Below are 59559 nucleotides of genomic sequence, written 5' to 3'. Positions count from 1 at the left end.
TAGGTCTAATTAAATTGTGGGATTGTATCACTTATACCCCTTGAAAATTATTACTTCACACACAGAAAGCTCAACAAAAATGTTTAGCGAGGTCAGCGGGAAGCTGAACGGGATTTGTAGTTTTTATCCGCACTACCGCATTGACGTGACCATTAAGTGAAGAAAGATAGATTGGCGTGTTTTGAGCCGTGTTTCTATCGTGACATCATCCCGGCAGAGGCCAAGTCATTCGCGTGTTCTGTATCGAGATGGCGATCAGCCCTTTTGCTATTGACCACAAAGTTAAACTTCATGAAAGTTGGTTGAGGAATGGTGTCCAGGCATTGCCTTAGATGGGAACGTCGCCCCTGCTAACATGGCCGGCACGTAACAAACGTAAAGTAGCCGACTGCTGGGGATGTCTGGGATTTGTAGTTTTTCAGTCTTCCCATCGCATGGCCGTGACACTTGCCACAAACAGGGCTTCACAGATTAAAGATGGCGCCCTCGCACACACTGAGGTGCTGTAAACGGGTTATTAACTGGATACCTGTCCTCTTTATCAACCTGGTCGTGGGCTGGTCTTACTACGCTTATGTAGTGGAGCTTTGTGTTTGTAAGTATACGTTATTTGAATGTAATTATATACAAATTTATAAACGTATATCTCTCAACTGTGGAGGCGGATATGCGTTTGTGTTGACAATTTTGATAGCTGTCATTTGTCACATACGATCATTCGTCAGGAAATACGAGCCCCGGGGTGTAATCTTAAATCGTTGATATTTGATTTTTTTTTTCTTCCATTGTTTTGTTCGATCACTGAAGTTTTTGTTTCTTAACGGAGAGTTAATTTCAGTAGACAAATGTGGTTTAACTTTTGCTGTACTTTTGCCTTATTCTAACGGTATCACTTGAAAATAATGCCGTTTTATGAGTTATGAAAGCTACAATAAGTTGAATGATACAAGTTCCGATCGTCGTTGAAATTCATGAAAGAATTTTTTTAAGTAATGTTCGTTGCAGGTATTTTTTTCTCCACTCGCAGCAATGCTATCTGATTGATCTTTATTGGTAACAAAGTCTCCAGTATAGGCTGCTTTATAACTTCTGCTTTTATGTCTCGTCTTGAAAAAAAGTCTTAATACTAACAATAAAATACTGTCCATATTAATGTGATAAAGTGACATTTGATATTAATTTAACTGGAATCTGTGTGTTCAGTTTCATGAAAATGAGAAGTACCATTTGAAGTACGAGAAAATTAAGTAATGAGACAGGCTTAACACATAAAATGAGCACAAATGGATGAAAACCTTTTACTCATATCTGTGTGTGTGTGTATATATATATATATATATATATATATATATATATACACACACACACACACACATTTAAAGTGAAGTAATGTGTCTCCAGAGTGCATTCTTTATTTATTAAACACATGGCTTTTTATCTTAAGTGTCAGTCCGGAACTGATGATACCATTATGTGCATGTCAATGAATTTTAGCAGCTGTGGTCAGGCAAGGGGCGTCCCTGATTTCTCAACAAAGCTCTTTCTTTCTTGTCTTACTGAGAGGGAGGGAAAGGGGGTGGGGGTGGGGGTGAGGGGGTACTGCAAGTGGTGCCAGGCTGCTGCCACATGGTACCAGGACAGGGTGTCATGCAATGGGGGATGTGAATTTTATTCATTTCTGATGAGTACTAACTAATACATTGTCTGCTTTCTTTGTGCCATCTTACGTAGATACAATCACAAACAATGCAGAGCGAAGTAAGTGACCATACACATTCTTTTTAATATAAAATGAGCAAATATTACATCAGGGTTACTTCACCTTTGCCTTCTCTCAACAGTCAGTTACCTGATCATCTTCCACATTTTCTTCTTCATGTTCATATGGTCTTACTGGAAGACCATCTGCACAAGACCAGCGGAACCATCAAAAGTGGTAAAAGAAAATGTTTGTGTGTCTTTGGGATTTTTTCTTTTTTTTACTTTATTCGTATGAGCATTATTTGGTCTTGCACCGTCAAATATATACAGACGTTATGGACATTGAAAGGAACAATACCTTGGGGGTCTTTGCCCCTGATGCAAATTTAGAATTTTTGCCCCTTTTCATTTTCAATAATTATGTTGGTTTGTGTACTATTTTTAAAGGGAGCTTGAGACACATTTTAGGGCACTAAGATTAAAAATAAAATCAACACAGCCACATACATTTTTTTTCTTTGGGGGGGGGGGGTGACTCAGCTGTCACGGCTAAGTGTATTAGTGTATGGGAAGGCTTCTATTTTTGTTTGTTTTACCACTGTAATTGCTTTGGCCATCAGTTCACCCTGCCGAGAGTGGAGAAAGAACAGTTTGAAAGAGAAGAGCAAGCAGAAATGCAACAGGAAATTCTGAAGAAGGTGGCGAGGAATTTACCCGTGTACACACGCACAGCAGGAGGAGGTGAGGCCTTTTACTGCATTTGTAAACATTGACGGTATTGTCAGCTATTTAAAATCAGACCACCAGGAAGTGTAATCCACACACCTTTCGTCGTTAGTCATTTCATTGTTAGTCATCAACATCTATGCTCGCTCGCTCTAAACAAGTTACAGGAAGTCATATAAAATGATAAGCAAATTATATTTTTCCAGAAAATAGATGCCCGGAACATATGAAAGAATCACCTGGTTATTTTGAATATTTTACAAAAAGTTAAGGTTACGTGCTCTTCTCATGTCTCTAAAAGGCAAAGGTAGGAAGAGAGCCCATCCATCCATCCATCCATCCATCCATCCATCCATCCATCCATCCATCCATCCATCCATCCATCCATCCATCCATTTTCTTAGCTGCTTATCCTCACAAGGTCACGGGGAATGCTGGAGCCCATCCCAGCTGTCAACGGGCAGGAGGCGGAGTACACTCTGAACTGGTTGCCAGCCAATAGCAGGGCACATGGAAACAGCTGCACTCACAATCACACCTAGGGGCAATTTAGAGTGTCCAATTAATGTTGCATGTTTTTGGGATGTGGGAGGAAACCGGAGTGCCCGGAGAAAACTCAAGCAGGCACGGGGAGAACATGCAAAATCCACACTTGCGGGTCTGGGATTAAACCTGAGACCACAGAACTCTGAGGCCAACACTTTACCAGCTGAACCACCATTCTGCCAAGAGAGCCTAAAATTGACAAATTATACCTCTAAAATAGAAGTGTAATGATCATTTTCTTAAAGTCAAGTGAGCCATGCCTCTTGCACCATGTTTCAACAATAGAATACAGTGTGTATATATATATATATATATATATATATATATATATATATATCCATTTTGTAGCGTTTAGCCTCTTTATGGTCACGCATATACCATTTGAATTTGGCCATTGGGTGGGGTCCTCCCTGGCGTGTTTCGTATTCACCCCTCATCCAAAATGTTGCCACATTTCCTGACAGGGCAATAATAACAGGCAAACTTTTAAACAGGGCTATCATACCCAAATTTTTCTATTGCAATTTAAAACAGTTATTAATGTTTGTTAATTGTTTAGTTGGTTAATCTGGTCAGTTATGAATCACACCCCACGCAGGCCCACAGATATGAGATAGACACCCACTACTGAAAATGTTTATCTTAAATCACTAAATGATGTGTAATTTCTGGGGTTTGGTCCTTTTCGATATTCATTTATTTTCCAAACCACTTTTCCAGATTAGAGTCTAAGGTGTGCTGGGATCTATCCCAACTAAGCGCGGGTGAGAGGCCGGGTACAACCTGAACTGGTCGCCAGCCAATCGCAGGGCACACACAAACAAACAAACAAACAACAAACTCCAATTCACATCCACGGACAATTTAGAGACTTCAGTTAATTTACCGTACATTTTTTTAGGAACCGGAGTAGCCGGAGCAAACTCACGCAGGTGGGGGGGCTGGGGCCGAGTATGCAAACTCCACACAGGAAGCTTGGATTTGAACCTGCGACCTCAGAACTGTGAGACACGTGGTATCGCCGCTCATGTCATTATATAACATAAATTACTAATTTCTTTCACTATGACAATATAGTGCATGCTTGCAAGGGTGCGATCTGGCATGCAACACAAAATGTATGCCTTTGACTTAAAGGTGAATGAAATAAAATTAATATTGACAGGTAATGCGTTTAAAAAATACAAAGCAGACATAAAAAGTCATTCTATTTTCTCCTTTTCTCTACAGCCATCCGATACTGTGGCCTCTGCCAGGTAATCAAACCAGACCGCTGCCACCACTGCTCCACCTGTGAGATGTGAGTTCAAGCCTTTCATTTACAACATATTTTTTTGTGATTGGAAAAATACATATATTTTGAATGTTAGCTGCTATACAGTGTTCGTAATGTCAGAGCAAACTCATTTTTGCAATTTTTGGAACTTGTTTCAATGTAGAATACATTAGGTACAAATATAGTGGAAATTGAAAAGTCTGTTAATAAAAATATAAGTGCACAGCGACTTTCGAAACACATTGTATATGTAGTACTATTGTGTTAAAATGTTATTTTCGTGTGATGTTTTGACCTACAGTAACTTCACAAGTGTTGTACTTTGTATTGTTCAAGGTGTGTACTCAAGATGGACCACCACTGTCCCTGGTACTGTAATCACTTTATTTGATTTTTTTTTTTTTTTTTTTTTTATTTCTAGCTAAAGCGTGCTTCTTTCTTTTTTTCATCCTTTCAGGGTGAATAACTGTGTTGGCTTCTCAAACTACAAATTCTTTGTCCTGTTTTTGGCCTATGCCTCACTCTATTGTGGGGTGATATGCGCTACAGTGGTCCAGTACTTCATCAAATTCTGGTCTGTGAGTATGGACCTCTTTTACCCCCAAATAAAAATAGCATGTTGTCTGGTACTTCATGGCAATTAACACTTAATTCAAGTTCGTAACGCTTCATTTGAGGCTCATTCAGTTGTCTTTCTTTTCCTCTCCACAGAAATATCTTCCCAACACGCACGCCAAATTCCACATATTGTTTCTATTTTTTGTGGCGGCGCTGTTCTTCATCAGCATCCTGTCACTCTTCAGCTACCACCTCTGGCTCGTCGGCAAGAACAGGACCACCATAGGTGCTTTTGCAATACGAAGTGTTGCAGTGCTGCTTTTGTCCTCTCTAAAGTCACAGGTGATGTCATGTTTGTGCAATTTAACTGTATTTTTGATTACCATCAACAGAGGCATTTCGGGCCCCAGTGTTTGCAAAAGGGCCAGACAAAAATGGATTTTCTCTGGGCTTCAAGCGGAATGTAGCCGAGGTGTTTGGGGACGAAGCAAAGAACTTTATATTTCCCGTTTTTTCCAGGTAATATGAAATAAAGCTCTCAATTTGAAACACAGATAACATAAGATATAGTTTCACATTATGAATACTAGTAACCCTCGGCTAATGATACCTCACTATTTCAACAGTCTGGGTGACGGGCATTCGTTTGTAACCAGACTGATGCACATAGATCCTGAACAGGCAAACAGCGTCTTGCACCAAAATGGCAAAAGGTTATTTATTGTGTGAAACATTTCATATTGAGTTATTTTTTCCACGCCAATAATCCCCAATGTGTCTTTCATTACAGTCTTTCTAATGAGGAAATAAACCCAAATGTGCACGGCGACAATGCACAACACAAAGTGGATGAGAAGGAGCTGAATGGTACTCTATATAAATACTGAATATATTGATGGGTAATGTCATTCTGAAAAACGGGCTTCCCTATTTTGGATTCTTTGCTTCTTGTTAGGAGGAGTCCAGATAGTGTCTGTGGCCATTGAGAGTGAGCCATAGAAGGTAAATTACATTGTGTAATTATAACATTTTGGTGGTTTTCTTTGTGTTTTAAAATAAATGTCGTTGTCGCTCGTCCAGGCGACCTCACACGCTGCCTTGACCATCAGCACGTCCATAGGAGCCATCATCTGTTGAGGGCTTCTACAGTCCCAATGTTCTTTTTTTTTTTTTTTTTTTTTAATTATTTCAAATTAGCTTGCTACTCGGAACTACAAAGGCATCATCATAACCCCTAGACTGCTGCTGTCTGATTCAGAGGTTTGGACACACTGCGGTCCAATCTTATTGACATCAAACTGGGAGTGCTTTACTCTACGAGCCGGTGTGTGTATTTAATTTCGCTAAATAAGTCGCGTAACATGCACTATTATACTAGCATAATTAAATATATCTCATATTAGTTGAGCATCAATACACACTTAATGGATCAGCGGTAATGAATGCTCGCAACTATATGTGCAATATGTCCAAGAAGATTCAGCACAGTGAGTCACTTTTTTTTTTTTTTCTTCCTAACTGATTTTCTCAAAGTCAAATGATTTTTGTTTACAGTGTTGAACTATGTATTTTGCGACATTCATAATGTGGACTGAATATTTAACGTGTGAGATCTAAATCTGGTAAATACTTTTGATGTGGGTACTAATAACTTCCACTGCATCATTTATATTTTAAATTATGTCCTTATACTATTTGTAACTGTATCCTTAAATATTGTAAAAACACAATGTGTTGATTTTATTACAGCATCGTTACATATTATTCTTTCTCCTGCATGCCATCTCATGTCAGTTCATTTCAATTCAAACATTTTCAAACAGGTCCAGTTATTTTCCCTGGTTGAGCTTCTTTAAAAAAAACAAATCAAATTAAATCAGGATCAATTTTCAGGCCATCCTGTTCCATTCTAATTATTCAGTTAACAGTATTGTGAATTTTATCATTGATGCTTACTGTCAATCAAATGAAGAGTTGAATTCAGACCTCTGCCCAGGCCAAACATGTCATAATACTTGTTTATACTCATATTGTATGTATGAGAAATGGTGCAGCAAACAGCTGAGATAATAATCTTTTAAATATTGAATAATAATACATTACTGAGAATAAGTGATATGGAAACTGGATTGATGGATGATAATAATAATAATAATCCCAGTTGCCCTTGTGTCAGTGCTGTTTCACTCCAGTCCTGCAGGTGACACTAAAGTCCATTGCAAAATTACTGCTTAAGTACGCAGAGATGTTTTTTTCCATTTTCAGTGAAATCATGAGATCTGTTCAAAAATTAAAAAAAAAATAAAAAAAAGATTGCACATTACTGGATGCAGGACTACTGCATGTCCACATCTCCAACAGTATATTTAAATGTCAGTGTACCATTTTAATTCTGCCATAACGATCAAACCATCAATGAGATGGGGTGTAAATTTTTTTTCCCAAATACTGTAGCATCTTTTGTCAATACGAACAGATTCCAGTGAGCTATATTCGAATCAAGACATATTACACAACGATGAAAATTAGCTTGGGTCAGCTTTAATGAGTGCTCAGATGAGAAAAAGATGTCACTATTGACCAAGGCTTTTGAGCCGGGAAGCCTACAAAAATAATAATGCATACTTACTACATTGCGAGTAATATAAAAATAATACAGAATATTTCTAGCAACCTGTTTTTTGTTTTTTTAAACAGCCTATCGGTTTTACACCTTTTTATATTTACCTGGAAGCCACACACCCAACCAAAGTTCACATGTGCTGATCCATTCATGGCCTCTGTTTTGATGTCATTTTAATGACTGTGACTGTCTGTGAATGAATGAGCGACAGTTACTTATGGAGAGGTTCTCATAAACCTGTAATTTCTTAACGTGTCATCAAGCCATGGCTCCTTAAAAGTAGCATAAGGTTAAAGTACACTTTACTTGAACCATTTGCACACCACACTGCCATGCGAATGGGAATCCTTTTTTGTTGTTGTTATCATCTTCCACATAGAAGCGAGGTCTGATCAGGAAGTTCAAATAGGAGGACTTTTTAAGGGAAGGTTTTAGGCAAGAAAAATATCAGGCAACATGGAGGAAGCCGTCAACAGCACTATTGAGCCCGCCTGTTTACAAGAACCCCCGCTGGCCTTGGATGTGATTAAGCGTAAGTCTTTCCTTATCAGGCACGTCAAGAAAATGATAGAGCCACACAGCAATGCTGAGCATCTGAGAGCCACAAAAGTATCCAACTGCTTTTTTTTTTGTGTGGTCTTTGGTCTTGATTATGTGCAAATTTTCCCTCTTGAATAACTGCCAAAATAGCTCAAAATAACAAATAAATAAATGGCATCAAGAACACAAGGCTTTTTAATATTGTGCTGAAATATACCTGTATTCCTCTTTTTCAAAGAATCAGTCTTCATTTCAGGATCCTGTTGCTGTTTTTATTTTTATATTTGTAAATAGGTCCATATTTAATGTGCCACTAAGTGTCTTTTTTTTTTTGTTTGTTCCAATCAGAATTAGATGCTTTCGGAATGTGCCTGTACTCTATGCTCACCTTCATGTCCTGCGTTTCCCTGCTGCTCTACTTGGAGCAATGCGTTTACATTTATAAAAAACTGCCCTACCCAAAAAAGACAACCATCATCTGGGTCAATGGAGCCGCACCAGTAAGCTTCCCTTTCCTACAATTACATGACAGGAATATGTTGAAATAACTATTCAAACACTATGACTTTTGAATAAAGGGTATGTTAAAGTGCTTTGTTTAAGAATTCATAAAATAATGTTCTTATTTTAGGTCATTGCCATCATGTCTTGTTTTGGGATGTGGATCCCCAGGGCTGTCATGTTCACAGATATGACGTCAAATTGGTGCGTTTTTCTTCACCTTCAAGGTTATGAAAATCACAAGCATTGATGTCAAACTAATTTTTGTCGTGTGCCACATTGAAGGCAACTACGACATTATAACCGTATAAATGTGTCATCGCATCATCACATTATTACAAATGCACACAAAAAAATTATGAATGACTGGTTTTGAAATCCAAACTGAAGGAAACCAAATCTATTGTCTATTTAAAAAGTGGTTTGATTAATAAATGCTTGCATTCTCCCAACATTCTTCAAAGTGATCTCAATTTGCAATTGAGGAACGGGTTTTAGCAAGAAAAATCAAGTGGACGCGCTTGGTTTGAAAAATTATGTGGCGGGACCGATCCGGCCCCCCCGGGCTTTACTGCAATTGTTTTCAACTTCCAATAAAATCTAAAAATGAATAAATAAATAAAATACAAGAGCTGCATTTGGAAAGATGCCCTTGCGCAAAGCACTTAACTGTCATATCATCAACTCCGAAGCATCAGAGGGAAACCTTATGTGTAAAGTCTGTGTGTAGTTTAAGCCAGTCAGTAAATCATTACACAGGCAAAGATCAGGGGTCGCGCTATACTGTACCTCCAACTCGTGTGGGTGTTTAATATAAATGCCGTTGGACTACATGATTTGTGGTTCCTATCAAAATGTCACTAAACACGCTGTTGTATTCGTGTAGTTACTTTGCAGTAGTCGTGTACAAAGTGTTGGTTTTGCTGATTGAGGAGTTGGGCGGCAGCGCAGCATTTCTGAAGCGCTTTTCCGGTAAACCCTTCAAGATCAGCACTGGGCCGTGCTGCTGCTGCTGCCTGTGTTTACCACGCGTGCCCATGTCACGGTACTGACAATGACATCCTTTGGATCTGGCTTGTGAACTTCAATGGAATTAAATGCCAATGTATATTTTATTGGGTTCAAGAGGCATGCTATTCTTGCTGAAGCTGGGCGCACTGCAGTACGCCATCCTAAAGACGGTGCTCAGTGTCCTCTCCATAATACTCTGGACAAATGGCAACTTTGACCTCTCAGATGTAAGTTTATTTTATTGCTTCATCCCAGAGCGCAAACAATTACAAATGACTTTGACGTTTTTTTTTCCCCCCAGCTAGAGATCACGGGTTCGGCAATTTGGATCAACCCGTTCATTGGCGTTCTCACCATCACCTCCCTGTGGCCTGTAGCCATTGTGTTCATGAACACCAACTACCTTTTACGCAGCCTCAATATTGTACCAAAGTACGCCATGTACCAAGTGAGTAGATGGGAACAGTTCTCTATGAATGCTGTCAAAGAAAAATGACAAATATTTTCTTTAATGACAAGTGACACTTACTGACCACAAAATTCGATACACCACGCAAATGACCGTATCTACTAGCAGCAGTAGCAGTACAAATATATCCCCCAAATATTATCACGTGTAACAACAAGCACCATTTGCAGTCATAAATGAGTAAGTATTTGAATGAATGAATGATCCATCTATTTTCGATAGCACTTCTCCTCTTCAAACCCAGATGGCCTCGAGTGAAAGGAGCACGTCACCTTTGAGTCAGTCAAGGTCCACTGAACTAAAAAAAGTCAATCACATGACTCATATAGAACAGACAACATTTCACACGCCTATTTAGATAGTGACAACTGAACACATGCTGCTTGCATGATAGTTAGCCATGCGAACTGTAACACAATCAATTATGCCCCCAAAACACAATTGTTGTATACTAATTTGACCATGCTTAGTCTTTACCAAATGTATTTTTTTGAGAGACAATCCAGCAAAATGAATGGGACTCTTTTTTTTTTTGTGTGTGTGCTCTTGATGTTGTCAATCCTATTTCTACCCAAATCTTACTTCTCTAACAAGTTAAAAAAAATCTGTTGAGTATAACATTTTCTGTAACCTAGTGGTTGCTTAGCATATTTGCCTCACAATGGACCTTTCCGGTGGCGATCTTAAGCTCCACCCCATTAGCCATGTCCCACAAGCTTCCAAAATGGTGACTGAACAGAACATGTTTGAAGTCGATTCTCTAACGTGTACTCCAGATAATGCAGTATGTTTTTTGCCAAATGCATCAGACTTGTCCAAGAGAGTTCTACAGAGAGGTCTCAACTATTTCACGCAAGGATATGTACACGGAATTAAGATTTTGGACGGAGCAGGACACAACATCAGAGTTACAGCGAAACGTTGGCGATCGATACAAAAAAGTTTGACGCCTCACAAACTTCATATTGAAATCCAACAGGATGAAATAGTGGAATCGTACTGCACATGTAAAGCACAGTGAGTAGTTTTTTCTTGGAAAAATCACAAGTAATATCATTGTAGTCTTTATAAGTGAGATAGGTTAGATTTTCTACAAGTGCATTTAAACAATGGGGATTCACTCAGTCAGTACCGTAGTCACCAGATGAAAAAGTTTGACTCGGCCCGTAATCGAACCCAGTGCTCTGTCTTATAAATGTGATGTGATACAAATCGGCAAATTTACATTTCTCTTGCATGACATGGCGCATTTACTTATCTCTAGCCCGACTCTTAGGCATAAAACAGGACACACTTCATTCAGCAGGTCAGTGATACACTAACAAAGTGAAAGTTGTTCTCCTGCAATGTATAAAGCACTGATAATAATGAAATCAAAATCAGAGAAGATACTTCTCCCTCACTTACCTTTGAACATACAGCCTTGTGTTTGTTGATATTGTTTATATTTAGTTGTACGTTCGCTCTTCCGCAAGCCTTCATCCATCGTAGACACTTCGTCAACTGTGTTTTAGGCTATGGAAAATGTATCAACCTTGCCCCTTGTAACCTAGCAGGATATCTTTCATCAGAATTGCACGTTCCCCAAGTGCATCTGAGGACCATTTTGTTCGTAACATTAACTTTTCCAATCGCACGCTACTGACAACCAGGATTGCTTGTGGGACAATATGCCGAGAGGGGCGTGTCAAGCAAGGGGTTAAGACAATGCGGCGATCTGATTGGCTATTTTTGTAGGACTGATTGACAGGTCAGAAAGGTCCATTTTGGGTTCTGGCTCTGAGTTCCAAACTCTGCTCTGGCATGTTGTGTTGGGTTTGCATTCTTGCCAAATCTGGCTTCCTCCTGCATTCCCAAAATTGGAAATAATTGAAGAATCTAAACTGAATGTGAGTTTGAATAGCTGGTGAATCCCGCCTCTCACCAAGGTCAACTGGATTAGACTTCAGCTCACCTGCAACCCAAAGAGGACAAGCGCCATAGAAAGTGGAAGGATGGGTGGAACGCATTAAAAAACTATATTTTTCCATCTTATTTAAGAAACAGTGACCCGACATGGACTGAAGGAAAGCAGGGTACTAAATACAAACAGACTGTCAAGACAATGAGGCACATCTGGACATGACACAAGCAGATGCAGGGAGCTGTTTGGTTGAAACAAATATTAATACTGACTAGAACAGGTGGCAACCAAAACCTAACCTGCAGAAAATATTTGAACAAGGGACACAGGAAAACAGGACATACAATAACAGAACAAAAACTCAATCTCATCAAGTCAACAAAAACATGAATCATGACCATTTTTGAAAAATATTACATTTGAACAGTCCTATATATTATATTCCAGCATGAAAAATGTAATTTTGGATTCAAAAGCTTGAACACACTGTGCTGTCTTAACCTTGACGGGAAATTATTTTTGTAATCAGCAGCTGCCGGTAATCAACTTTAGATTAGGTGGTTTAGGAGAGAAGGTAGAGTAGAAGAGGCAAGCACAATTGACCAGCAAGTGGCTTTGATTCGTAAGGGAGAAGTTAGAAAGGCACTGAACAGATTGAAAAATGGAAAGACAATTGGTCCCAATGACATACCAGTGGAGGTATGGAAGCAATTTGGTGAGGTGGCTTTGGAGTTTTTGACCAACTTATTCAAGAGAATACGAGCAGGAGAGTAGATGCCAGAAGAATGGAGGAAAAGTGTTCTAGTTCCCATTTTTAAGAAAAAAGGCGATGTTCAGAACTGTGGAAACTACAGAGGAATAAAGATGATGAGCCACACAATGAAGTTATGGGAAAGAGTAGTGGAGGCTAGACTCAGGACAGAAGTAAGTATCTGCGAGCAACAGTGTGGTTGCATGCCTAGAAAAAGTGCCACAAATGCATTATTTGCCTTGAGGATGCTAATTGAAAAGTTCAGAGAAGATCAGAAAGAGCTACATCGTGTCTTTGTGGATCTAGAGAAAGCCTATGACAGAGTCCCAAGAGAGGAACTATGATACTGCATGCACAAGTCTGGTGTGGCGGAGAAATATGTTAGAATGGTACAGGACATGTATGAGGGCAGCAGAATAGCGGTGAGGTGTGCCGTTGGTGTGTCAAAATAATTTAATGTGGAGGTGTGACTGCATCAGGGATCTGCGGTGAGCCCCTTCCCTCCTCAGATGAGGTTAGACTGGAATCCCCTTGGAGTATGATGTTCGCAGATGATATTGTGATCTGCAGTGTGAGCAGGGAGCAGGAGGAGGAACAATTAGAAAGATGGAGGCACGCACTGGAAAGGAGAGGAGAGGATTAGCCGAAGTAAAACAGAATATATGTGCGTGAATGAGAGGGGCAGAGGAGGAGGAGTGAAGCTCCAGGGAGAAGAAATAGCGAAGGTGGATGACTTCAAATACTTGGTCAACAATACAGAGCAATGGAGAGTGTGGTAAGGAAGTGAAGAAACTGGTCCAAGCGGGGTGGAACAGTTGGCGGAAGGTGTCTGGTGTTCTATGTGACAGAAGAGTATCCGGCAGGATGAAAGGCAAAATTTATAAAACGCTGGTGAGGCCGGCTATGATGTACGGATAAGAGACGGTGACCCTGAAGAAACAACAGGAAGCAGAACTTGAGGTAGCAGAAATGAAGATGTTGAGGTTCTCGCTCGGAGTGAGCAGGTTGGATAGGATTAGAAAATGAGCTCATTAGAGGGACAGCCAAAGTTTGATGTTTTGGAGACAAGGTTAGAGAGAGCAGACTTCGATGGTTTGGACATGTTCAGAGGCGAGAGAGTGAGTATATTGGTAGAAGGGTGCTAAGGAAGGAGCTGCCAACCAAAAGAGCAAGAGGAAGACCAAAGAAAAGGTTGACGGATGTTGTGAGGATAGTGGGTGTTAGAGAGGAGGATGCACAAGATAGGCTTGGATGGAAAAAGATGACACATTGTGACGACCCCTAACGAGACAAGCTGAAAGAAAAAGAAGAAGAAGGTTTGGTACAATAAATGAATCACAACTCAATCTGTGTAAAAAAAAAAAAAAAAAAAAAAAACTCTTCTCAAAGCAATAATGCTTAACATTGATGCTGTTTTCATCAGAATATGGTGTGTGGTTGTACTTTGCAGTGCTATAGAAATGTACTGCATCTTAGCCACCTCATATTGCTGCATTAAAGACACCTGTAAAACACTAATGCAAAAAAATACCGTTACATTAATGCCTGTCTGACAATGTCATCCAAAAATGAGCACCACACTTCCAGTCTGTGATTACAACTACTGCATTCATGTGGTATAAATTAAATGTAATGCAATGACTGCAATCTGCAATCTACTCATCAAGTGCTTATTTTTAATCCTCAGCTAATACTCGTATTAAGTCAGCTGCAAACGTCCATCATCAACATCCTGGCCCTGGATGGAACCATCGCCTGCGCCCCTCCCTTCTCCTCGCAGGCTCGAGGATCCAGTGAGAAACATTTCCGCAAGTCTTTCATTTTTATCCTCCTCCTTTCCGCGACAGGGCCCAATCTGTTTCTGTCCCTTTCCCGCAGTGCTAAGTCAGCAGATGATGATCATGGAGATGTTCGTCATCACCCTGGTCACTCGCTTCTTTTATCGCCGTACATATGACGCGCTCCCCTTAGCCGCACATGACCACTGGCAGCACAAGGACGGAGAATCCATGCAGGCTGTTCACATGGAGCACGACGTCTGAAACTCGGCCAGCTCAGAGATGCTCTTTATCTGAGGTACCGTTGATCAAACGGTCAATTTGATGTGGTTCTGTGAGGCGGACACTACCTCAAATGTCACTTAAGTGGGGAAAAAAAAAAAAAAAACATCTTCGCGGTATTCAGCAGTATTGTATTAACTAACTTTGAATACGTTCTCTTAGGTTAATTCAACAAATTATTCTCTGAATAAATATGCTATTCTTACGTAAAAGAGGTTGTATCATGTTTTTTCACAGTTCAGTATGAAACTTAACTTTTTATCAGTTTTTCATCTTCATGGGTACTTTATGAGTTAGTATAATATGAATCGAGTCATCTTAGATAATAGAGTGTGTAGCTTGAAAAATTATACTGTATTTGTACTGTATTTTCTAGATAGGGGTTTACAAACTAATGAAATACAAGAGGTGTGTGTTAACAATTATGCACTTTGGTCTGTTAGAGACAACAATATGTTTATTATGATAGAACAATTGCATTATTGTATCTGCATCTTTGTGCAACATAGTTAGCTAAATACAGGAGTGAAGCAAAATACGATATTCCAAAGATGTGTTCCCTACTTTATCACTGTTCTGCAATACAGTTCTATAGCACTGATCATTTGCATTCATTTTCCATACTGCTTCTTCTCACTGGTCACGGGCGTGCTGGAGCCGATCTCAACTGTCTTGGGCCATAGGCGGGGGAACACCCTGAACTGGTCGCCAACCAGTCGCAGAGCACAGAAACAAATAACTATTAGCACACACGGGAAATTTGCAGTCTTCAGTCAACCTACCATGCATGTTTTCGGGATGTGGAAGGAAACCAGTGTACCAAGAGAAACCCCACGCAAGAACATGCAAACTCCACGCAGGCGAGGCCCGATTTAAAGCCGCCGGGTCCTCAGAACTGTGAGGCAGACCTGCTATCCAGTCAGCAGCCGTGCCATCAAATAATTACCATAAATAACTTGATACTGTTTTATTATCTTTTTCAAGGTATTTTTTTTTTATACTGATCTTTTGTACTGGATCTCATGAGATGGAGTCCTATACAAACACCTACTGGACTTCAGACACTAGCATACAGTAACTACAGTTGTCGATTTTATCAAGCCCTTTATTACAACTGTAGGCCCTGATTCAACTTTCTGTTTCTAATCGTGTACTTTATGTGCAATGGAGCTGTTTTTTTAACCTTTAGGCTGTCATATTTAAATGTTATTTCATAGCTAAATGTATTAAGAATCAAAGCTCCGTTAAGCCTTTTTATGTGTTTTCTGTGGCCAAAACACCAGACGTTTATTTCAAGCATGCTGACCCACTTAGCACAATGCAGGAAAGACTTGTGCCAAGGATGACCTGGAAGCTTTTTCCTGCTATTCCTCTAATGGCCAAAAGAGAGCGTGTTCCACTTCAAAGCCTCATACGTTGACCTGAAAATAAAGAACCATCCCTTTCCCTCCTCCGCTCAAACACCTTATTTAGAAAACCCATTGACAGCAAAGTTGAACCTTTCATCTAAGCCACTACTTTATGTTATGTTAGTATGTTATTATGCAAGCGAGCAAACAAGGTGAAGATGTTCTCACATCTGAGTAGAATTCTATGCAGATTATACCAACATTTTGTATTCAGTTACACATCCAAAACAGATACTTGCTTGTTTCTTCTTCTTCTTTACGCCCCAGCAGTTGTATAATCTTTCTCATGACTCCACTGTGTTCAGTTCTGATTCAAAGGGTTGACCCTCTCACACATTCAATTTGATTTATTGGTTCTAAAAATAGCATTTAGAGGGCTCACAGATACCATATGACTAAACTTTGTATCAGAATAAACTAATACACTTGGCTGTATAATATAAGAATCTTATATTTTATTTATATAGCATGGAGTGGACATAAAAAGTCTACATACCCCTGTTCAAATGCCAGGTTTCTGTGACACAAAAAAGGAGACCAAGACAATTACTTTCAAAACTTTATCTGCCATTGTGAGCTGTAACGTGTCCAACTAAATTGAATTTTTTTGCAAGAGAAAAATCATCTGAGTTTGTGTGGGCGCACAAGTGTGCACACCCACTTCGAAGTGTGATTTTACAGTGTTCAAAATTAACCACACATTCTTCACCTCACATTCAAGCTCATGTTTGACAGAACACAACACACACCTACCATATTATTAAAGTGCCGTTGATTAAATAGCAGCAAATTTCAGGTGTTCCAGCAGGCTTTTCCTGGCATTTTTTTTTTTGGAGAGGGGGCGGGTGGGGGTTGCTAACACTGACTGGTAATGAACGATTTTGAAGATGCCTGTGACCTAGTTGACTTGAGATATTGAAAAAAATATCTTATACATTCAAATTGCTATTAATAGTTTAATTGTCTATGTTGTCCATATAAACAGTCATCAGGCACATAGAGAAAGTGAAAACATGTTGATGACAGCCCCTGGCTCTGCAATGCTGACGAAAGCAGCTTACCCCCTCAGTTGCCATGGTAACTAGAGAGAGGAGCCAGGCAAAAGCGAGGGAAAGAGGAGGGGCTTTGGAGGGAGAAATAGAGGAGAAAGCATTGGAGGGACAGAGGGAGGATACACAGACAGACGATAACATAGTAAATGTAGTCAGACCAAAGAAGGTGAAGACATTCTTCAGAGGTGGACAAGATAAGCTTGGATATTAATGCTCCGTCCAGCGTCTTTCGAGTAATCACAACATCAAGAGAGGGGAGGAGACGGGGGCTAACGCAGAGAAAGGATGGATGTACATACGGAGAACATGGACCCCCCGCCTAGTGAATGCCAACCAAGTGGAAAAATACGAAAAGGATTCAAGCTGTTTGGCAAACGAAAGCCTAGCAACATCTTTTCTCTTAAAAACAACAAATCACCTGTCACCAGGAGCCACACCGTCGATGGATTACCCGAGGGCGCTGCTCCTGATTACGAGCTGGAGGTGGACAAGGAGAAGCCGCGGGAGGTGAGTCAAGGATATGGCGAGCGTGCGGAAGAGGAGCAAACGGGCGAAGATGGCGTCCTGGCCGCCTCTCGCAACTCCATCTCTTCATCCGGCTCCGCCAAATCCATCCGTTTTTTTTCACGACTGAGGGGAGCCCGGAGAGGAGGAGGCGATCGCAAAGTCCACACCGTGTCGCAGCCAGTGACTCGACAACGGCAAGGTCTGAAGAGTCTCTTCGGCAGCATGAAGTTACGCCCGAAAGACAAGGAGGACAAGGAGGAAGCTCTCCCCAGCCCACTCCTCATGTCCTCCCGCTCTAACAGTGTGGAAATCATCAAAGAGGACATTGGCCTCACCCCCAAATCTCCTCTTCGTTCTCTGGAGAGCCGTGGGAAAGCGAGTAGTGAGAGCTCCCTGACGGCAGCTGGCGATGTGAGCAGACTTGATGAGGATGCAGTGCCTGTGCCTGCCACAGAACCTCCAGGGCCCACTGAGAGCAGCCTGGGCTCCTTGCTGGACGACATATCCTCTCTCCTCACCTTTGAGTCCATCTCAGGAGGAGACATCATGGCTGACGTGAAGGCCGAGTGGGGCAAAGCCAGATGGACTTCCACTCCGGAAACACCCGAGGTCTCAGCATCGGCCACTTCTCCCTCTTCCAAACCTGCCGCCACAACTCCTCTGAGCTCGGCCACAGTGACCACCTCTTCGTCACCTCTCGCCGCCGGCGGTCCCTCTATTCCTTGTATGAAACCTCCAACCTCGTCTTCTGTAGCCACACTAGTTGTGACCAATTTTACCAAATCCTCCACACTGACAACTCAATCAGTTAAACTGAGCTTGGACTCTTCACCAACTCTGGTGCAACCTTCTATTGGGATTACAGTAAAATCAATTCCTACAACAACAAATGAGAAACTTTCACCAAGCCCTCCAATAATGTCTGCCCCTTCCATAACAATGAAAACAGCACCGGGCAATACTTCAATGAAGCAGGCTGCTTTGGACAAGACTCAAGTATCCACTTGTGACTCCACTTTTGGCAAAGAGACTTCATCGTATAAAGCAACTTCCGCTCTTCCTTCTCCCTCTCAAACTATCCCCTCTGTAAGTAAACCTCCCCCTGTAGCTACAACACTTCTTCCATCCCATAAACCTGCAGGTCACAGTCTTTCCTCCCCTGCTACCTTTACACAACCTGATAGCAATTTTCAAACTTCTTCGCATACCAGACCTCAAAATGTAGCTGAAAACGTGCAAACTGCTCCCAGCCCCGTTAAAAGCAAAACTCCTTTAATTTTGCACACCACGATAACCACGACCTTGGCATCCGTTTCCAAACCTGTCCAATCCTCCAGTGAGACCTCCGTCCCTCCAAATCGTCAGCAACCTGAGCCTAGCCCAACCAATTTCAAAAGTTTCTCTATTGCTGCAAAATCTCCCGTGTCTTTAGATTCTAATATTCTTGCTGTTTCTCAAGAACCTCCATCAATCCCTGCCACCCCTCTGTCCCTCGTAACTGGATCTGCAGACCCTCCTGTTCCCTCATCTTTAGTATCTGCGACTAAGGTACTTCCTATTGCTGTCCCAACCACTTCTGAGCCACCCGTCCCAGCTCCTACTCCAGTTTATGTGCCGAAAGGCTCTCCTGCTCCAGAACAGATCCCTATTAATCAATGGAAATCGCCCGTTCTTCCGGCATCTTCCTCCCCGGCCACTACCCCTGTGCCTTTGCCAAGTGAAGCTGCACCATCTAACAAGATGAACGCAATGGAGCCATCAACAAATGGCCAGTTGTCTCGTCTGCAAAGCACAAATGCACAGACGACCACTGTGGAAGAACAGCATAATGGGTCACGCGTGGACGTCCCCAAAGAAAGAAAGACACAAGTAAAGGCACTTAGCAAAATACCCGTGGTTGGAGGAGGAAGAGCCGGGAAGCTACCAGTGCGGGACAGCCAACATACTGATGACGAGTCAAGCAGGGACCCGCCCACTCCCATAGAGGAGCACAGGCGTCATTTGGACTTTCACAACATAGAGAGCAGAGACAAAGCTGGTAGTGTTGATGTTCATGTGCCCATGTTCAAACACAGCCAGGGGGGGAGTCAGCCGGTACACCAGTCGAAGGCTCCTGCCGGTGTTCCATGTGACTCCAAGATCCCCGTTAAACACGGCGCACAATCTCCACCCGGATCCCAAATCCCTCAAGCTAAAGAGACCCCTCGCACCAAGATACCTGTCTCCAGAGTTCCGGTCCGCAGAGTGGGCAATAAGCCTGCAACTGCTGGCGCCGTGAGAAAATGATCAAGTGCTGTACGGGCTGTGCCATCATTCTCCAAAGTTATGACTGCAACCACATTTCCCCTTTAATTCAATGTCAGTGTCATCTACTGGTTTCACGAGCCACAAACAGCAGGAAGGAACTGGACAGAAGCACAAACATCTCCACGCCAAGTCTGACTGGAAGTCAAATGCAACGAGTCATCTTCAGCGAGATAAAAATGGAATACAACACACACAACTTGGACAGGTGCCTTTTAAAGGTTGCTTTTCCTACAGATTTCAATTCCGTCTTTTCTACAGTATTTTAAACTTTTGTTATGGGGATGTTTTGTAGAGGCCGTCAAGACCTCGTCTTTCTTTCCGGGACCACTCACGTACTCTGTTTCTATTAAAGAGAATGCAATTCCCAATATACATTCCACAGCTAGCTTGGGATCTACCGCATGTAGCAGAAAATGTGCCATTTTGTATTTGCACTCGTCCAATGTACGTGCCCTTATGTGTTTGGCTGCTCCTGTGTTGATCACATGGTGAACAAAGGCAGGGACTGGGACTTTGGAACAGGGATGGAAATGACTGAACAGCCATTCCCGATGGCTCTGTGGACATTTGAGAGGACGGAAAGATCTGTTCTGCAGTTTGTATGACGACTCATACGCTCACCCTGCTTTCGCTCAATCTGTGTGTATAGTCTTATCACTGTAGTTTCCTATTTAATCAATAAAATAATATGTGTACTTTGAAACCACATTCGTACGGCTGAAGCGGCGGGCCGGCGTGACAACTTTAAAGCAGCTCGTAAAGAGGATTATCTTTTCTGCTAATTCAATATGGAAGGAAATGACATAACCATGTCATTTAGGAAAAGATAAGAGCATATAAAGATTTTTGGCACGGTCTCACCATGACCTCCTCACACAGCACAATTGTGACAGCATCCGCACTCCGAGTTCACTGACCTGAATAGAAAGCACATTAATGTCAACTACAGCCTGGCCAATCTGCTGCAAGGGAGCACAGTTTAACACGAAATGTTTGGAAATCTGTGTCGTTCCTTTTTATGGCTGCTGTTCTTCGTGCAGAGACGAGTAAAGTGACTGTAATATAAATGAGACACTCTTAAATGCACGCCGGAGTGAGAAAAGCGTTACTAAAAAGAGACTTGCGGATGTCAGGTGCTAAAAAGACACAATGGATCCCCTTCACAAAACAGCGCAACACATGGTTAGTTGTTGCAGCGGATAGCTATCAAATATTCATGCTTTAACGCGCATGGAGAAATAATAGCTCTCTGAGCATAGATTGTAATTACATGATGCTCTTGGGAAACAGATGAGATGATTGCTGCGGTTTCCAAAAGAAAAGTTGACGAAAATTCAATGAATGTGTCAGTTTGTCAACCAACAGCTGCCATGGGTTTCTGGTTATGCCTCTTTCATGCTTATAAGTCATGACTACAACAGCATTTATGGTAGTTGAGCCTCAGAGCACACTGGGCTTGACTTTTGAGGCTCATTGCATAAGCCTTTACAGACAATAAAGCGTTTGTGTGCGCCCCCAGTGTGGTGCACCAATTACAGCACCCATAATGCACTGGTACTGCCACCCCGGTGCATCTCGTGTTTGAGTCTGCGTCTGCCTCTGGAGAGAGAGGTGCTTCTTTAGAGTCTAATTTAGCATGCTTCATTCTGTGTTTCCATGCCAACCCCAGTGGGTCAACCAATGGAAGGCTGCTCGCGGTGATGGGAGGAGTTTGCAAACACGAGTGCCTTCCTAACTCACTAAAAAAAATAAAAACTCACACTCATGACTTATTTGCATGATGGATATCAAGCAATTAAACACAAACTTTTCAGTCACTTGGCTGAGTCGGCTCAAAATCTGACCTGGTTGTTTGTTTGTATCAAGGTTTAATTACGCTAATCATTATTCATTTGCCCGGAGCAAGTACTGGAAGATGTCACATCATGCTGGTTAACCCAGTAACTCATGCGCATCTTAATTTTGCACATTGAGTTTATGCCCGAGTTGATCATGATGACTTTTTGGAGCAGCAATTTTTATTGATGTATTTATTTTTGCTTCTCATGAGTTTGGGAAATTAAACGCTGCTCTGACACAGAAAAATGTAAATATGATGAGATTTTCCCCTCATTTTTTATATATAAATTTTGTCGTATACATGAATAATCATAATTAAAGTTAGTGGTGGGAAGTAATGAAATACATATTCTTCATTACCATACCCAAGTAGAGTTTTCCATATACAGTACACTGCATGCATTTATTTTTCTTACCACCTTTTACTTTAATTCCTAAATTTGAAAACCGACATCTTTACTTTCTGTTGCTTTTCCTCACTTTGTCATTTTTTTTTTAACTAAGGGAAGGAGTTCAGTCAGTACTTCTGAATTAACTTTTTTAACACAAGTATCTGTACTTTTAATTAAGTACATATGTAAGTATTTTTGTCAGATCTTATTAAATGTTTACAAGAAAGAAATCACACTGATAAAATTATCAAAAGTATGTATTCGTCCTTTTTAATGCCAACAAATGACGCGTTAACTAAAATAAAATTCAAATTGAAAGTAGAAAACGTTTATATTTGAATACAAAAATATATAGATGTGATATACAACTCATATACAAGAGCATGTTTCAAATGGGGACGTTTCAAATTTAAACTTCTGTCAGACAGACTGTGAACAGCATTACGTCATGTTGTTGTAATACATCTTGCAGCGAGGGCCTCTGCTGGTGGGAAAAAATAATACTAAAATATTGAGCTCGTCGACTAAGAATCATAACATGAGCTCATCACAGCGCGTCAGCAGCTCTTTGGCCGCCAGACGGCGCCATTCGCGCATGTTCTTCTGCAAGAATGACGCGCTGGTTGACTGGCAAACACAAGCACAAATACTGTACTGGCGTTTAGGAGGTAAAGAAACACTTCAACAATAGTAACACAAAGTCCATTTCAACATATGGAGAAATATGTTGTACAATGTGCATTCTTGCAAACAAAAAGAAGCATTTACCAGCCTCATCAGGGTGCTCTGATCTGCTAAAACAGTCTTTAGGGCTGAAGAAATCTGGCAAATTAATTGCAACTATAAGACAGAAAATGGTCATGAAGGAAAAGTATGGATCTAGTGTACAGACAACAAAGCAGCCATTCATCTTAAATGAAGGAGGTTACTGTATTCTTACATATTTCCGTCATTCTTTTGTTGTCTGATTGTGCCCCCCACCCCCAAAGAAAACAAAAACAAACGAAAAAAAAAACAACAAATGTTTCCTTTCCACTTGCGTAGGGTCCAAGTACGCTCAAGCAGAGCGTAGTACACATATGCCTACATTCAGTTATATTTTCCTCTTTTCATATGAAAGTCAGCCAGGACCCTCACCTGAGTGATTATACTGTCGTTTTAGATATGTTAAGAGGTATTTTTTGCGACCCTGATGTGCTCGTAAAACATTCAGAACCAACAATTGTAAATGTTTTTAAAGCTTTGTTGCAGCGGTCCAATTTCTCTCAACGGAAACTCGCCTCTCCAAGAAAATTCATCCACTTGTCACAAAGTAGACCCTCATTCTCTATTTGGGTTGTTTGTAAGTAAGTCTCTTTCTGTGGGGCAGGAGTTTTAGTTTCTACGTTGAAGTAGAAAACTGACCACACAATACCAAAGTGAGAAGAACAGAGTTCGTCAAGGTACTGATCCAGGAACTGTTTTTCCCTTTGGGAATAATTTGGCACTAATGGGATTGGATATATTGGCTTCAGAATTTCCATGAATCAAGAATTAATCTCAATGTCATGTCAGTAACATGCAGAATAATTTGGCGCTGGTCGTAATGGACCTTTCCGACCTGTCAATCACTCGTACAATAATAGCCAATCAGATAGTCGCATTGTCTTAACCCTTGGCTTGACACGCCACTCTCGCCATATTGTCCCACAAGCAATGCTGGTTGTCAATAGCGTGCGCTTGGAAAAGTTAATGTTATGAAGAAAATTGTCCTCAAATAAGTCTGGGGAAACGTGCAATTCTGATGAAAGATATCCTGCTAGGTTACAAGGAGCCCGGTTGATTCATTTTTCAAAGCCTAAAACACAGTTGACGAAGTGTCTACAATGGGTTAAGGCTTGCGGAAAAGCACATATACAACTAAATGTGAAGAATATCAACAAACACTAGGCTGTATGTTCGAAGGTAAGCGAGGCAGAAGTATCTTCTCTGAGTTTGATTTCATTATTATCAGTGCTTTATACATTGCAGGAGAACAACTTTCACTTTGTTAGTGTATCACTGGCCTGCTGAATGAAGTGTGTCATGTTTTATGCCGAAGAGTCGGGTTAGTGTCACGTAAATGTGCCACGTCATGCAAGAGAAATGTCTGTTTGCCTATTTGTATCACGTCGGACCCTTAAATCGGAGCACTGGGTTCCATTACGAGCCAAGTCAAATGAATAGACCCACTCTCTTATAAAGACTACAATGATATTACTCGTGATCTTTCCAAGTAAAAACTACTCACTCTGCTTTACATACACAGTACACTTCCACTATTTCATCCTGTTGGATTTCAATATGTAGTTTGTGAGGCGTCAAACTTTTTTGCATCGATCTTCGCTGTAACTCTGATGTTGCGTCCTCTTCCGTCCAAAATCTTAATTCCGTGTACATATCCTTGCATGAAATAGTTGAGACTTCTCTGTAGAACCCTCTTGAACAAGTCTGGCACATTTGGCAAAAAACATACCGCAATGTTACCGGGAATACGCTATAGAGGATCCACTTCAAACCTGTTCTGTTCAGTCGCCATTTTGGAAGCTTGTGGGAGATGGCAACATTAGCTAAGGGGGGTGGAGCTGAAAATCGCCAGTTGGAAAGATCCAATACAATGAGTCATCTGCATTCTACCATTGGGCCTTCTCCTAGTATTGTTAATGAAAAGATTTAAAGTGGAACGTAATGACTGAATATTTTCTTCCACTTGCTGGTCATCATAAATGAATGTGGATGTCGTACACAAACAACTATATAGCTTAATTATAAGACTGGCATAGAACTTTTTCTGATCCGTTATACGTGATTACACAATAGAGTGAATGATGCTTCACGTACTAAACATTCAAACACACTGACGTGTAATCGTGCAAATATTTTTTTGGACCCCCCCCCCCCCCAAAAAAAAAAAAAAAAAAAAAGAAAGAAAGCCTCGTTCGGATTTTTGGTTACACCATGAAGTGCATGTGTCCCTCTGCGCCTGTCACAATAACATCCATCCAGATGCGCATGGCCTCAGGGGAAGGGGCCACCATGTAGTAGACTCGATCGTGAGTCTTCACGCTAAAGGTCAGCGAGGGGTTGGGACTCTTGAATGGAGATGGACGGAATTAAAAAGAGAGAGAGAGAGAACGAGAATGATGACAACGAAGACAAACAAAAACAGCACGGACTATATTATCTTACTTTATGTGCATTCTTCAAATGGTCATAGTACACCTCCTCTATTGCCTGGAAGTAAATGACTCCTTTCATCTTAGTCTCGTGTTTGTCTGAAATAAGTTGGGGGGGAGACAAAAAAACAATCTTATCCTTCAAAGTATGGCAGCAGAGTTTACAGTCGCGTTGACATCACTGTTTGACTTTCACATTTTTCGACTGACTCACCTGCGTAGTAAGTGAGCGTCCTGCGATTCTGGTCAAACACAAACCAGCGCTTTTTCCAAGTTTTTATTTTCCCTCCCATTTTTACGAGGAAGCCTCTGCATGTTTTGTCCGTGATGGCCAGATGGAAGCAAGCATCTGGATTGTGTCCCGCTGCCTCAATGTGGCAGTGAAGGTCAAAGTCGTCTTTCCTTACGGGCAAGTAGCGTGTCAGAAGTCGGGACTGTGGAGAAAATATTGTATGACGCATCATACTGTAGCTTTTTTTTTTTAATATTACAATTGCAAAATCTTGTGCATTTATTAAAATGCATTTAATCATTTGTATCTATTTTGATTCCCATCTTACTCATGCCTCGATTCATTTAGTGTAAATAATAAAATACAAATCTTTGTCAAATACATAATTTTATATATGAAATTAAATCTATATTTATAGTTTGTTTTTAATTGGATAATCTGTTAATTGTAATTAAATGAATTGGAAATAATTTGTGCAGATATTTTCAGAAATGTCATTACATTTTAGAAGAGGCTCATACCATTTTAAATGCATATATACAAACATACATTGACATCATTTTGCAATTTTTTTTTAAATTCAGATTTCAAAATTCAGAAAAAAAGTTTTTCCACAAAAAAAAAAAAACAATCTGCGACTGGAATAATGTTCAACTCTGAAATACCTGAGATCTTTGTTTCTCCCTGAGCTTGACCTCCCTCTCCACAAGTTTCTGTCTCCTGTTGGTCTCCTCCTGCAGACGTTTCTCCAGTTCCTCCCTTCGTCTTCGCTCCTCCTCCAAAGCATGCCGGCGAATTTCCATCTCACGTTCCTGTGAAAGGCCGCGTCAAATATTGTTCAAAATCACCGTCATACACACAACCCACATATAAAGTACGCTTATATTAGGTACACCAGCACAATCTAGTAAGATCCAATACAACAAGAGCAGTAAGCAGCCTTTACAAAAATAAAGTCTGACTATTCTGTTTTTTTTTTTTTTTTTTTTTTTTAAACACTGTCAGGGATTATTAATTTTGTGAGTTTTGGTTGTACAGTGTCAGAGTAAAAACAAGAAAGGAGTGCAGTGCAAAAAGAACCACAACTATTTGTCACACAATGTTTTAATTTCAAATTGTACATACATGTGAGTGTTACAAGATATCAAAATGCCTTTTTGGATTGTCACCAACAATAGAAAATTAGGGTGTACGCTGAGCTAGTTGACGCTAATCAGGACCCGCGCTGTAGATGATGGATGGCTAGATGGAGTTTGGACATCATTAAATCGTGGAGGTGTACCTTATATCGCGGCCGGTGGGTGTGCGTTTGTCAATGATGGGTGCAGGTTACCCTTACCCTGTGCTCAAGTAGCCTTAACTTTTCCACCTGGGCCTCTCGAAGTAGACGCTCCATCTCCTCAAGCTTGGCCATGTTGCTCATACTGGCACTGACAGGAAAGAGAAAATACAGGAATTGAATCAGTTTGGATGACATTATCCCAATTATCAGATGTGTAGAAACAACCCACGATATCCAACCTGGAGATGTTATCTGGGGAGCATGCTGAAAAACTGGTCTCTATGCTGTCAGAGCTGTCCACGCTGACGGTGTCGGAAGCCTGGCTGGTGTCCGGGTAAGACAAAGAGTCCAAGAAAACGTTGGCCTCAGAGAGCATCCGGCTACAAAAATCACTTTTTCCTTGTCGGGTGTGCACGCCGTCATTCATGTGTGTGTGGCTGTTGCCTGCTGACACAACAGGAAGCATGCTGGATTGTACTGTAGTACTGTACTGTAAACACTACATATCATAAGTATCATTTCTTCTTCTTTTTGAGTGGCAAATGGATTCTATTTATTAATATGCAATCCTGCAAAGGTAGATACAAATAAAATAATATTCTGCAGATAATGAACAGTCCAGGAAGCACTACCACGGATAGCTTAAAAAAAACTAAATTGATTCAGCCTTAAAATGTTTTTTGCAACGGTATCTATCAACAAACAGTCACTACCACAAACTGCAATCCAAAAGCACATTGTTATTATTTAGAACTCATCTTACAATATTACTAGGGATGTCAGAATTACAGTAAAAAAAATCTGAAGATTTATTAGATGGCTGTCACTCTGTATGTTTAACAATCAGTATCAACGACAATAAAATGTTTTGATTTGAATTATTTACAATTGCTATTCAGTGTATTTTCCAATGATACGCGACACGGATTATTACAGTAATACCACACAACCTGAGACCGAAAGCAGGCCATATGGTTGTGTTGTTTATTGGAGGGAGCTGTGTGATTATGACTCACTTTTTGGCTGACGGCTAGCGTTCAGGTCTCGAGGGGCAAAGCTGAAGCCTTGTGGGATGACGCTGCCACAGCTGGAGCTTTGTGACAGAGGCAGATGCGCCTGTGGAAGATGGGGGGGGGGGGGGGTTCGCAGAATGCATGCTGGTCATGGCAATGCAAGGACGGATTCATACAATTACAAACATCTGTCTAGCACTGTATTCAGGAGGATTCCCATTTGGCCGGATCACTCTGTAAACACATCCAGAAATTATCCCGAAATGGAAATCCCCGCTCCTTTGTGGCTTAATGATAGTGATCATGCACGAAAAAAAAAATAAAAGTGGAGTTTACATACAAGTCTAAATATTATCGGGTAATCTCCTTCGCAGGCAGATGTGAAACATTGCAATGATTACTAAACAATAAACTTCAAAGACCTTGGGCGGAAGGGAGCGTCCCAGAGATCGGCCATATGGAGTGACGGGGTGCTGGCTCCTCTTAGGCGTTCCGTTGTCACTCAGATGGAGCGAATTTTCCTTGCCGCTTCTTCTTCTTTCCTTTGCGGAATAGATGTGCTACAGGAGAAACGCATCGACGGAGACAACCTTAGTGTAACCCCTCTGACATCTCATGAAAGGAAAGTACAACTGAATGCCATATCCACGGCAGCGATGGAACCCGAATTTAATGTAAATCACGACATGCTGTAGTCTATCACTGGCCAACACTGATGTTGTTGTAAATAAATCATAATTGCAATATATACATGTTGTCCAAAAGTCACTATATGCTTCTTCTTTTTCTATTTTGTGTCAGCTATCATTCAAACAGACGCGAGGCCATGAGGATTTAATTGCTTAAACTTTGCAATTTTTGTAAGCATATCATATTACAGCACAAAGGTTGAAGTGGAAAATTCTGATGATAAACAACCTGTCAAGAATTGAAGATGTATGTTCTTAGAAACTTGCCACAGATATCCTAAACTTGAAAGCCGTAAAGCTTCTCAAACTGCCGCTCAACTACACTTTGAGGGCAGAAAAACGTCTTGCCAGGTGATAATTTTGCAACACTGCTCCAACGTCGTTTGGGGAGTCCAAGAAAAATTATGTCAAACGAATGACAACTGAAAAGAAATCATGCATATACCGAGTTTTGGGATCATCTGTTTATATGAAAAGTACACCCATCCCCCAAATAATGAATTTTTTATAGTGCTTATCATGGCGGCACAGTGGATCAGCTGGTAAACCGTTGGCCTCAAAGGTGGGTACCTGTGTGGAGTTTGCATGTTCTCCCCGTGCCTGTGTGGGTTTTCTCCGGGCACTCCGGTTTCCTCCCACATTCCAAAAACATGCAACATTAATTGGACACTCTAAATTGCCCGTCGATGTGATTGTGAGTGCGACTGTTGTCTATCGCCATGTGGCCTGCGATTTGCTGGCAACCCGTTCAGGGTGTACCTGGCCTTCTGCCAGTTGACAGCTGGGATAGGCTCCAGCACTCCCTGCAACCCTTGTGAGGATAAGCGGCAAAAGAAAATGAATGGTTGGACGGATAGTGCTTATCATCATTAGATTGATCTGGAGCCAATCCCAGCTGACTTTGGGCGAGGGGTGGCGTAGACCCTGGGCCGGTTGCGAGCCAATCAGAGGCCCATAATCGTAAAACAATCAAATTACTGAGGCACGTGACAACGTATTCCGACGATATATCTTTTGTCGGTAACGTAAAACAAGGACCAGTGAGCGAACTTGTACTGAAATTGGTAGGTTTTTTTTTAATTCAATTCAAAAAATGACAATCTTGGCATGCTTCCCCAAACATATGCAGTCGTGCCTTTCTGAGTCTTGCTTTGTGCACTGAAAACAGAAAGTAGCCCTCCCCAAAGTTTTCCAACAAAACAGGCATAAAATCAAAACGATTTTATGCCTTCAATAAAGATTCAGTGGAAACTAACCCCTAACTGAATCATTAATTAAGAAGAGGCGTTTCTCAGTACCACCAAGTGTATTGTTTTATGTGAGACCCACCTCTCTGACGTCTCCATTGCCGTTCGCCAAGTTCTGCTTCTCAGACAGCTCTGCATATTTTCCTTCCAAAGCCGCCAGCTTGTCTCTCTCCTGCGGTTGTCAGGATGACATCTTAGGTGATGGCAACCGACTCAGCGACCTCAGCCAGTTTTTGCTGAACGTCTTTACCTTCTGCAGCATGATGAGCAGATTGTTTTTTTCCCTCTGGAAGTCTTCTCTTTCCTGCTGGGACTGCAAAGTAATCTGCGAGGACTGTTTCTTCAGCGTGGCAAGTCTCTCCTGCAAGAATCACAACAACAGCAGAATGTAACTTTAAACAGGCGCCACAAGGTTTTATGTGGGAGTGTCAAAACTTTCTTGTGGAGAAATTGTTTTGTGCTGTGATTGCCTCTCAATCCATCACATATTCACATTTCTGAAGATAAAGTATGTCTTTGAGAAAGCTGCCCTGGGAACTCACATAATTTTCTCTCCCTATGACACGAGTAACTAGGCTGGGGGAAGATCCTGAGGCACTTTCAAGCAACTGCCAGACACCACTTTCTTAAACAATATTTTGCAGAGGCGCTATCGTGGTAAAATCCGCACAACTCCAATAGGTGCAACATAGCCGATTATCTTGCCAAAGACAAAAGGTAAGCAGAGCTGCATAGATTTTGTCGGGCACACGGAGGGACATTGAATAACAGCATTAGCTTCTGAAAAGCAGCACATAGTTCATTTCAAAGTGCTCCATGCCACTGCTGTGATTATTCGTGTTCAGTGATCTATCATATATCAACTGCTGCCTCCATTAGTGAAAATGGTTTTATTGTCTTTACAGGTGCTCACTTTCTGGGCTCTACACTTGAAAGTAGATGCCAGAACGCGTCTTCCTTCAGTTCTGCCCTAATTCGTCCTGGTGACACAAGCCAGACTCACCATTGGCCCAGCAATATAACGGGCGGAGTATATAGTCACGATTTCAGCAAGACCAAAATACGGTATGTAATATATATAAACGGATATGTACTGTCTATGTGACAAAAGCAAGTGACATATACCTAGGAAATGCTTTAAATTGCAAATTGTCACCTTTTAAAATTTCAAATTATTTTATTATCAGTAAATCCGGGTTATTGTTGCTGCCATTCTTGCGTTTGTAGCACTTTTTGTTTCATTGAGATGTATGTTAAACATTACATGAATGACAACTGCTCACAATTTATAAATTAAAAATGAAGTTATACTTATGTTTTAGTTATACGTCGGCTCTATATTATACTGGGCATATAATCTGTACCTTGCGTGTGATAGCGAGACGCTGACAGTCGGCTATTTCTCTCAGTAACTGATTTTGACTTTCCTTCTCCTCATCCTGATGAATCTCTCTCTCCAATTTCTGAAATTCCAATTCTTCCAAGCTTTTTGCTTGCTCCTCTGCTTCCTACGACAGAGACGACACACATGGGGACCAAATATTGATGTACACATCTCTTAAATGAATCTCTGAGGGAGTAGACTCTTTCTTTGGTCCTATTCAGTTGATAAGTTTGTATACGGTTCCTTTCTGGGTGATCAAATTCTGAGCAAAGACAAATGTCTCACACAATTTCATCCCCGTCTTCTCTTATTGGTCAGTGCGCCAGCGTAAAAATACAAACTTGCAGAAGGTCTTCACTTTGCCTACAAACCTCAACACTGAACTTAAAATCTTAAAAATCACAAGTTTTAACGTATTGTACCTGTACTTTCTCAGTGTGGCTAATCTTCTCAGCACTGTGAATGTTTTCCTTCAGCTGGTCCAAATGGTCCTTTTCTTTTTGCAACTGAGCCATCTCCGATTCTTGCTCCCCTTCCAGCAAAGCGCACTCCACCTCCATCTGCAGGAAACGGTAGTGTTAAAAAAAACGAAAGAAAGAAATGATTTGGCAAGAAGAACTGGGTTGCCAGCTATGGTTCAAATAGTTAGTCGTGGCCTGAGTCGGCAACAGTGAGTTGCCACTTAGTTTTGTTTTTGTCGTTATGGTAACAAAAGTCATACTCTGCAGTTGCACGCGACAGAACGGCCCCCACAAAATATGAAAATGATTTGAACCAGAATGTATCAAGTGGATATTGCGTGCGATGAAATTCTTTACCCTCGATTTATTTTGATGGGACAATGTCAGATAATATATCAAGAAGACACCTGAGAACTGCTTTAAAAGTTTAAATTCTGACAGTCAGTCTAAGCATCATACTTTTGTCTTTGTAATAAAATATTTTGTGTGATATCTTCTGGGTTTTTTTTTTTTTCAACTTTGCGTGTAGTTGTTGTACAGGTGTAGTTACATAACATTTTATGTTACCTTCACTTACACAGCTACGCTGTGAAGACAGGAGGAGTAATTCTTTTTTTCAACAGTAGTTCAAAACATATTCAGTGGCCATGTTTTGGACTGCGGGATCTACTGTACCTCTCTCACGGACTCCTCCATCTGGTTGTCCAGGTCTTTAATCTTCTGCTCCAGCTCCTCAATATTGTTGACAACCTGAATCCTCTCCTCTTCAATGTGTGTTACTTCCTGCTTCAGCTGCACTCTCTCCATCACCTGAATGCCATATAAGGGAGGTTGATTTGGATTCTCTCTCAGCAGACATCTCATATGGCTGTTTATGACCTGAGCGTAACATAAATACCTCCATCATTGCATTTCATTTCGTTTTTACAATGGCGGAAAACCAAGCTAACTTCTTGCATTAGGTGTGATGTTAAACACAAAGTTGAGTAGTATATTCCATCACTTTGAACGCAACAGATGCCAGTAACTTGCTAACTGTTGGATGAATGACAACAACAACAACAGGATTCTTTTTGGCTTTGTGTAATGGAACTCAGCACACTCTGTTGCCAGTCATGCCAAAGTACTCCAAAATCTACCAAAAACCACTCATATTTACGTTATTGATCACTCTTCTAATAAATTAAAATGTGTCTACAAACAAATGTTACACATAACTCTTTGGGATTTTCAATATAATACAATAATTTGTCCCCCCTCCCCCGAGCAAGAACCTATAAATATGCCATAGTGCAGTAAACATTGTATTGACTTGGAGTCTATAATTCCCATTTCTACCATAAAAGGTGTGCTTACGTGTAATCAATAGTCGCGTTTTTTTTTTCTTCAATACAAAGTACCAAACATCTGGAAAAAATGTCTTTGCCATGTGTATACACTCAAATTCTTCCATTGAAACACGCACACTTAATAATTCTCTGTGGGATAGAGACATTTCCTGTTCTATCCCCCCCTTCTTTTGGAGTTGAATGGTTGAATGCTGAAGCACAACTAGGTCTTCCTCATTAAAGCCAGACACACTGCCGGCTTGCAACTGTTTTAGAGTGGAAAAAAAAACTTCACTTTTACAGAAACGGTAATTGGAGCATCGAGACTGCGGAGGAGAAGGCGACCTGGCGGCTGAAACGGCACAATTTGATATATTTATTTTGCACACGGCAAAGACCACGACCAAGAAAACATTGATAATTGCAATATCAAAAAGTGAGATGGGGTCATATGTCGTGCAATGTCTCTATCAAAACAAACCCTTTAAGCGGCAACTGATAAAAGAGGTCTCTGTATAAAATGAGACTGTTGAAAGCATTGGGCTTCGCTTCCAACTAAGGGAGCATGTGCAAGAGATTGGCACTGCACATGGTTCCACTTTACATCAACACAAATCCATTTGGAACTAAATATTTACTGTAAAAATGTCTATTAAAGCCCCATTCAGCTCGATTGGTTGGGCCTGAAAAGGTGATGTGTACAGGGGTGATGTGTCAAAAGGGAAGCATGGGAATGGAGATTTATTTTTTTTAATTGAATGCACAAAGTAAACAAAGATAAACATGCTCTGCGCAGCTTGATAAAGTGCATTCCACATGAGGGGTGCGTCCCAATGGTTTTCTTTCTTGGAACATGCTCTTCTTGTTGACAAGTGTTGAGCAAGCAAATAGAGAAGATCAAAAGAAAAAAAAAGAGTGTATCGTGCACAAAAAGAGAGGCAGATGTCAGAAGAAGTTTGAACCGCAAACTGCCATTGCTTTTAATCACATTTTAGTCTACTTTGTGTGTGTGCATGTGTTTGTGTGAGGCAAGCATAGAAACACAAATCCAGTGCCCTAAACAAACTGGTTTGGAGACATCAAAATGTGCCAGGTAGGAGGTGAGAATTGCCAGGCAGCTCACGATTCAATTAGACTATGATTTGTTTACAGAACTGCATCTCAAAGCATCATGAACTACAGTTTTTTTCTATCATTATTTTTGTTCTTACAGTGTGACTACATTTGAAACCATATTTTTTACTTTCATTCTCTTTTTTTTTTTTTACACAAAATGGAAGAAATGTATAAAATGGGATGTAACATTTGCCAACAATTTTTTTCTTAATTTTGCAAATAGCGATCAGTGATGTTTCAAGTTTGTGTATTCGAGTTAATCGGGAAAAAAAAACATGTTGTTGGTAGTGAATAATATTTGCTTGCATCTTTTAGAGCTACAGGCACAGGTAGACGAAACTTGATCTGCCATCATTTTATTTATTTTTTTTTAAGATTAGCAGCTATGGGGTTTGCCTCATATGTTAGGATTGAGAGACTTTAATAAGAATTCGTTGTGCTATAGAGAGGCACTAAGAGGACGCGATGCACACTGATCGAGTCATTTATGACATCTTGATATTTGTTTACGATATGATTTATTCGCTCTCAGCTGTACAGTGCGTTTGAGAGTTATTCATTTAGTCATTTATGTTGGACCAGTGGTTCCAAGACTGAGTTATGCACTGTTCTTTGGAATGATATACCTTTTTATTGATTCAAGCATTAGAAAATGAAACTTGTTTTTTTGAAAGCTTTCGATTCAGGAGCCAACAGTGGTTATTAATTCATTCTCCATACATCCATTCTCTGTACCGCTTATCCTTACTAGGGTCGCAAGTGTGTTGGAGCCTATCCCAGCTATCTTCAGGCGAGAGGCGGGTTATAACCTGAACTCGTCACCAGCCAATCTCAAGACACATACAAACAACCACATTCCCACCTACAATTTAGAGTCTTCAATCTACCTACTACGCATGTTTTTGGGATGTGGGAGGAAACCAAAGTACCTTCAGAAAATCTACACAGACATGGGGAGAACATGCAAAACACCACACAGGCAGGGCTAGGATTTGAACCTCGGCCCTCATAACTGTGAGGCGGCTGTGGGAACTAATCGTCAGCCGTTCCACCGTACCACCTAATTCACTCTCATCTAAAAAAAAAAAATGAAATAAAGACGTAATCTAGTTATAATGTAAGATGCATTGGTAAACTTGAAACTTTCTTTATTTTTGTCTTAATACTTTCAGCCTCACTTGAGAATTTAAGTTTGGTTTTGGAGCAGCTTGGTTTGTTCCATGAATTGTTGGCCTGTTTGCCACCTTGTTGTATTCAGAGGGACAAATGTCACTGTGACGATTACATTGGATCTTGTCATTTATTTGACATCTTTCAGGTTGATTTTGTTACAGGATACTCATCAAACCACGTCAATTTAATCGCTGCTATGTAAATATTTTAATGGGGCTTGAGTGACTTTATACAGAATAAATTGAGTCCCAACGTCAAAACAGGGAAGACCTAACTCTGGCATAGATAAATAAATCGGGAGTAATACTCTGCTATGATTTTACAAGTGATGCCGTGACATCATTGCCTCAGATTATGCTCAACACTATCAGAAAGGCAATGTCATAAATTAACAAAAATAGTAATGAAGCAGATAAACAACAAGGCTCTCAGCAAATTGAGATAAGATTGTCTTAGTGTGCTAGGAACACCGGCTTACCAAGTACACCTACTAGAAAAATTATCTCGTAGTTCCTGGTGTTATTTGAAAAGCAATAGTAAATACGGCTGTGTCAGGCCAAGTATGAAAATGGGCTTGAGATGGGAAATCAATCACCTTAGCTCTGTGGTGGCTGGAAGGTGAGGGGGCGCTGGTGTTAAGGCTCAGAGCCAGTGAGTGAACCTCTCTGTAACTGTTTTGCTGACCACTGCTGACCTGCTGCTTGTCATTGAGAAGCAAATCCCGGCCTCTTGTGCCAAAGCCGCCGTCTGGAGCCGTGCTGCCTGGAGAGTCGGAGAAAACTGACTCGTCGTCCGACACCTGCAGTTTCTCCAGCTCTTTATTGATCTTCTGAAGGTCAAAAACTGCTGAACCTTGAGGCTTCACCTGTGCAAACTCCGTGCACAGGTTCATGATGGTTTCCAGCCGCTGGCTCTCCTGTTGACAAGGATGCACAGTTCTGCGTTTTGCTTTTGGAGGTACAGTGTTGTCTTGAGATACGACTTTAAATAGTTCCATGACCACACTCGTAACTAAAAACAGCATCTCAAATCATCTTCCCGCATTGAAATAAACAGAAATGCCATGAATCCGTTCCAGCCCCCGCCCCCCCTCCCAAAAAAACTAAATTAGATTTTAATATTCATAAGGAAAATAGCACTCAATAATTTTGCACTTCTTAAAAAACATATAGTAATAACATAATTAATTTGAATGTAAATAATTAAACAGTTTCTGTATCGTGATTTGACGCTGCAATCCAATTTATTGTGCTGCCCCTTCTGATGTGCTTGCCTTGGCCACTGGGAGGCAGTATTATACAGTCATGCAGACACTAATATAGAAGAATAGTATTTCATCTATTACAACTGTAAGTGACTCAGTAAGATGCTGTAACAATCATTTTTCGTTGAGATGAAGAATGCATTTCGATGAGTTGCGTTCTCTGTATGCAAGTGTTCCATCACCATTTATTTCCAAATATCATGTACATCTAAAACTGGGACTATTGATGCTAACCATTAGCATGTCAATCGTGTTTTGCATCTTTTCTTAGCATTAAGTAAAGCAGGCTTCTCTAAGGCAAATCTATGTGGTTGTTTTGAATTCACAATGTGTAATTCTCTTTGCTTTATGTTTAATCTGACAGTAAATTTCAACTGGAGGGTGTGGGGGTGTGTGTGTGTGTGGGTGGGCGGGGGGGCATTAAACACATTGAAGCCGGACAAATATTTGCCCAATTACTTCTTATCGTGAAAGCCGATGAAATGAGTTCACTATGAGTTCGCTACGGCAGTAAACTCAAATCATAAACCTGAGTCACTTGTACCTCAAGGCACAAGCACATTTTGTGAATGAGTTTTGTGCATTTTTACAACGTCAATAAGACTCAATAATCAACTCACCAATTTGTGCACTCTCTGCTCCCTGAGTCTCTCGTCTCTCTGATGCTGGTGATAGTCTCGCAACTCCTCTTTGCCATTCAAAGAAGTGATGCTGCCCACCCTTTGTCCTGGACTCAGCCCTCCTTTCCCAAATGATAACCTCCGGTCTCCAAAACTCACATCTAAGCTTGGTCCGTCTATCTCGACACCGAGAGAGCTCAGGGAGGCCAGGCTGGCCCTCCTGGGAGTATTGGGCATGCTGGCTGGTACCGTCACATCTGGCGGTTGTTCAAGTGACGAGAGACTGCGTCGAGCCACTGCTGAGCGCTCTGCTCTGTGGAGATGAGGCGGCAGAGATAAAACGGGAGGATCTGCTGGATTGTGGAGGCGGGGTAGAGAGCGGCTGTGCATGCCCAGACTGTTAAGAGAACCTGTGGAGTATTTCCTCTGCCTGGAATCACTTATGGCTTTACCATGTGAGTAGAGTCTGCGGCCCAGTCGAGGGCTCGAAGGCACACTGGCTGTGCCGCTCTTGACCCGAGGAGAACGAGGTAGAGCTTCTCCATAAGAGGAGATGGGAGAATTTCCATCGGTAGAGCGGAGCAGGCTCTCTTGCGACTGGTGACGAGCCTTTGGGTGACGAAGCAAGCCGTTTGAGCTGAACTGACGCTCGCCCTGGCGAGGGGAAGGGGGCATGCTGTTGCTGCTCATGTAAGAAAAGTTTCTCGATGAAGAGGGTTGATGTTCAAGGTTACTGAGGATGGAGAGGGGCCGTTTGGACTGGGGTCCGCCGGGGGAAGGCAAATTGAAATACTTGCGGCTACTCTCAGCTGCCCTCAGACTGGCCTCCAGGGCACTCTTCCTCCGCTGCAGCGTCTCCATCAATTCCTGTAGCTCTGCCTTAGAACGGGAGCCCCTGAGCATGGTCCCACCCACCGGGGCAATTCCACTCTGCTCCATCTTCGCACAGTCTGTAGATGGGAACAAATTAACAGAGCATGTAATCCCGACACTTTCTTTTTGGGTCAAGTCATGAAGTGAGGCCGCTTTAATAAGTGCTTAGTCAGAAGGGGAAAACCAAAGAAGAATGTGCGCTCATACACTTCCAAGCCCAACACAAACATTGGCCCTGTTGGTTGCCAAGTGTCTTCTAAAAATGGAAGAAGCCATAAGTGTTATCTGAGAGAACACTCACCAGCACATGCCGAAATGCATTACATGGGCATAAGCAGCAGGACACCAAGCCAGAAAGTCAAAATATGGACATGGTGCCCTTTTGCATCTGGACTGTAGCATCTTCCATTTTACAAGGAAGATGTTTTTCCCGGGCACTCTGGTTTCCTCCCACGTCCCCAAAACACGCATAGTAGATTAATTGGTGACTCAAAATTCCTTGTACAGTCGTAGGTGTGAAATTTTGTATCTTAATATATACTTTATGCAGTGTGATTGAAATTGGTTGTGTACAGCCTAATTTGTGTTCCCTTTTTATAGTTCATTTTTTTTCTAGGAAAGCACCAGAACCTGATGGAATTATTAATCAATTAAGACGTCTGTTTCTATGTCTGTCAGTGTATACGGAATTTTACTTATACTACTATTCAAGTCACATGCTTCCATTCTTGCAGACAAGTGTTTTTCATTGATTCTAATCTGGAATGATAAAACTGTTTTCAGTTGAAAATGATCCATTTAAATGGCAACATTATAATATCATTAGTCCACATACCACAATTTACAATCTGTATTCCATCTGTACTCTACAGCAATCAGATGGCTAAATAGCATTTTAATTTACATTGCACAAAGGAAGTCCAAGCCAGATCAAGGAATACTACCTCGGGGAAAGCTGAATTAAACTGTAATGCTTAGTGGAAATGTCACCGTTTTCTTCAAGTTGACCTTTAGGTTGAAGTTTTACCTGAACTGTAACCTAGCGTGCTCACAGCTGCCCTTTGAGGAAGCATCCTCCTCATCTGGCTGACCTCTGTCCTTTGATTCAGACACAGTCAGGATTCAGCTGTGAAAAAGAAAATAAAAAGCATGCAGACTTGAGAATGAAACTATTGCATGTGAAGAGATGAAGTATGGAGCATAGAATGCATTATTTGCAGCACACAGTTTGGAGAATAGTGATTACATTTTCTTCCCTGCCTACTATTGGAAATTCCTAATGGATATTAGGGTACCTTTCACGCCTCGCCCCTGTACTATTTCATGGAAATTTAAAGAGAATGGAAGATCTGGTTCATTGAATAATATATGTACTCAGTGAAGTGAGACATTTCTAAACTCGAGACGGTACTGTTTCTAAAATCCACCAGCAGATGCACACATAGTAGGAGGAGAGATGGCTGATGTGAGACTTTGTGGTCCTGCTGTCTGGAGAGTGGGCCTACAGGAAGTAGGGTATCCTTTTACACACTCACACAATCAATCAGCATGAGTTCATTCTTAGGACCCCAACGCTGAAAAAGAGGTGGGCCTCATGTCAGGAGTGAGAGATTTTACGGCATCACCCAGACTACAGGCTGGCGGGCTAATGAGCCGACACACAATCAAACGTAAACAGTATACGGAATGAACAAATTTCATTAATGCCCGGTACAACGTGACGATTCATTGTGCAAGGTTTGAACTCCAAATAAAGGTTGGTGATTTAAAAGTTATTGTAAGGATTACCTTCTGTTCTGATAACATTAAACAGTTGTTGAAAAATGGTGACTTTACTTAAAGTGTCCTTTTTTGTTAACCCACAGACCAAAACTCTGCTCGTGTGACTCACGAAGACAGCCAATCTACTGAAAAGTAATAATTCAACGAAAACCTTATCTAAATAGTGATGACGCTCACTTGCATACATGCACACTTTTTTTTTCTTTTTTTTTTTTTTTTTAAAGCCAATGCTATTTTCCAAAATTGTTAAAACATTGGAAATGAACAACAGTTGTGAGGGGGGAAAATGTCTTGAAAGCAGTAGAACCCACTTGGGACAATTTCAAAGTTAAATAAAAACATGTATCCCTTTAGATTTTTAAATACCAGCAATGCTCTTATATGGAAAAAGTATGTACAGTACCTGTATTAAAAATAATTGGGCCTTGCATCTCTTTGAGCATCTTTGTGTCATCTCATGTGCGCTGACGTTCCACCGGAAAAGCGCCTCCCCTCACCTTAGTTGACATAATTGCTGTTTCTGTTGGGTGGTGGTGAAATCCTCTTGTCCTCTGTGCGGAGGCAGCAGCAGAGTAAAACCCCAAAGTCTTCCTGTGACAAAGGATCAGACAGGAGACCCTTCCCACCTCCCCGGAGAGGGGAGGGGGGAAAGAAGAGGAGTTGCGGCCTCATCGTTACTTTGGAGCGTCTAGCACCACTGCTGCCCTCTAAGGCCTTTAAAGTCATTACAGGAGAGAGAAGTGAGGGGACCAGAGTCTGAAATGTAGGGAAAATACATTTTGAATGTAATGTATAATGCTTTTCACAAAATGCAAGAATAATCCAAAGTCCTAACCTATTCAATTTCACTTAATTTTGGTCATTCATGTACAACAAATGTCAAGAAGACAAGTGGTTTTTTTTTTTCTTCCAGAAATGTCTACTGCAGTAGCAAAAGATGGAAAATACAATGTCAAAACTTACGCAGAAAATACCCCCAACACACCAGTCTCTGTTAAACAAGACTAAGTCAGAGTACGCAATTGGGTATCAAAATATGTGGAATTGTTGTTTTTCCACGCTATGGGGAGGAAGGGGCTGCCCTTGGCTGCCTCATAAAGGGGGGGGGGGGGAACTTCACTCCCCTCGTGATATCCAACACAGCAGATGGAGAATAAAAAAAAAATCTAAAAAATGCATTGCTTGTGTATTGTGACACTGGAAAAATAAACGAGTGCTTTCATCTGTTAAAAAAAAAATCATAGCAACTGTTGTGAAGACAGATCACGTGTAAAAACTGTAAAAGAAAAAGCCGGTTTGAGAAAAACTTACATAAGTAAAAAAAATCCCCCAGTCGTCCCAGAACTACAGCTTCAATGACATCATGGGGAGGGGGCTTGGGAGAGCCTGGACAAGATGATTGCTTCCAGATACAAACCTTGGATTTTTGTCGTAAAATCACATGCACGCACATCTAGTTGTGACTTGCTGGTGATATAATCTGAGAGGGTACCGAATTTTCAGAAGACATTTTGGGCATGCTAAATCCTCGCACACTATAGATTTCTTATTTTGATTATGTCTCAAAAAGTTTTGCTGAACTGTAGAAATGTCCATGTTGTTTTAGAATTGTTTGTTCTAGTGGGGGAAGCATGGGGGGGTTAATTCCATTGTTAGTGTTCAGAGGTACCCAAGTGTGTGTTGTGAAGGTTTCAAGGTCCTCCAGACCATGACAGGCTTATTGAACCCATAAGTGGAACTTGATGCCATTTCTATGCGACACTTCAACACAATTGTTTCCAGAAAACCATGTGGCACATTTAAATGTTTAAATTATGCTCTTTGAAACTATTAGTATGGTTCATCCTCTTTTGTTTCATTTTAGGTCCCTGCAAAAACACGTCCTCTTGACTACGTGTGAACTCATACTATAGCTTATAATGAAAAGCACTCACAAAAACACACAAACACATTCTTCCCATCCATTTTTTTTTTTTTTTACAAATCCAGGGGAATAAAACAACAATCATTTGAAAATGTCACTCTCTTGCCTGCATAAACAGTTGTGTTTTCCACCAATCACGGGAATGTTACACCTCCAGACAGTCTTAGGAAAAGATTTAAGTCCAACCATATGTGGAGTCATTTAAAATTCTGGGAGGAGGCCAATGAAGAAAGTGAGCAAATCGTGTGGAGAAGGAAAAAAGTCCCGTTGAACAGCGTTCAGAATCTCCACACACATTTTGAATGAATGCCGTACAGTCTGCAGAATTGTATGGCACGGATGATTAACGTTACAAGTTAAAGAATACAAGGCGTGGCAGAGAAGTTGGAGAACTGGTGTCTAAAAATGATATGATTCAGTTTCCCACTTGAAAATAAGCCCTCTGGAGTCCAGTTCACAGTTCCATCGCTCCATGCCACACCTTCAACACTCCTGGAAGGATTCTTCCTCTTCACCGCCAACTAAATGTTATCCACATCTTCACAATGGGAACCCTTCATGACCAACTTGTGCTTGGGAAACATGAATGAATGAATGAAAGAATGAATGAAGGTCGGGTGAATAAGGAGGTTGCTTCAGCACGGTGATATTCTGGGCCAGGAACTGTCGGATGTTCAAGACATTGTGCGGATGTGTTACTGCAGGTGCTCATTTTCTCCATTTTTCTTCATCATCCTCTGGCTTATCACCTGCTGAATGCTCAGTTCTGGGGTCTTCTGCAACATTTCTGACTGGAAATCCATCTGCGACTTTCAATATGTTGCAGTCAACACCATGTTGCTCGAGTATTTGTGAAGGAGTGATGTTTGGATTTTTATAGAGCCCAAATTCATTGAGTCCTGGACCATTCTGTCTGTGTGGAGTTGATTCTACTCCTGTTGGGGGAAATAAGAGCCAGTAAACATGAAGGCAGATATTTATCACAGTCTGCAAAGGTGTTTTGATTCTAAGAAAAGACTAACTAGGTATATATAGATTTATCACAAATGTTGTCGCATAGTACTGCATCAGGGATCCGCACTGAGCCCCTGTTTGCGGTAGTAATGGATAGGCTGACAGATGAGGTTAAACTGGAATCCCCTTGGACTATGATGTTCGCAGATGACATTGTGATCTGCAGGGAAAGCAGGGCGCAGGCGGAGGAACAATTACAAAGATAGAGGCATGCACTGGGAAGGAGAGGAAGGAAGATTAGCTGAAGTAAAACAGAATATATGTGCGTGAATGAGAAGGGTGGAGGGGGAAGAGTGAGGCTAAAGGAAGAAGAAATAGCGAGGGTGGACGACTTAAAATACTTGGGGTCAACAACACAGAGCAGTGGAGAGTGTGGTAAAGAAGGCAAGAAACGGGTTCAAGCGGGATGGAACAGTTGGCGGAAGGTGTCTGGTGTTCTATGCGACACAAGAGTGTCTGCTAGGATGAAGGGCAAAGTCTAAAAAACAGTGGTGAGGCCGGCCATGATGTACAGATTAGAGGCGGTGGCGCTGAAGAAACAACAGGAAGCAGAACTGGAGGTGGTAGAAATGAAGATGCTGAGGTTCTCGCTTGGTGTCAACAGGTTGGATAGGATTAGAAATGAGCTCATTAGAGGGACAGCCAAAGTTGGATGTTTTGGAGACAAGATTCGAGAGAGCAGACTTCGATGGTTTGGACATGTTCAGAGGCGAGAGAGTGAGTATATATATATATATATATAAGCGTGCTGAGGATGGAGCTTCCGGGCAAAAGAGCGAGAGGAAGACCAAAGAAAAGGTTGATGGATGTTGTGAGGGAGGACATGAGGACAATGGTGTTAGAGAAGAAGATGCACGAGATAGGCTGAGATGGAAAAAGATGACACGCTGTGGCGACACCTAACGGGACAAGCCGAAAGGAAAAGAAGAAGAAGTTGTCGTACAGTACTCTGTGACAGGCGTGACGAGTGGTTCCCATGTCCACCACACAATCCTGAGGTTTGGGGTTCGATTATCGGCTCCGGCCTTCCTGTGGAGTGTTTTCATGTTCTCCCCATACTCTGTACTTGCCACATCCCCAAAACATAAATGGTCTGTTGAATAGTTGTTTAGTGAGGCTAAGCAGCAGAGAGAATGGATGTATGCCATTCTGTTATTTGACTCTCGTTACCATGAGCAACAATCTTTCGTCTGTATTGACACCTTTAACACAGCATTGGCCAATTCATTTAAATATATTCCAAAATATTAGCACATAATGACACAATTAGCCTATTATTCATAAAACAGGCGATGGTCTAGACACTTGAGTTGGTTTGGAATATCAGTTCTTGATCTCGGAAAGACATTTTTGGCACAATTTGATGTTTCCAACTTTACAGGAAAAAGTTCAGGGAAGTTTTCCTTTCCAATTAGACAAAAGTGTCAGGTGTTGGAGTTTAACCACATCAAACTCATCTGTGAGGAACCAGTGCAGATTGTGAGCCAACATGGTTGACGTAGGTTCATTTACACCACCAACGGGTGGAGTGGCTAGGGCCTAGACAGTACTTGTGTTCATATGCTGTGAAGATGAATTTGGCCCCTGCTTGCAAATGACATCCAGACACTTTTATAGAGTTTACTATAAATATTATAACACATACCTCTATGCCTCAGACACTGTGGAATGGCCAAAATGATGGTGAACAAGACAAAAGCTGCAGATGCTGCCATGCTCCATCGTGACCTCGGCACGTTTTGATCATTCGAACCTGTTGAGCAACTATTCTTTAAGGTTTGCTTCGCTCTGACTGTTCATCTAAAGCCATACGGTCTCATACTCACTTATTGGCGCAACACTGATGTTGACTTTGGTCAGAACAACGAGTCGGCTCTGCAGGCCCGTGAAGGTGCACGTGTACGTCCCAGAATGCTCCTCGCTGTCGGGCTTGCCGAGCACAAGGGACCCATTTCCCAGTAGGAGTTGCTCCTGGTCCAATCGGGCTCGGCCCTCCCACAAGTTGAAGGTGTGTCCGTGTCTGCTGTCGTAGCGCAGGATCACTGTGGGCTCACTGGAGGAAGTGAAGCTCCAGATGAGGGAGAAGTTTTGAAGACTTCGTGGGACAATGCAGGGGATGCACAGTGCGTGCCCCTCCTGCTGTGTCATCACTGAAAAACATTCAACAAAATATCGAATTACTGCGCCTAGGTTGACAAATGCCATCCTTATTTTTACACGGGTTAGCCACCTTGGTTCTTCCGAGAGGCAGTCCACACTTGGGTGTTGTCTGCTGATACAAATGAACACAAGTAGGTGTAATCCGAAACGTTCCCTTGCATCACGAGCGTACTTTGGACGTTGAAAAGTCCCTTGTGGTCTGTGGTTTTAGTGGTGACATTTTCAAGAGCTTTCTCTGCAGAGGGCGGGTTTGTAGCCCACGTCACTTTGGGGACGGGGTAGATGTTGTGGGAGGAGCATGTGACCATCTCATCTCTCAACTCCATGGTGACCGACTGGATTGGAGCTTTAGCAGAAAACAAAATGAAAACAAGGATGAGCGAGCACCTAAGAACTAATAAGCTACATGATAGATTATCATGTAATTTTTAAATGATCTAATATGAATCACAATTTTTGCATCTTAGCAAGATATTTTGGACTATCATACACTATGATTTTATATGCCACTTGAGGGGCTTTTCTGCATCAGTGGTGCCAATAAAGGGCCAGAATGTTAGTTCTGATTTAAATACCATCAAACGACATTTGGAATAAGTATAATAATAATAGACGTTCCAAATTCCATATTTTCTTCAAGTTTCCTTGCAGCAGCAAGTTGAATCCCCAGCAGATGGAGCTCTTTGCACATCACTGCGCTCGTAGCTTTTCTTCAAAGTACAATGAAGGACTGGCTTTTAGTTGTTCAAAAATGTTGCATTATATTTTTAAAAAGATACTTTGCATGGCATGTGTAGCTACTGACAATTTATATGATCTATAAAATTTGTTTTTGCTCAATTCCCTGTGCGGATTTGTTCAAAATAGAACAATTGTCCTGGAATTTTTGTGACGAGCTGGTTCAAACTGGTTACCAACAACTGCTTCCGTTATTGTGAGATAATCACGTGCTGCAGGAAATGATCCAATTTCAATAAATTCATCTTGGTATTATTTCTTTTCTACAAATAATCATTCGTTCATCTCTCTATGCAAGCGACCTATAGTGTCGGGTAGATCATTAAATGCTCTTCTGCTCGATGGCAGAAGGTACAGCTAACCTGAGAATCTACCTGTTGCCATTTATACAAGCTTTGCAGGAAAGTAACTTGGCCCAGATTATTTGGTGGTGTGCTGTGCAATTCTCATGTAATCACGTTTTAGGGTGTGGTTGTCTAAATTGATTTAAATTCTCAATTTCTCATCCCAAAATATAATCGCAACGTTGGAAAGTGTATGGATTCCTTTATCATCCTCACTGAGATAGAAACATGTTGCGTATGGGAAAAACAAAAAACAGCGCTTTACTGACCCTTCACATCCAGGTTTATAAAGATTTCCTGGTTCCCCTTCCGTGTGCTCGTGTAACACTTGTACCTGCCCTTGTCCTGAACTTTGACTCTCCTGAGGAGGAGAGATGCGTTCCCATAAGGGATATGGGAGTTGAAGAGACACGTCCTCCCGCTGAAATGTTTGTTCTGCAGTCCAAACTGGTCCTTGTTGTAGTAGTAGCTGTGGACAGGTATTTGCTGCTTGTACCAGTGGATCACCACAGTGCCAGGGGGTCTGAAGCTGCAGGGCAGGAGGCAGTCGTCCTGGATGATGCACGAGACGTTGGCCTCTGGAAGAAAAACCATGCAAACGAATGACATCACTAAAATCGAGATCGGAATCACTCTAGTCTAAATCATTTTTAATGGCCAAATTTGCCTGCTTGGTAGAACACTTGGATGCTTCAGCTTTGGCAAAAACATATTGATTTAAATGTGAAAAGTATTAGAGTTTTTTATAGACTATCAGGGATTTTTTTTATTATTATTCACATTTCCTGGGTTCTCCTCCAGGAGCTCACAGAATTTGAAAGCTGATGCTCCTTCGGGCTGGGATCAAACTCTTTTTTTCCATTTTCATTTCCCGTGTCATGGTAAAAAAAATTTCCAATACTTTTGTTCATACTGTACATATTAGAGCTTCATTAGGTAAAAGATTTATACTGAAGCATAACATGCTAAACAGGCAGTCGTTTAGATATAATGGTTATAACGTGTGTTAATTTCATTGTAAAAGGGTGGAGACTGAAGAACCAATGAGTATTATTATATTGTATGAAAGTGTTAGAGTACATTTTTTTTTCTAAAATGCTAAATCCCTGGAGCTGGACGAGACATGTTGCTATCTCTGCTTGCTCATGTTCTGTACACGTTGCAGTTGATTGCAGACTGCATATGCTGCCAAGGTCAAGTGGTGTAAATAACATTTTAATCTTTACATATTGTTAAATCACCTTAAATTAAAGCCTCATCCAAACCACAGTTAAATATTAGTTGCCATAGTGTTCAAATTTGACCCTCATCCATTGCTTAAATCACTTAGCGAGCATCTTTCTCAGGTTTTTACTCTGTATGGTAACCAGCGGTTTTTGTTTATATACTGTGTAGGAGAAGAGGCTTTGCAATACCTTTTGAGAGTGTTATGAAGAGTTCCCCCAGGAAAATAAACAGCCGCATCGTTGATCCCAGTGTCTCTGCCATGTCTCTACGTGATCTGCATAGATGCGTGAGAGCAAATGCTGGTGTGCAGTGTGTCGCGTCGGCACGATTCCACTTTACATCCCCTCCAACACTAATGAACATTGACTAATTAACCAGGCAGGTGAATGTTTAACAGGCTCCATGTGAATGCTCCATCACGCAGCATGTCTGGCTTCTAAATTTGTCGCCCTTTCCAATTGCACAATGTTCTTTTCCTAAATCGAGCAACTTATCTACAATGGAATAAAAAGTCTACAAACCCCTGTCCACATACCATGTTTCCGTGATTGAAAAAAAAAATAAAATAAGATAATAATTTCAAAACTTCTCCCACTATTATTGTGACATTGATTTTACAAAAAAAAGTGATATTTTGTCATATCATTTCAAGAGGAGAAATACAAATAAACAACTGAAAAAAATAGGATTGTGTGTACACCCTCTTATAAATCTTACGTCATCCTGATCAGGATGAACAAATCACAATTAAACTCAGCACAAATCAGGTACCTTTAAAAGGCTCTGATGAACCCCAAATAAAGGTTGGATGTTCTAGTAGGCTTTTCCTGACTTATTTATAATTTCTAGAAGAAGCCTTAAGCTTTTTTGGGAGGGTTAAACTTATTTGTTTCTCAAGATGTTCACAATATCTTACATCTTGTTTAAGGCAAACTGAAGAGAAACAGCCCCAAAATATAAATAAATAAAAATAAAATAAATAAACACGTCACCATATGTATGTGTGTGTGTTTTGGCGATGAGCAGTGCTGTGTTTGCACCAAAAGAAAAACTTTTGGAATAATGGTCAAATGGATCAACATTTGTTTCATTAGACCATTGCAAATTTTCACACGTTTGAGAGATTTTGTTATTGTCCAATGAGACCAAAGTTGAATGTTTTGGGCATAATTCCAAAAGCTATGTTTGGCGCAAACACAGCATCGCTCGTTTGTTTGTCATTTATGTAAGCCTAAAAAAGGGATCTCACTGGGTTTTTCCAAGGTGAAAGCAGCTCATTTCCCTCGTGCAATCGAGCCGAGCCATGCAAGTGTAATGTTTACAGAGGTGGACTGGACATATGCTGACATCTGTCTCCTCTGCGTGGGATCATTCATATCCAGCCACCCTGACAGAGTGCAACCGGAGGGAAAATCCTGTTGTGTGTAAAACTAGGCTGCAGGCTTTTTATTTTTATCTCTTCAAAATGATGATGAAACCTCTGGTTGTATTATCCCCACTCCCTCCCCGCCCTCGGCTGCCTCCAGTTTGTAGGTTACCGAAAGATTTCACCAACCACCGATAAGAAGATTAGGGAGGAATTAATGGTATTCCTTTGTCATTATTGGAATAAATTGAGATTTGGTTTTAGAAAAGAGGGTGGAGACTGTTTGGGGCCAGTGGTGAGATGTTTCGTCAAGAAATAAGAGAAGACGCATAGCACATTTGACCACCAAAGTCAACCAAGGGACTATCTGGACTCAGGTACACTGCATTCACAGCAGATGAGAGCGCTGGACAGTGTACCCATTACTGGACATGTGCAAGGCACGGAGGAATGAGAGCTGCTGGGACATGGACGTGCCAGTAGGGGACGGGGACTGAGGTTTTCGTCGGTGAGCGGGGGAGGACGCTCAGGGTATCCTCTCGTTTACCCAGCACCAGTTTCACCATGAGAGTGGTCCTCCTGGCCTTACGACTCATGTGCTTTGCCTGCTTGTGGCCTGTCACACAGCTTAACAGCAGCCACTACCACAACAAGAGGAGACACAAGGAGCTGGACCTCGGCGACCTCAACAAGCAAAAGCATGGCGGGTGAGCCGAAGTGCGATTGTGTGCTTTACTTCATTGACTGACTCTCGCTTATTTAGATGGATGTCATCTCAGAGATTCAATGTGCTTTTGCAAAAAGCACTTTGCTCTGGATAGTGAGGGTTGCCAAATTCAGGCAAGACAAACCAAAAGTTGGGAACGTAGACACACACACACACACACACACACTCATATACAGATTGATGGATGTATACTTCATGCGGGTGTGAAACTCATGTTTGTCACAAGCCAGGATGGAGTTACGATTTCCCTCAAAGGGCCGTTTTGACTGTGAAGCCATGTAAATGGTTAATCGCCTCATATGAAGATGCATAACCAATTATAAAATCAGAAGTCCAGGATTCAGTTTCTGTAAAAACAAAAAAGGGCAATTGGTAACAAAACAGACAAAAAAATGTCTGCAACATTTTAACATTATATATTACATATGAATTTAAAATTTTGCTACATATTTTAGCAAGTATCACAGGAGTTGCTGCACATGATTTGCTTCCCCGAGCCTTGAGTTTGACACCAGTACTGTATATCAGATAGATAGATAGATAGATAGATAGATAGATAGATAGATAGATAGATAGATAGATAGATAGATAGATAGATAGATAGATATAGATAGATAGATAGATAGATAGAGATAGATAGATAGATAGATAGATAGAGATAGATAGATAGATAGATAGATAGATAGATAGATAGATAGATAGATAGATAGATAGATAGATAGATAGATAGATAGATAGATAGATAGATAGATAGATAGATAGATCCAGTTAACCAGTTCAGGCTATACCTCAACTCCTGCCAGAAGACAGGTGGGATAGGCTTTAGCTCTCCCACAACCCTTGTGAGGATGAGCGACTCAGAAAATGGATGGATGGACATTATTTTGCATGTAGAGCATGCTTTGTTAAGAAATATGAACATTCAGTAAATGTTAGTCTAAAAATGACCCAAATTACTAAGTCATGCCCATTCTTTTGCATTAATTCCAATGGAGTGTTTCCAGATATATTTTTTTTTTTACCAAATGACTTAGCTACATGTCTGAAGGAAGTTTCCAAGAAAGAAATGCATCTATATTTTTTGCAAAACCAATTGATTGTCTCCTGGATATATTATAGCAATTTCTCTGTAGCTGAAAATCACAAGCTAAAATAAAAAAAAAAAAAAACAGAATGAAAAATGACCAAGACAAAATTCAGAAGTCCGGTGGGGAATATATATATAAATACATTTGTTAACAGAAGCAAGGTGATCCTGTTGAAAGAAGAACTTTCAGTAAACTAGGAAGCATCATTATTGAGATGACATGCTCCGATTTAATCACACGCGATATAAAACTCCAAGCAGTGGTCAATGAATGCTCCACCAGATGTCAGTTCAATGAAAGATAAAGAGGAAGAGAGATTTTCTGTTGGCATCAGCTGTTGTTTGTCCTCTTTGCATCTTAGACGAGTGGACCTCAAGATGAAAAAGCTCGACAGCACAAAGTCTTTGCTAATTAAATCAGAACAGCTGCTTCGGATTGAGGACCATGATTTTGCAATGCGGCCCGGCTTCGGAGGTAAGACCAAAACGCGCAAACTTGTCTTTTTTTGTGTCTCTCTTTTGCCAGAGCTTTCTATGTTCCCCCCCCGGTAACCTGGTAAGGACTGATGTAGGTTACTGTGCTGTCCTTGGTATTACGCTTCCCCGCAAAAAGCCCTCGGTGACCTAGATTGTCTGTGTCGAACAACGGCTGGAGACAGTCATACAGATAAAATAATCTCGACTGCACACCACAATGGGTTGTGTTGAGGTGATTAAAATCTGATGAACAAGTAAAAGCTGTTAAAAGAGTTCATGTGTAGAGTTCATTTCTTTCAAATAGCCCCAATATGGAATGTGTACGGAAATAGATGAAAAGCATCGGGTTTTTGTTCCTCGTTAATGCAAGTCCTTGATGTGTAATATCACATATTTGGGTGGTCCTGAAATTAGAGGAAATTGACTGACACTGTAAGAGCCATATTAATTGAACAGTGTTTATTATTGTCGTGTGCAGCACGGTGGCCTCGAGGTTGCTTAGCTGACTCTCAGTTCTGAGGTTCAGGGCTCAAATCTCAAGCCTTTGTGTGGAGTTTGTATATTTTTGCCCCGCTTGCGTTTTTTGTTTGTTTTTTTTAACCCAGCCACTCCACTTTCCACTCAGATTCTAAAAACTTGCATATGAGAATAGTGTAAATGGCTATTGGTCTGTATAATGGTAGTAATGGGACAGGATGTGTACAGTTCACCTCATACATTTTCATAATTCTGCCATTAATGAATGACAGTAAGGGTTATACTGTTTAACATTCTATATGGACGTAATAGTGCATTATGGCTGCTTCTTGCACAGTGTGTTTGATAAACAGTACACAGTAATTTTTTTTCATTGAATCATGCTGTAAAGTGGAGCCCCACTATGTGCTCATTTAATGCTAACATTTGTCAAAAATATCCACCCTGGCTCACCAATATGAGGAATGGCAAAATGTGTATTTGAAAGAGTAAACACCTCTCAACTTTCTGTTTTCAGTCAATGCGTATTTGGGGTACGTGACGGTCATCTGTCCGTCAAGACTCTCCTGCCATCTTCACTGTGTGACAAGCGCTGATATAACCTCTCTGAGCTTACGCGTCATGATTATCTAACATGTTGTCTCTAGCCTCTATATCTCTATACTGTGGATTACACCTTCTCTTCCAGGCCGACCGTGGAACATAAAGATGTAATCTGCGGTGGATGTACAGATGGAGAAAACATGGCGGATGACACGACCACTACAACTTGTTATCCAGCTCCCGCTGACTGTTGACTTATGTTAACATTTGACCTTTTGTGGCAGGTTCAGCAATCCCTGTTGGCATTGACGTCCAGGTCGAGAGCGTTGACAGCATCAGCGAAGTAAACATGGTACGTATGTTTGGAGCTTTTGGAGTTGTTCCGATGCACTTAAACCAATGGAATTCTTCCTTATCAGAGAGTTTTTCCTTTTTCGTGCTCAGGACTTCACCATGACTTTGTACCTGAGGCATTACTGGCAGGACGATCGACTGGCATTCCCCTCCAGCAACAACAAGAGTCGAACCTTCGACTCGCGTCTCGTGAAGAAGATCTGGGTGCCCGACGTGTTCTTTGTCCATTCCAAGCGCTCTTTCATCCATGACACAACCATGGAGAACATCATGCTGAGGGTTTTTCCCGACGGCAACATCCTCTACAGTGTCAGGTAAAAAAAAAAAAAAAGGAATAAAATAAAACATTTTCCAAAAAGTCTATTTCTGGTCCTCTAGGTACACAGGGGCCATTCCATTAAAATGGTGCCGTTTGCTTTTGTTTTCACTGTAAAAATAAACATTTCTATCTTTTTGGTAGCAACACTTTGCTGATTTTCTAGCCCCCTTTTCATAGTTGAGATATCGTCAGATATTTCAGATAAAGTGTGATTTTAAACTTCTTTTTTCAAAAATGAAAACTGATTTATTGTATAATTCGAATATTGAATAACAAATATGAAAAGAATAACCCATTTTATGGTTCAATTGTATTTTCATGGTGTCATCTAATTTTAGGAGGCAGGCTACAAATGCAATGTTTCCATTACTCTTTGAAAATGTATTTTTTAAAAATGTACTCAGATCTCTCCATAGCACACTTTGCTTTGTCCCCCCCCCAAAAAAAAATTGTGTCAGAAAACTTTTATTTTACAGCGAGTTTAATCATGCATTCATCCATTTTATTTTCCTGGGGATGCAAGTGACACAGATTCGGCGGAATGACCCAAATACACTTTTGTACAGCAGCCATCCATTTTCTGTACGGCTTACCCTCACAGGGCTGCTATCCCACATGACTTTGGGCCAGACCACCTTGAACCGGTCCCCAGCCAATCAGAAGGCGCAAACGGATAACCTTCAAACTCTCATCGACACCATCACTAAGTGGGAAGTGAACTCACAATGTCATTTGGGAAATCAGGCAAATGAACCACTACATCGTCAGTAACCTTTAATTTAATTTACAGTAATTTAATTCAGTCTAATTGATTATACTCATTATGACCCCCTCGAGGAGAGATTTGTGTGTGGACATTATCCACCATTCTGCCACACCAGTCCTTGTTCTGTTGATTGAGCTTTTTTAAAAAAGTAATTACCAACCAGCTTGAATCTGTTTATTTTCAATGTCCCCTTGTCCCACTCCCAAGTGAATCAGATTCAATCATTGCAAAACATTAACTGCATCAACATTATGACACGAAATAACAAAGCAATCAAACTGGACATTTAGCTATCCTAATTTGAGCTCAAGAGGCTTTGTACAATAATCGTGTCCATTTCAGATCCTCGTGTTGACAACATGGCACCACAGACTGGTCAAGCCACAGACTGCCCTAGCAGATTGTACATGCTGGATAGCAGTAATTAGTAACTGAATACTGCAGGATCCCTTTTGCACTGTGCCTAATGTTGCATAACAAATAATTGAAGTCCATATTGGTCACGGGAGAGTTTAGTCAGAAATGGTACAAACAATTTCAATTTCTGTGTGGATACATTTAAATGTGGATCTGATGAAAAGGGACATATTCAGGTTAATTATTTATCATCTATGTTACTATTACACAGCAATAATTTCAGCATAATCTTGGATTTATTTGTAAATAATGCAACAAAAAGACTTTTCATTGAAAAGAATTGAGGATTATTTTCTAAACTGTATTTTTTAGGACCGAGCAAAGCATCATATGTGACCTCACTGTAAGGCTGTAGAGCCATATGATTTCTCATAGCCAATCAGCAAGAACCCAAGGCACGTTATGGAAATTTACCAGAACAGTTTTCTTGTCTAGTGACAGAGACACGGTGAAGCAGCAAGCAGGTCATTATTCTCAAAAATCTTATGCCAAATAACTGCAAACATTGATATGGTTGTGATCACAAGGCAAAATATAATGTACAAAAAATACATATACATCTAAAATATACAAAATATAATAATATGCAATATACAAAATATAATGATGATGATTATTGAAATTGTAAATGGATTTGTACAAAGAATGCCCATGTTTTTGTTTGTTTGTAACCCGATCTGATTCACCAAAATCGCATTTTACTGGCTGCGACAAATGCTACAAGTGTTCTCAGACGGCATAACTTTCGACTGACATTCGGCCAATAAATTGTAACTGCGCCAGCCAGCCTGACGTAGATCGGTTGTCCGAATTGGCAAGCACCTTGCGTAACACGAAAATCAAGATGTGCCATGCTGTTTTTCAGGCTTTATAATATTTCAGTAATAATAGACTGTCATTCTTGTTTTGTATTTGTCAAAACTATCAAGATTTTTTTTTTTCTTTATAGCTAACGTCCAGAAAAACTGAAACAAGTCAACTAGCAAATAACTTTTCATAATGTTGCTCGTGTGTGCGTTTCTTTAACCTTGAGCTGTGTTTTAGGATTACTGTGACCGCACTTTGCTCAATGGACTTCAGCAGTTTCCCCCTCGACACCCAAAACTGCTCACTGGAGCTGGAGAGCTGTGAGTATCAAACGCTGCGCCATTATCCATTTTCTTCGCCGCGTATCCTCACGAGGGTCGCAGGGAATGCTGGAGCCTATCCCAGCTGTCAATGGGCCGGAGGCGGAGTACACCCTGGGCTGGTTGCCAGCCAATCACAGGGCACATGGAGACAAACAGACGCACTCACAATCACAGCTAGGGGCAATTGAGAGTGTCCTATTAATGTTGCATGTTTTTGGGATGTGGGAGGAAACTGGAGTGCCCGGAGAAAACCCAAGCAGGCACGGGAAGAACATGCAAACTCCACACAGGTGGGTCTAGGATTGAACCTGGGACCTCAGAACTCTGAGGCCAACGCTTTCCAGCTGAATCACCATGCCACCGACTTTTATGCATGCATGGCAAAATGCTTTTCATAATGCGCTGAATTTATATGCAATCAATGCACTACTGTTATATCTTCTCTATTCTCGAATGGAATCATTAGGTCAGAGTGCTAAATCCCGTCAGCCTCTGTCCATTATATAGTTTTTTCGTTAATGACTGGTTTATAGAGGATTATATTTCTCCTGCATTCTCTTTGAGTTGATCAAACTTTATCTAAGAGCAAATAGAGTGGGGATTTCCTTCCATCTACATACTGCATAACTGTTTTTGTCTGTTATTTTTTTTTTATCTGTCAACACATGAATAAAACCCGGGTTCGCATGGAGGATTTCCGTTTGCATGGGCTTTCTTCGTCTCCCCTGCGAAGGCAGAGTTCATCCTCCTTTTTCTTCCTTCTCTTCCGTCTCGAAGATGCTTACAATGAGAATGACCTCATGCTCTACTGGAAAAACGGGAACGATTCATTGAGGACTGATGAGATCGTGCTCTCTCAGTTTTTCGTCGAAGACTTCCAGCCTTCCTTCGGGCTTGCCTTCTACAGCAGTACCGGTACGTAGTCTGACATTATGGGTGTGGGCTGGGGGGGGGGGGGGTAATCTGATCTCAGTTTCGTTTAAAATGATATTCGCTCGATTAGTGTCGCTTCCTGCAGCTGTCACACCATGTTGCTTCATATTCCTCTGTTTATTGTTCTTTTTTTTTTCAACCATTTCAGGTTGGTACAATCGTCTGTACATTAACTTCATTCTCAGGAGGCACATCTTCTTCTTCATGCTGCAGACGTATTTTCCCACCATGCTGATGGTGATGCTATCCTGGGTGTCTTTCTGGATCGACAGAAGGGCCGTGCCCGCCCGGGTCTCCTTGGGTACACACCATCCAACCTTGATTATAAATATGTATAAATTTGAAGGTTTTAGAGCAGAGGTGTCAAACTCAAGGCCCAGGGGCCAGATCCGCCCCGCCATATGATTTTATGTGGCCTGCAAATCAACGTCCATAATTTTTGTTAAAATCTGTTCCAAAATCTTATATTCTTATATCATAAATGATAACATTGAGGTATTGCATGCAACAATAGTTGAAAAACCCATTCCCGATGATTTCTGATTCCAAAACAAGCTTATAAATCTCATGCATAAATATGATGAGGAGAAAGATTTTCATGGTTTCACAGTCATAACGGTCCGCTGAGGGAAAACGTAACTACAATGTGGCCCACGGCAAAAATGAGTTATACACTGCTGTTTTAGAGTATTTCCTATGATTTTTAAATAGGATTATTTAAAGAGAGAGAAATAACGATGCCTACAAGAAAGAGTAGCTGGACTTCATTCTATACTACAATGCATAGAGTAACTAATGCAAAGAAAATTGATAAAAAGACACTGAAAGAATATTAACTGTTGTGCTGCGCTCCCTGCATGCAGGCATCACCACCGTGTTGACCATGTCCACCATTATCACCGGCGTGTCCTCCTCAATGCCTCAGGTGTCTTACGTGAAAGCTGTGGACATCTACTTGTGGGCCAGCTTCCTGTTCGTCTTTCTGTCCGTCATCGAGTATGCAGCCGTCAACTATTTCACCACAGTGGAGGAAATGAAGAAGCTCAAGAGGGCACAGGTCGCCCCTCGCTCTTTGCGGCATATATTCTTTCCCTAAATCTCGTGCGACGGGTTTGACCCACACAAAATAATGTCTGCGCCATCTGGATCTGGGAACTTACAGCTCCTCTCTTCCCCGTGCCCACGCAGATCCCGGCGTCTTACAACGCCACGCGGGCTATGGCGTTCGACGGCTGTTTCCACGACAACGATATTGACCTGACCTCTTTCCCCGAGGTCTCCAGCACGCCAAACACGGAGAGGAACACGCAGTCACGAAACTCCACCGTGTCGGCACCCGCAGAGGGCACCAGGCTACGCCGCAGGAACCCAGTGAAACACAACCTCCGCTTCATTATGAGCAACAGCTACATGATTGACTCCTACTCCAGAGTTTTATTCCCTTTGGCTTACCTGCTCTTCAATGTCATTTACTGGAGTTTGTATGCGTAGCAGCCAGCCTCCAATCTTTCTGATTCTAATATGATCATTGCATATGAATTGGAGAATTATTTCAATCTTGGGACTGCATTGTTTTATTGTTATGGAGTAGAATGCAGAATTATTTTAAAATATATGTCAAAATAAATGAGTGCATTCTGTGTAGTCCATATGTGTAATGTGTGTGTGTGAGGGATTGAATTTTGTGTCCATTCATCTTGACTTATTATTTGTAAACATTCAACTTGGCTTTGCTCTCAAAGGAGACAGCAATACTGCTTCCTAGCGGACGGAGGGAGTACCATCCCACACGTGTGATTTTTTTTTTTTTGGGGTCAACTTTAAACTGCAAAATCCACAAACACACTTTCCACAATTCACAAGGAAACATGAATATTTACTTTAAGGATTTGAAAAACGTGCAAATAATTTTGAGACATTTGTCTCCTCTTAGTCGTAAACCCGACTGCATTGTTGTTACATTATTTGTCCACGAGGTGGAAGTAAAACCCCGCCTCCGCGAAGTCCCAATCAGAGCTGGCTGATTTTCTCTCTATCGCAGAGAGACAATGGCGGCTGGCTGAATCAATTTATTCAATGTCACCTGTTTCTTGCTAATTTGTTGTCGTATTACATAAACATAAGCAGACAAATCCAGGATATAAAACAACTGCATGAAGGATTGGATTCGGGGTAGGTGACTCTTTCCATATTCCTTTTTTCCCCCCTCTGGAAAGTGACTTTTAGCTTTGTAAAACTAATCATACATCCACGCCCTCCGTGTCCCCAATCGTTTTTAGGCACATTAGCAAAATGTTCAGATTGGTTTTATGGAGCCTGAAAGAACATGAAATAAACTTTCGAATGACACCAAGATCAGTGTCAACATTTTGTCCCCTCACCCACAGGGCAGTAAACTTTAAAGTATATTTGTAACAGTTCAGGTCTGCTAGCTTCCTTCTAATTTCGAATCCGTTTGTTCTTGGAAATGTAAAAGAATATGATGCCGCGTAAAATAATAGCTATAGTTTTCAGGCTTTATTAACTGTACTGTATTTTTAAAATTAAACTTGTCCGAAAATGAGATGTAAAACAATACAAAGCCTCAAAAAGTTTAAAGTCAATTAGCATTGGGTGCCAGCAATGAAGTGGAACTCTCCTGACTGGTTGGTGGTTGGACGAATTGAGTAAGTTTCCCTGTGGCTTCATTTTAGTTATCCGGCTCTTGACCTCTTATGGCATTTTTGCGCCATCCGAGTTTCAATTTGATTGAAGATATTTACACTCATTTTCCTTGGAGATGTTGAATTGTTTCTCACTGAATTTTTGGAAATGTTGAATTTTTTTGCGTCAAATTTCTTAAAAATGTCGTGGGTTTTTTTTTTTTTGGGGGGGGGGTGGTAGTGGTGGTTTGTTTTTGATTCTAAAAAAAAATAAATCACTGTTATAAATTCTAATTGAAACTCAAATGCTATGTCTCAAATGACAATGGTTTCAAGTCTGTATGACTTTTGAAATGCATATTCCCCCCTCCCAAATTGTATTCAAATACAAACTCAGATACATTCAACTTTAGAGGTTGACTGCTCAAATTAGACAACAGCTTATTAAGTAATTCAAATAAACCAATTTAGCATAAAATATCAAATTAAGGACACAAAGTAGTGAATATATTGTTTTATTTAAAGATGTAAAAGTGTATGCAGAGTTATGTTGCTAGAGGTAGATGAAAGCAAAAGTATTGCCTGCTGTTAACAATCTTGATTATCAGGAGTCCGACTACTGAAAACCAGGTACACCACATGGCTACATATTGTCATAAAGATTCTGACGCGTCTACTTTACCTCTGTTTTGTTACCATGGAAATAAGATGTGTCAAATCTTCCATTGCAAGTCTCCTGGCTGGGAGCTACTTAGTGAAGACACACCCTGAAACGCAACACAAAAGAAAAGTATTCTTTTAAGGAAAGTATGTAGTGTAAAAAGTTTTTTTCCCACCACCTTTATCGAAATCAAAGTTGCATTCAACTTTCCTTTCTCGGGTGTGGAACGAAAACACATTTGTGCTTCAGTGAGCTGCCATTTTTGTCAAGTCGACCTTTTCACGTTGGTGTCTTTGGGAGCGTACCACATTGCGACAGACTGGATGTGAACCTGCTAACAACAAAGCACATGGACGTTCTAATCTCGGCACTTGGGTTTTTCCTTCTTCGGCTTCAGGTATGACCTAGAGGGCGCGCTGCGAAA

The 59559-nt window shown here is 41.1% G+C and overlaps 5 protein-coding genes across 9 annotated transcripts in view; 4 read left to right on the top strand and 1 right to left on the bottom strand.

Annotated features, from left to right (window-relative positions):
• The first annotated feature begins 419 nt into the window (after positions 1–419).
• Positions 420–6871, top strand: LOC133491816 (palmitoyltransferase ZDHHC20-B-like). The gene is made up of 13 exons (XM_061803441.1): positions 420–595; positions 1732–1758; positions 1842–1936; positions 2322–2442; positions 4204–4273; positions 4586–4618; positions 4707–4827; positions 4961–5093; positions 5200–5326; positions 5434–5520; positions 5598–5674; positions 5763–5809; positions 5888–6871. The coding sequence occupies exons 1-12, from the start codon at positions 478–480 to the stop codon at positions 5804–5806; spliced, it is 1053 nt and encodes a 350-aa protein (XP_061659425.1). The 5' UTR covers positions 420–477; the 3' UTR covers positions 5807–5809; positions 5888–6871.
• A 443-nt stretch (positions 6872–7314) lies between these two features.
• On the top strand, positions 7315–30840 carry LOC133491817 (organic solute transporter subunit alpha-like). Of its 3 annotated transcripts, XM_061803444.1 has the most exons (9): positions 7315–7962; positions 8319–8470; positions 8602–8675; positions 9358–9516; positions 9598–9709; positions 9784–9930; positions 14293–14398; positions 14484–14681; positions 30734–30840. In XM_061803444.1, the coding sequence occupies exons 1-8, from the start codon at positions 7887–7889 to the stop codon at positions 14645–14647; spliced, it is 990 nt and encodes a 329-aa protein (XP_061659428.1). In that variant the 5' UTR covers positions 7315–7886; the 3' UTR covers positions 14648–14681; positions 30734–30840. The 3 variants fall into 3 exon arrangements, 2 of the variants coding, with proteins under 2 accessions (XP_061659428.1, XP_061659427.1); XR_009792487.1 differs by lacking the exons at positions 14484–14681; positions 30734–30840 and adding an exon at positions 10761–10968 and having other exon boundaries at positions 14293–14396; XM_061803443.1 differs by lacking the exon at positions 30734–30840 and having other exon boundaries at positions 14484–16496.
• phldb2a (pleckstrin homology-like domain, family B, member 2a) lies at positions 25136–40377 on the bottom strand. The gene is made up of 17 exons (XM_061803440.1): positions 40233–40377; positions 39075–39173; positions 37175–38124; positions 35886–36206; positions 32349–32483; positions 31635–31772; positions 31193–31336; positions 30079–30189; positions 29911–30000; positions 28315–28452; positions 27896–27995; positions 27119–27323; positions 26937–27027; positions 26263–26409; positions 25580–25799; positions 25379–25464; positions 25136–25281 (listed from the first exon to the last, which is right to left on the bottom strand). Exons 2-17 carry the CDS (start codon positions 39127–39129, stop codon positions 25141–25143), a joined length of 3072 nt encoding a protein of 1023 aa, XP_061659424.1. The 5' UTR covers positions 39130–39173; positions 40233–40377; the 3' UTR covers positions 25136–25140.
• Positions 40378–50722: 10345 nt separating this feature from the next.
• gabrr3a (gamma-aminobutyric acid type A receptor subunit rho3a) lies at positions 50723–57474 on the top strand. The gene is made up of 8 exons (XM_061804291.1): positions 50723–50891; positions 52198–52265; positions 52358–52581; positions 54814–54896; positions 55677–55814; positions 55981–56133; positions 56696–56889; positions 57021–57474. Exons 1-8 carry the CDS (start codon positions 50795–50797, stop codon positions 57321–57323), a joined length of 1260 nt encoding a protein of 419 aa, XP_061660275.1. The 5' UTR covers positions 50723–50794; the 3' UTR covers positions 57324–57474.
• A 543-nt stretch (positions 57475–58017) lies between these two features.
• Positions 58018–59559, top strand: part of LOC133491605 (adhesion G-protein coupled receptor G2-like) — a 29927-nt gene continuing 28385 nt past the window's right edge. For 2 of the 3 annotated variants that reach the window (XM_061802925.1, XM_061802924.1), the window contains exons 1-2: positions 58019–58498; positions 59533–59559. The exon at positions 59533–59559 is cut by the window's right edge and continues 66 nt beyond it. In XM_061802925.1, coding sequence (XP_061658909.1) covers positions 58455–58498; positions 59533–59559 — 71 coding nt within the window. In that variant the 5' untranslated portion in view covers positions 58019–58454. Of the gene's footprint in view, positions 58499–59532 lie in introns of all 3 variants that reach the window. The other variant, XM_061802926.1, reaches the window with a different exon arrangement.

This window comes from Syngnathoides biaculeatus, chromosome 18, assembly GCF_019802595.1.
Source record: "Syngnathoides biaculeatus isolate LvHL_M chromosome 18, ASM1980259v1, whole genome shotgun sequence".
NCBI classification, from domain to species: Eukaryota; Metazoa; Chordata; class Actinopteri; order Syngnathiformes; family Syngnathidae; genus Syngnathoides; species Syngnathoides biaculeatus.
Note: the sequence above shows the minus strand (reverse complement) of the source record. Positions and strands in the feature narration are given on the sequence as shown.

What these genes read in the sequence shown, in the direction of transcription:
- phldb2a (XM_061803440.1), bottom strand. Translation starts at nt 39,129, where the DNA reads ATGAGGAGGATGCTTCCTCAAAGGGCAGCTGTGAGCACGCTAGGTTAC. An exon ending in CCAGCCACCACAGAGCTAAG is followed by an intron (nt 32,484 to 35,885) that starts GTGATTGATTTC and finishes TATGGCATTCAG; the next exon opens with GTGATGGAGAGAGTGCAGCT. An exon ending in GTCTCGCTATCACACGCAAG is followed by an intron (nt 30,190 to 31,192) that starts GTACAGATTATA and finishes TGATTCTTGCAG; the next exon opens with GAGAGACTTGCCACGCTGAA.
- LOC133491817 (XM_061803444.1), top strand. Translation starts at nt 7,887, where the DNA reads ATGGAGGAAGCCGTCAACAGCACTATTGAGCCCGCCTGTTTACAAGAA. An exon ending in CCACGCGTGCCCATGTCACG is followed by an intron (nt 9,517 to 9,597) that starts GTACTGACAATG and finishes ATTGGGTTCAAG; the next exon opens with AGGCATGCTATTCTTGCTGA. An exon ending in GCAACTTTGACCTCTCAGAT is followed by an intron (nt 9,710 to 9,783) that starts GTAAGTTTATTT and finishes TTTTCCCCCCAG; the next exon opens with CTAGAGATCACGGGTTCGGC.
- gabrr3a (XM_061804291.1), top strand. Translation starts at nt 50,795, where the DNA reads ATGAAAAAGCTCGACAGCACAAAGTCTTTGCTAATTAAATCAGAACAG. An exon ending in GCATCAGCGAAGTAAACATG is followed by an intron (nt 52,266 to 52,357) that starts GTACGTATGTTT and finishes TTTCGTGCTCAG; the next exon opens with GACTTCACCATGACTTTGTA. An exon ending in CTCACTGGAGCTGGAGAGCT is followed by an intron (nt 54,897 to 55,676) that starts GTGAGTATCAAA and finishes TCCGTCTCGAAG; the next exon opens with ATGCTTACAATGAGAATGAC.
- LOC133491816 (XM_061803441.1), top strand. Translation starts at nt 478, where the DNA reads ATGGCGCCCTCGCACACACTGAGGTGCTGTAAACGGGTTATTAACTGG. An exon ending in ACTTCATCAAATTCTGGTCT is followed by an intron (nt 4,828 to 4,960) that starts GTGAGTATGGAC and finishes TCCTCTCCACAG; the next exon opens with AAATATCTTCCCAACACGCA. An exon ending in ATATTTCCCGTTTTTTCCAG is followed by an intron (nt 5,327 to 5,433) that starts GTAATATGAAAT and finishes CTATTTCAACAG; the next exon opens with TCTGGGTGACGGGCATTCGT.